The following is a 60,948-nucleotide window of genomic DNA, read 5'->3' on the forward strand; positions in this document are numbered from 1 at the left end:
TGTCTTTTTTGTCCTTTGTTGGTTTAAAGTCTGTTTGGTCAGAAACTAGGATTGTAACCCCTGCTTTTTTCTGCTTTCCATTTCCTTTGTAAATTCTCCTCCATCTCTTAATTTTGAGCCTGTGTGTGTCTTTGCATGTGAGATGTCTCTTGAGTTCAGCACACCAATGGGTCTTGTCTTTTATCCTGCTTGCCATTCTGTGTCTTTTAATTGGGGCATTTAGCCCATTTACATTTAAGGTTAATATTGTTATGTGTGAATTTGGTCCTGTCATCATCATGCTGGCTAGTTAATTTTGCAGACTTGTTAACATAGTTGTTTCATAGTGTCGTTGGTCTGTGTATTTTGGGGTATTTTTATAGTGGCTGGTAATGGTTTTTCCAAGTTGGTGCTGAGAGGTCTGCTGCTAGCCTGCTTGGGTTCCCCTTGTAGGTTCCTGATCTCTCTCTCTGGCTGCCTTTAAGATTTTTTTCTTTTATGTTCATCTTGGTGAATCTGATGACTGTGTGCCTTGGGGATGGTTGTCTTGTATGGTATCTCACAGGGGTTCTCTATTTTTCTTAAATTTGTATGTCCACCTCTGTGGTGAGATTGGGGAAATTTTTGTGAACTATATCCTCACTCTGTTTTCCAAGTTGTTTATTCTCTCTCCTTTTCTCTCAGGAATGCCAATGAGTCATATATTTGGCCCCTTCACAATCCCACTTTTTTTGGAGGTTTTATTCATTTTTTTAAATAAAAAAAAAAACTTTTGTCAACTGAATTGATTCGAAAAACTAGTCTTCCAACTCTGATATTCTTTCCTCACCTTGGTCAATTCTGCTGTTAATGATTCTAACTGTATTCGTCATTCTTGAAGTGAATTCTTCAGTTCCATAAGTTCAATTTTGTTCTGCCTTAAAATGGTTATTTCATCTTTCAGTTCCTAAAATGAATCATTATAGTGGATTCCTTGGGTTGGGTTTCAACTTTCTGCTGGATCTCAATGACCTTTCTTGCCATGCAGATTCTGAATTCTATGTCTGTCATTTCAGTCATTTCAATCTGGTTTAAAACCATTGCTGGGGACTAGTTGGTTAATTTGGAGGTAAAGGGTCACTTTGGCTTTTGGAATTACCAGAGATTTTGCATTGATTCTTTCTCATGTGTGAGGGCTAGTGTTTCTTTACCTGTGATGGGAGTTGAGTATAGTCAGTTGGCTTCATTTGTGCTTGCTTTCAGAGGACCAATGCTCTGTGCAGGATTTTTGTGGCTGGGTTTTTACTTTAGGTTTCACAGATGCTGTATACTGGCAAAATATTTTTAGTGTTATAATTTGGGCTGAAATCCAGTAGTGGTGCTTAAGAGTAGTAGCCAGCAGATAGGCTGTTAGCCCTCTGCTCTTTCATATTTTGACACATTCACAGTAGTGCTCTGCAGTAGAGGGGAGAGAGATGACCACTCCCCCTCAACTAGGTTCACTCCTGGAGTTTGGGGTAGCTGTCACCAATCACTAGCTCTGTACCTGCCTTTCCTTTGTTAGGTGTTCTGGACTGCAGGACTCCCTCAGGCATGGGGCCACAGCTGGCAGTCAGGCCATACCCCTCCCTAACTGGCCCTGTGGAGGGAGGCACACTTGCTCCCCCACCAGCCTGAGAACCTGGGCGTCTCACCCCTTTCATTGTTCTGAGAGTTTCCCCTTGCTTGGGAGCTGCACAAATCAGTAAGTCCCACCTAGCTAGGAATAGCAGGGGTGAATGAAGTCACCTGGTCCATTATCCAGACATATCCTGGGGGAACACAGAGCTGTGCCCCCATAGAGTTCAGGCAGAGGTGTGGCCACTGTGTGGAAGCCCCAGCCAGGAAGTGTTGCAAGTCTAGGAGCAGCGGTTGGGTGGAGTAATCTGGCCCACCATCCAGGTGCTTCCTGGGAGAACACGTAGCTGCACTGCCCACAGAGTTTAGGCAGAGGCAGGTCTTCTCTGCTGGAAGCCCCAGCCAGCATGTTACACTTGCTTAGGAGCAGCAGGGGTGGGTAGAGTAACCTGATCTGCTGTTTGGGTGCTTCCTGGAGAAAAGCAGGAACTGTGTCTCCTGCCAGAGTTCAGGCAGGTGTGGGACCACTGTGATGGAAGCTGACACTGAACCTTATCTGGTGAGGGGGAGTGGAGCAATCTGACTACTCTCTGGCATCATGACTGTGGCCTTTATTGGGGCTATGGCAGCTTGCACCAGGCTGCTCCAGCACCCAAGCCCTGTGGGTGTCCCTGTGGACTTTAGTGTTGCTTCTGCAGAAACTCTAGATGGCTCTCAGTATCAGTCTAGAGGCCCTGTGGGAGTCATGGGTGTTCTTCCATTCCTAGGATTGCATAAGTCCCTGTGGGTAGTGTGGATCCCCTGGGGATTCTCACCCCTTCCCCTTACTGGGGAGCTTCTCTTGCCTCCAGGCCAGTCCCAGGTGACTGGCTGCTCAGCTTTGCTCGTCTGTGTTTTCTATGACCTCTCACTCCCTTGATGGATCCCCATGTGGTTTCTTTAGTTCATTTTTTTTTACTTTCTATCTGTCTTCTATTTCCTATACTTTCCTTCATTTCCAGTGTATTTTCCTTTATTTGATTGAGCATAGTTAGTTATTACAGCTGCTTTAAAGTGCTTGTCTAGAGCCAAGTGCAGTGGCTCATGCCTATAATCCTAGCACTTTGGGAGGCCAAGGTGGGCAGATCACTTGAGGCTAGGAGTTCAAAGTCAGCCTGGCCAACATGGTAAAACCCTGTCTCTACTAAAAATACAAAAAATTAGCCAGCTGTGGTGGTGGGTGCCTGTAGTCCCAACTACTCAGGAGGCTGAGGCAGGAGAATGGTGTGAACCTGGGAGGCGGAGGTTTCAGTGAGCTGAGATCGCGTCACTGCACTCCATCCTGGGTGACAGAGCGAGATTCTGTCTCAAAAAAAAAAAAAAAAAATTAGCTGTGTGTGATGGCGTGCACCTGTAATCCCAGCTACTTAGGAGGCTGAGGCACTAGAATCACTTGAACTCAGGAGGCGGAGGTTGCAGTGAGCCAAGATTGCACCACTGCACTCTGGCCTGAGTGACAAAGCAAAACTCTGTCTCAAAAATAAAGTGCTTCTCTAGTAATCTCAACACCAGATCATCTTAGAGTTTGCATCTGTTGATTGTCTTTTTCGTTTAAAGTGAATTTCTATGCTTTCTATAAGTAGAATAATTTTAGACAACCTGGGATATTATTATTATTGTATTGCGTAGTCTGAGATTAGCTATAGTTTTCTGATGAACATTGATTTTTTTTAGATGGCAGTTAATATGCTTAAATTCAAAGTGTAAGTTCTCTCTTACCTCATGTGATTAACAGGTCATCGCTCAGATCAATTCACATTACTTTGAATCTATCCTATGAGTACATGTTCTAGGGGTCAGCCTGAAGTTCATACACAATATTGGAGAATCTTTTTCTCCTTTCAGAATTCTCCCCCACTCTTCAGAAACTGTTCATATTTGGCCAGGCTACTTCCCCTGATTCTTCCATACAGAAAGACAGCAGGATTTCTTATCAGAGTTTTAGGCGTTCTTACACTGCCACAGTTGTCTATGACTGTGATTTCTAATGGGTCAAAGCTGAAAAAATGAAGAACTCATTTTGGTCACTTGGTCCAAGTTTAGACTTTCCTTTAAAATATATCTGTCTTTGTTTAGGCTCCAGAGCCTTCAGGAAGTTATGTTTTGGTTTGGTTTGATTTTTGCATTGGTTTGTTTGTGGTGGGTGAGGTGGGTGTTGTATTTTGTCCATTTTATACAGCTGTTATCTGCAGGAGTCATTTTTAAGTGCCTTTTCCTGCATTTAGGAAGCAGAACCTCCTTGTTAAAAAATAATGTATGCATTTAAAGTTTTATCACATAAATTTAAATATATAGTATTTTCATTTAATTTAGTTTTAAATAGTTTCTAATATGTATTCTAATTTCTTCTTCAACTCATAAGTTTGGGGACATTATATTATTTGTACAAATTATTAGATACTGGATTTTGTAGTTATCTTTTGGTTTCTAAGTCAATTGCACTTTACTCATAGAACATACTTTGTATAACATCAAATCTTTGAAATGTGTTTACTTGCTTTATGACACAGCATATGGTTAATAGTTGTGAATAAATTTTTTATAGTTTTAAAAAAAGGTTTCTTCTACAATCATTGGTAAGTGCTCTGAATGTATCAATTAAGTCAGGCTTACTAAACATGTTATTCAAGTCTTCTAATATGATTGTGAATTTGTCTAGCTCCCTGTAGTTCAGTCAGTTTTTGCTGTGTATATGTGCTTGGGGTTATGTTATTAAGTGCATATGAATTTAGAATTCTTATTTATTTCTGGCAAATTGAACTATTTATTATAAAGAGGTATATCACGTACTCTGACTACTTGGTTCAACATTATTGTGGCTATACCAGATTTATTTTTGTTAACATGTAAATGGTATTATATTTTTCTATTCTTATTACTTTTAATTTTCCTCTGTTCTTAGGTTTCAGATATGTTTTCTATAAATAGTATATAGTTGAGTTTTTGCTTTTTATCATTAATACTCAAATCTGGTAAGTTTTTAACCATTTACAACCAATACAATGAAAGATCTATTTGAGGTTAAATCTCTTGTTTTGCTATGTGCTATTTGTCCTACTTATGTTTCTTTTTCTTTACTTTTAGCCTTCTTTTATCATTCCATTTTCCCTCTATTGGCTTAGAAGTTATCTACTTTTATTTTTTGTTGTTTTTTATTGGGGAAATTTTTTAAATTAGCAAACTTTATTTTTAGAGCAGTTTTAAATTTATAGAAAAATTGGGCAGAAAGAACAGTTTCCATATATCTCCTTACCCTTCCCTCATCTCCCACCGCGAATTTCTCCTATTATTAACATTTTGCATTAGTGTGACACACCTGTTACAAATTGGTGAGCCAGTATTTGATATATTATTATTAACTAAAGACCATAGTTTACATTAGGGTTCTTTCTTTGTGTCGTACATTCTATGGGCTTGGACACATATATATGATCTACTGTAACATGGATCTACTGTGACAGGCTTATACAGAATGTGGTCACTGTTCTAATAATCCTCATGATATTTTATAATGGTTCCCATAGAGCCTGTAACATATGTCCTTGAGGTATCAAAGTACAAATTATTTGCACCAGCTCAATATACGGATTTCTGTATTTTGAATCTCTACATATTTTAGCCTAACAAAATATGGTAATTCCAAGTAAACCAAAATTGCAAGTGGAAAAAATTGTTTTTCATTCTCCCTAGGTGCAGGAAATGATGAAAAACAGAGACAAAATGTGAAATCTACAAAGAACGAGCCTCTCTTCAGTATTGTTTACAATCATATGTCAATACTATGTTCTGTTTTCCATCTGAAAACAAATGGTTTTGAATAGACATTGGTGGTGACTCTACCTGAATGTGTTTTTAATTTTTAAGTAAAAAATCTATAGGATATCTATGTAAACTTTACATAACAATTACAGATATCTCTGGATAATCATACAAAAATATACACATTATACATATGCATTCAATGATATTTCAATACTCATTCCCCTAAATCCCTGAATAATAAGTTCACAAATCACAACTAGCAATTTATATGTACTTCTTATAAAGCATACAAATCTGTCTCCAAGCTATTTACAAAATGTGTAATCAGAAAATGTGTGAAAAAGAATTTATGACAGCATTTTTTCTCTTAATGAAAGATTATTGTTGTAATATCTCTTTTTAATTTTTACTGTTTCTTCTTTAACCTTGTTTGTTATATTCTGCCATTAGTGGATGTGATTCTAATTTTTTCCCATGGATAGCTCACTTCTGATTTTTAATCTACAGCAAAACTCAAACATGTTATACTACTCCATACACACCTGTGGGTGAGGCAGAACATCACCTTCTCATTACCATTTCCCCTAAAGAGTATCTGCATTATGTGGAATGTATAACCAGTTCAACTGGTATTTTAATGCAAAAACCCTTAACTTGGTCTCTCTGGTATGAGTGTGTCTGCCTAAAGATTATAACTAAGATGATCATCTGATACTACTTTTGTGATATGAACCTTCCATTTAATTTCTATTTGAACATTACAGGAGACTTGATTTTTTATATTGTTTAGTTGGTGAATTGGTATGGTTATATGATTGAATTACGACAAATTAAGCTTCTGTTTGAACTATCACACACAAACTCTACTTTTTTATATCTTTCATTTCTTAAAATTACATAAAAATCACTTTATAATTTCAAAGTTTACTTGTTCTTTTTTTTTCAGTTGTCCACAAAATGTATGTATGTTCAAACTCAATAAATTGTTCTTATTCAAACAGATAAGGAGCTCTGTTGACTGTGGGCTGGCAAAACTAGGTGAAAGCTGATAAATTTGCAGTAAACCTGTGGGAAAAGTTTGAGTTACACACTAAGGTCATACCAATTAGTTGGGTGAATAAAATAATCCAAAGATAAATGGACCAATAATATTTTAGTGATTAAAAACTCAAATGTTATCAACAACAAATGAAATTAATGATTAAATTTAGTTCACTAGTTTTCAATCCTAAGACCAGACAGTTTTGCTATGTTTCTTAAAGCAGAACATTTAGGACCCAACCACACCAGCCACTTCAGCCTTTCTTGTTGGCTTTCTGGGATGCCTTTCACAACTGTCATTTTTGACCTTTCAGAATGAGGCAATGGAACAGAGGGATGGGCTTGGTATGGTACAGCGAACCTGTCTGAAGATGTTTGTCTAAGAAGAAAAGGGAGAAAATGAAGATCAAGCTTCATATGCAATGACTCAGGCTCTCTACTGAAAGAGCTATCTAATATGGAAGCTCAATCAGCTAAAAGTGTATTCAGCTCTTAGTCCCTAAGTGGAAGGAAGTAGTCCCAGGCCAGGAGTAAACACTAAAGAATCTGGGTGGAACTTACTGTCAAGCAGAAAAAAAAGAGGCATCTCAGAACTGACCCTTTTGGAGTAAAACTGACAGAGGACATGGATGGCTATGTCGAATATAAAAGGAAAATAAATGTTTCAATGTCAGAGTAACTGGAGATCAAAACACATGACCTCCCTTGAAGGAATCCTTTAAAGAAGCTTATGAAAAACAGATTTTTATACAGCTATGAAGTATGAGCGTCTCAAGTGTTGTTAGAGATGTTTATGAAAACACTTAGAATAGTAATGGGCATTGCTAGTCCTGATTATTTTAGTAATATTATTATCAACAGTAGTAATATGGGATTTTACCCGAGCAATTCTGATTACCCTCACTCAAATAATTCCCCAGCTACCCTGATTTCCTCACGGTAAGAGCAAAGCTACTTGAGCAGTTTTCCTTCATCTTTCTCCTCCCTTCCTCCGTTTAAAGAATAAATATGACACCATTAGTCATTTGAAAAATGTAAATCAAAACCACAATGAGAGATCACCTTACACTCACTATAATCAAAAAGACAATAAGTATCAGTGAGGATGTGGGGAAATTAGAACGCTCATATGCTGCTAGTGGAATGTAAAATGGTGCAGCCACTTTGGAAAACAATTTGGCAGTGCTTCAAAAAGTGAAACATTGTGTTATTACATGACAGTAATTCTACACCTAGGTTGATAGGGTTTGGCATGTCCCCAGTCAAATGTCATCTTGAATTGTAGCTCCCATAATCCCAATGTGTTACAGGAGGGACCCAGTGAAAGGTGATTGAATCATGGGGGCAGGATTTTCCCATGCTGTTCTCATGATAGTGAATGAGTTTTCATGAGATTTGATGGTTTTATAAAGAGCAGTTCCCCTGCACATGCTCTCTTGCCTCCCACCATGTAAGACATGCCTTTGCTCCTCCTTCTCCTTCTGCCATGATTGTGAGGCTTTCCCAGCCATGTGGAACTGTGAGTCCATTAAATCTTTTTCTTTATAAATTACCCCATCTCACATATTTCTTCACAGCAGTATGAAAATTGACTAATACATAAGTATATACCCGGGAGAATTGAAAACATATGTCCACAAAAAATCTTGTTCACGAATGCTCATAGCAACATTCATACTAACCAAAAAGATGGAAACAACCCAAATATCCATCAACTGATTAATAGATTTTTTTTTTTTTTTGAGACGGAGTTTCGCTCTGTCGCCCAGGCTGGAGTGCAGTGGCCGGATCTCAGCTCACTGCAAGCTCCGCCTCCCGGGTTCACGCCATTCTCCTGCCTCAGCCTCCCGAGTAGCTGGGACTATATAGTCTATACATACAATGGAATATTATTTAGCCTTAAAAAAAGAAGGAAATCTTGTCAATTGCTACATCATAGATGAACCTGGCGGACATTATGCTAAATGAAATAAACCAGTCACAAAAAGCAAATATTATATGATTCTACTTATATGAGATATCTAAAGTAGTCAAATTTACAGAAACAGAAAGTAGAAAGCTGATTACCAGGGACTAAGAGTAGGGCAAATAGGGAGCAATTTAATGGATTTACTTTCAGTTTTGTAAGATGAAAAAGTTGTGGAGATCTGTTGCACAACAATGTGAATATACTTAACACTACTGAACTGTACACTTTAAAATGGTTATAATGGCAAATTTTACTTTATGTGTTCTTACCACAATCAAAAAAATTTGGTTCAAAATGAAAAAATGTGACGTATCTATACAATGGATTTTTATTCAGCCATAAATGTGGGGAAAAGAAAGAAAGATCAGACTGTTACTGTGTCTATATAGAAAGAAGTAGACATAAGAGACTCCATTTTGTTCTGTATTTGAGATGCTGTTAATCTGTGACCCTACCCCCCACCTTGTCCTTGCAAGAGACATGTGCTGTGGTGACTCAAGGTCTGAGGGATTTGGGGCTGTGCAGGGTGTACTTTGTTAAACAAGTGCCTGAAGGCAGCTTGCTGGTTACAAGTCATCACCATTCTCTTAATCTCAAGTACCCAGGGACACACACACTGCCAACAAGGTTTCTCCCCATGTGATAGTCTGAAATATGGCCTCGTGGGAAGGGAAAGACCTGATCGTCCCCCAGCCTGACACCCGTGAAGGGTCTGTGCTGAGGAGGACTAGCACAAGAGGAAAGAAGGCCTCTTGGCGGTTGTTGGCAGTTGAGATAGAGAAAAGCATCTGTCTCCTGCCCGTCCCTGGGCAATGGAACATCTCGGTATAAAACCCGATTGTATGTTCTGTTTACTGAGAAAGGAGAAAACCGCCTTAGGGCGAAAGGCGGGACTTGCTAGTGCAGTGCTACTCTTTATGCACTAAAAAGATTTATGGAGATGTTTACATATGCATATCAAGGCACAGCACTTTTCCTTAAACTTATTCATGTCACAGAGAACTTTATTCATATGTCTTACTGCTGACTTTCTCCCTATAATGATCCTATTATCCTGCCACTTCCCTTTCTTTAAGATGGTAAAGACAATTATCAATAAATACTAAGAGAACTCAGAGACCGGTGCCGGCGTGGGACCTCTGTATGCTGAGCGCCGGTCCCCTGGGCCCAGTTTTTCTTTCTCTATACTTTGTCTCTGTGTCTCATTTCTTCTCTCAAGTCTCTTGTTCCACCTGACGAGAAACGCCCACAGGTGTGGAGGGGTAGGCCACCCCTTCACATAAAAAGGAATAAGGTACTGATACATAACTATGACTTTTATAAGCCTGGAAAACATTGTGTTAAATAAATGCAGCCAGACATAGAAAACCACTTGATTTCATTTCTATGAAATGTCCAGAATAAGAAAATCCACAGGGACATAAGTAGACAAGTGGTTGTCAGGGATTCCAGTGAGCGGGTAATGGGGAATGACTGCTAATGGGCATGAGGTTTCTTTTGGGGGTGATGAAAATATTCTGGAATTAGGTAGTGGTAATGATTGTGTAACTCTGAATATTCTAAAAACCACTTAAATTGTACACTTCAAAAGGGTTAATTTTATGGTATATGAATTATATATAAACAAAGCTAATTTAAAAAAAAAGAAATGTGGAGGTTAATATTTTTAAGTTCCACCTTATAACAGGGAAGAAGAAGAATAGTTGTGAAACTCAGAAACAACAAAAACAAGAGTATCTTAACCTTCCAGGAGAATTATTCTCCTATTTCCCCTACTCTTTACAAATTCCCTTGTTTTATTCTTTGGTCTTTGGTCTCTTGAATATGATTTCCTCCTAGTATTTCATGACTAGTAACTCATTCTCAGCTCTACTCACCTACTCTTCTCCACCTATCTTCTTTGTTCTTACGTATTTAACCACTTTAATAACTCTATTCAAACTCACCTATTCTTGTGAATAAGTTATGAGTACGTAAGTGTAATTATGTCTGTTAGTGTTTTCTGCTCACATGTGCCTAGATATATGTGTGTGTATAAGGATGTGGACAAGCGCCTATGTGCCTATGCTTCAATCTTCATGTCAATTTTTTGGTTGGAAACATTGTAAGGATAAAACTCAGAAAACTCTGTGTTTTTATTTGTGAGGATAAAACTCAGAAAACACTGGGTTTTTATAAGGGGCAAACAATATGTTAATATTGCCAGTGTGCTAGTACCTTAGAGGCTCAGGCTATTTTCTTTTTATACTGTTGGCAGAATTTGTAACACTCTAATACCAGATGGAGAGTAGTACTGTGGCCTATTATTATGAACACCTATGGGATTCCAATAGGCAGAATAAATTGTTTGCCTAATTCAGTATTTTAATTTTTTTAAGAAAAAAGTCCTCCTCAAACTCCACTAAAATTTCAGTAAAGACTTACAAAAGGAAGTACATTCACTGTAATACTCAAGAAAGAGACCAGAGATTTTTATGATTTCTGATAACAGAAAGCAGATGGGATAGCAGTGACAGATAAACTAGAGCACAAGCCACTGCTCAGAACTCACAGGGGTAACTAAGTGGAGGCAGAGCCTCAGAGGACTCCAAACTCAGTAGTGACGGATACAGAGAAGTAGGCTATGAGTATCTAAAGGACTGTTCTTTTCCAATGACCTTTACACTGTTTTAGTCACCTTCTACCAGAGCCACAGTTGGTCATCACCAAAACTGTTCCACTTATGAAATCACTCATCTAGACAGGCTATAATTCCAGAAATTGCACTGAACCTGGTGAATTTTATAGGGAAAAAAAATGTGTCAAATTTTTATAATAAGAAAAAAGTGGAGCTAATTGTCCAACCACACTTTGGTCAAATTGTGGCACATCCATGCAAATTAATTCTATCCATACAATAAATGCTTCTGTAATTGTTGCTTAATTATTTGGATGAATACAAGTTGATCTACTCCATATCATATAACAATATAACTCTACATACATAACAACATATTTACACATGTACACACAAAAAGCTTCAAAATGGGGAAAGAGACAAAATGAAAGGAATAAAAGAATAGAAAAAAATATAAAAATATGAAATCTTGAGTTGGGATGCTTTTTCTAAACATAATACCAAAGGCAGAAATCACTAAGAAAAATAATTACGTAAGTGACATGAAAAACAAACAAGAAACTATGAAGAAGGGGCTTCAAGATGGCTCGCTAGGTACATCTGGTACTCACCTCTTCCACAAAAAAAGAACCAAAACAGTGAGTGGAGAATCACACTTTTTGAAAATTGTCTAAGACAGTGGTCCCCAACCTTTTTGGCACCTGGGAAATGGTGCTATGGTTTTGCTGTGCCCCAACCTAAATCTCTTCTTGAATTGTAGTTTCCCATAATCCCTATGTGTCATGGGAGGAGCCCAGTGGGAGGTAACTGAATTATGGGGGGGGTGGTTACCCCCATGGTGTTCTTGTGAGTTCTCACAAGATCTGATGGTTTTGTAAGGGGCTTTTCCCCCTTTTCCTCAGCATTTCTCCTTCCTGCCACCCTGTGAAGAAAGTGCCTTTCTTCCTTTTTGCCTTCTGCCATGATTGTAAGTTTCCTGAGCCTTCTAAGCCATGCAGAACTGTGAGTCAATTAAACCTCTTCTCTATAGATTACCCAGTCTTGGGTATTTCTTCATAGCACAATGAGAATGAACTAATACAACCGGTTTCATGGAAGACAATTTTCCATGGACTGGAGGAGGGAGATGGTTTCTAACTGAAACTGTTCTACCTCAGACAATCAGGCATTAGTTAGACTCTCATAAGGAGCATGCAATCTAGATCTTTCGCATGCACAGTTCACAGTAGGTGTCGTGCTGCTATGAGAATCTAATGCCACCACTGATCTGACAGGAGTCACAGCTCAGTCAGTAATCCTTACTCACTGCTGCTCATCTCCTGCTGTGTGGCCCAGTCGCTAACAGGCCACATACCGGTACCAGTCTGCTGCCTGGGGGTTAGGGAGCCCTGGTCTAAGAGAGAACACTGGAATCCAACAGAGAAGTGATAGGAAGCAACAAAGGAGAGGGAAGTGAGGCAGCCTGCTCTGCCAAGATCAGCTGGGAACCTGGAAAGGCTCCTCAATGTGGGGAATGGGTAACTGTGAGATCCCCAGTGGTCCACATTTCCACTGTAGACTCCTTCTATTCTAGCCATGGGAGAACCTTTTGACCATCACAGGCCCTGAAACCAACATAGAGAACTGCCTGGAGACCACACATTGCTCCAGAGAAGGAGTTCATGCTGAACTCCACAAACCTCCACATTCTATGAAGCTACAGATGGTGCCATTTTGAGAACCCAGCCTGCCTCCAACTAGACTACCCTGCTCTGGAGCTCAACAGGCCATGCTATCTCCATATCCCTGGATCCCCAACTGAGATTCCCCAACTGTAGCAGATGCCACCAGGGCAGAGGCAGTAGCCATCAGCAGTGATCCCAACCTCCAACAGAGGAGCAACTGTGCACTTTCATGCATCCCAAGCACAAACTCCACTACCTGCAGCTGCTGCTACCACAAGCTACTGCCGCTGGGGCTGAAACATGACAGAAGCATGTGCCCCTCCAGCTGCCTGCCTATGGCTGCTCCCACTGAAAGCAATCATACCCTCCCCAGTAGAAAGGCAGTAGCACAATTGCTGCTGCCTCCACTTGAGCATTCCAGTGGCAGCCTGGTTATCACTCCAACCAGAGCTACTACCAACAAGCCTAAGGACATATCCAATTAGCCTGGCTCTACCTTTCAACCCCCAGTATCCAATCATGCCATCTAGGGCCTGGGGATCAACCAGAACAGTTTAACACCTTTGGCACCTGAGCACTCCTCCCAGGAACCTGAGGCCAGAACCACCCAGCCTGCTGCTACCACCACAGTTAACACACACCTTCATGCACCACCTACAGGCCTATGGATGGGCCCACCCAACCCGGTGCAATAACCACCAACACCAACACAGACCACTTGGGACTCAGAGGATTGTCCCATCACTGTTACTGCCATCACCATGCCACACCCACTTCCCAGGGATCAGAGAATCTGCCCACCTGCTCTGCCCATTTCTGCCATTCCTAAAGCTGTCTGGAAACCCAAAAATCAGCCTGCCTGGACCTGCTAACACCAGTGCCAGTGTATGCTGCTCTGAGGCTCCAAAACAGGCATGCTTCACTTACTGCTGCCACCACTGGGGCCCAAAGACTGGCACACCTGATGTACTAGTCCTCAAACAAATCATACAGAAGCTATACTACTGCACACAACCGGAACCAAAGCCAATACCATAAATCCATCTTCAGGAATAAGTCCTCTCCTATGAAAGCAAATTTTGAAAATTGAAAGAAGTGATATTACATCCAATGCACAGATATCAAGGTAATGATATAAGATGAAAGTAAGGAAATATAACAACTACAAAGGTACATAATAATTCTCTAACAACAAATTTAAATCAAAAAGAAATTTATAAAATCCCAAAATTATTCAAAATATTGATACTAAAGAAGCTCAGTGAGATACAATAAAATACTGAAAAATAATGCAAATAAATCAGAAAGACAATTCAGGATATTAATGAGAAATACATTTAAGAGTATCATTAAAAGAACCAAATAGAAATTCTGGAAGTGAAGAATTTCTTTAATGAAATACAAAATGCATTAAAAAGTTTCAACGATACACTGGATCAAGGAGAAGAAAAAAATCTCAGAATTTGAAGAAAGGTCTTTTGTGATGACTCAGTAGACAAAAATAAAGAAACCAGAATAAAAAGTAATGAGCAAAGCCCATGTGACACATGGGAGAACATAAATTGACAAAATGTAGTAGTTTTGGGCATTTTGGAAGGTAAAGAGAAAACTAAAGGGTTAAAAGCCAATTTAACAAAATAATAGATAAATATTTTCCAAGTCTAGTAGGAGATTTAGACATCCAGATACAGGAAACCCAGAGATTCATTGTATTGAATGGACACAATTCAATAAGGTCTGTTCCATAGGACATAATAGTCAAACTGTCAAGTCAAATACACAGACAGCATTCTAAAAACAGCAAGAGAAAAGGTGTCTAGTCACTTACAAAGGAATCCCCATCACACTAACGGTGGATTTCTCAGCAGAAACCCTGTGCATGCTAGGAGAGAATATGGATGATATATATTCATGGTGCTGAAAGACAAAAAAAAAACTGCCAGCCAAGGATACTACACCTAGCAAAGTTCTCCTTCATCAGTGACAGAGAAATAGTCTTTCCCAGACAAAGAAAACCTGAGAGTATTCATCACCACTAGACTGGCACTGTAAGAAATGCTTAAGGGAGTCCTACACCTGGAAGTGAAAGGACAATATCTACCATCATGCCATCATGAAAACAAAGGAAAATATAAAACCCACAGAGAGAGCAAACACATAAACATGAAAAAGACTCAATGATATCACTACAGAAAAACCACCAAATCACAATAATAAACAATGAGAAAAAAGAATATGCAGAACAACCAGAAACCAATTAATAAAATGACAGAAATAAGCCTTCACATATCAATAATAAGCTTGAATATAAATGGATTAAACTTTCCACCTAAAAGATACAGATTGGCTAAATGAAAAAGCATGGCTCAATTATATGCTGCCTACAAGAAACTCATCTCACCTATGAAGACCCATACAGACTGAAGTAAAGGAATGGAAAAAGATACCCCATACAAATAAGAACAAAAAATGAGCAGGAGTAGCTAAACTTACATCAGATGAACCAGACTTTAAGTCAAAAACAGTAAAAAGGATAAAGATAGTCATTACATAATGACAACAGGATCAACTCAGTAAGAGGATATAACAATTCTAACTCTATATGCACTCAACAGCAGAGCACTCAGATATATACAGTAAATATTATTAGATCAAAGGGAGAGACAGACTTCAATACAATAATATTTGGAGACTTCATCACTCTACTCTCAACATGAGACAGATCATCTACACAGAAAATGAACAAATGTCAAAACCTTGCTAATGTCAAAACATTGTTGAAGGCTGGGCATGGTGGCTCATGCGTATAATCCCAGCACTTTGGGAGGCCATGGCAGGTGGATCACCGGAGGCCAGGAGTTTGAGACCATCCTGGGCAACATGGCAAAACTCCATCTCTATAAAAAATACAAAAATTAGCCAAGTATGGTGGTGCATACCTGTAATCCCAGGAGGCTGAGGCATGAGAATCACTTGAACTCAAGAGGCGGAGGTTGCAGTGAGCTGAAATCACGCCACTGCACTCCAGCCTGTGTGACAGAGCAAGACTCTCTTGGTGGGAGTGTAAACTACTACAACCACTAAGGAAAACAGTATGGAGATATCTAAAAAAAAAAAAAAAAAAAAAAAAAAAAAAAAACAAAAAAAAAAAAACTAAACTAAAAATAGAACTACCACATTGATTTGGTTTGGAAGTTTGTCCCTCCCTAAATCTCAAGCTGAAATGTAATCCCTAATGTTGGAGGTGGGGCCTGGCGGGAACTCTTTGGGTCATGAGGGAGGATCCCTCATGAATGGCTTTGTGCCCTCCTCATGGTAATAAATGAGTTCACACTCTGAATTAACATGAGATCTGGTTGTTTAAAAAAATGTGGCACTTCCCAACTCTCTCTTCCTGCCGTTCTTACCTTTTGACACTGCATACTCTCTTCCACCATGATTGTAAGCTTCCTGAGCCACTCTCCAGAAGCAGATGCTGGAGCCATGTTTGTACAGCCTGCAGAACTGTGAGTCAATTAAATCTTTTTTCTTTATAAATTACCCAGCCTCCAATAAATATTTCTTTATGGCAATGTAAAAACAGACATACTATCCAGCAATCCCACTACGGGGTATTTATCCAAAAGGAAAGATGTCAGTATATCAAAGGGGTACCTGCACGTGCATGTTTATTGCAGCAATGTTCACAAAACCAAAGATATGAAATCAACCTCCATGTCCATCAACAAGATAAGTGGATAGAGAAAATGTGGTACCTATACACAATGGAATACTTTCAGCCATAAAAAAGAATGAAAAATCATGTCATTTGCAGCAACATGGATGGTACTAGAGGAAATTAGGTTAAGTGAAGTAAATCAAGCACAGAAAGATGAATAGCACATGTTCTCATTCATATGTGGAAGCTAAAAAGGTCAATATCATGGAGTACAATAATAGATGCCAGAGGTTGAGAAGGGCATGCAGGTGGGAGGAGGGGATGAAGAGAGATCAGTTAATGGATACAACCATACAGTTAGATAAAAGGTATAAGTTCTAATGTTCAACAACAGAGTAGGTTTGATTATCTCAATTCCAGGACTTGACTCTTGGGCATTTCTGTACTTTCCCTGGGCCAGAGGGAGTCTACTGCCCTAAAGGGTGAGTCCCAAGCCAGGCATCATTCATGACACACTGACTTAAGAGACCCTAGGGCTTAAGGGAATACCAGCAGTAGTCTGGCAGTACTCTTTGTGGCCTGGGGAGGCAGTGACAATGGGGCGAGTCTCCTCTGCCTTTGGAAAGGGGAGGGAGGAGTGGGAAGGACTTTCTTGTGGTTTGAGGGCCAGCTCAGCTGCAGTACAATAGAACACCAGACAGACTTCTAAGATTTTTGACTGTAGTCCCTGAGTCCTGGACAGCACTTACACACCCACCCAGAGCCTGGGGGACCTCATTGCCCTGAAGGGAAGGACACAGGCCTGGCTGGCTTTGCCACCTGCTGACTGCAGAGGCCCAGGGGCTTGAGCAAACATAGGCAGTACCAAGGGAATGGTTATAGTAGGCCTTGGGTGAGAACCAGTGCAGTACCGGCTTTAGGTCTGATCCAGTACAGTCATAGTAGTGGTAGCCACAGGGCTGCTTATGTCATGCACCCCAGCTTTAGGTGGCTCAGAACAGAGGGAGAGACTCTGTGTGTATGGTAGAAAGTAAGGTAAGAGAACAGGAGCTTCTGCCTGATAATCCAGAGAATTCTCCTGGATCTGGTCCAAGACCAACCAACAAGGTGGTACCTCTACAAGTCTACAAAAACTACAGGCTTGGGATGTCCCCTAAAGTAGATACAACTTAGATAAAAACTCCAGAGTCATTTAAATATCTGGAAAGCCTTCCCAAGAAGGATGGCTGCAAATAAACTCAGACAGTGAAGACTACAATAAATACCTAACTCTTTAATGCCCAGACACCAAAAAACATCTACGAACATCAACACCATTCAGGAAAACATGACCTCACCAAATGAACTAAGGACCAATCCTGGAGAAACAGAGACATGTGAGCTTTCAGAGATTTCAAAATAGCTGTGTTGAGGAAACTCAAAGAAATTTAAGGTAACACAGAGAAGGAATTCAGAATTCTATCAGATAAATTTGACAAAGAGAATGAAATAATTTAAAAGGACCAACCAGGAATTCTGGAGCTGAAAAATGCAATTGGCACACTGAAGAATGCATCAGAGACCTTTAATAGCAGACTGGATCAAACAGAAGAAAGAATTACTGAGCTTGAAGACATGTTATTTGAAAATACAGTCAAAGGGACAAAAAAGAGTAAATAATATTGAAGCACACCTACAGCATCTAGAAAATTGCTTCAAAAGGGCAAATCTAAGATTTATTGGCCTTAAAGAGGAAGTAGAGAAAGAGATAGGGGTAGAAAGTTTATTCAAAGGGATAGCAACAGAGAATTTTCCAAACCTAGAGAAAGATATCAATATCCAAGTACACGAAGATTATAGAATAACAAACAGATTTAACCCAAAGAAGACTACCTGAGACATTTAATAATCAAACTCCCAAAGGTCAAGGATAAAGAAAGAATCCTACAAGCAACAAGAGAAAAGAAACAAATAACATACAATGGAGCTCCAATAAGTCTGGCAGCAGACTTTTCAGTGGAAACCTTATAGGCCAGTGGAGAGTGGCATGATATATTTAAAGTGCTTCAGTATAAAAACTTTTACCCTAGAATAGTATATCCAGCAAAAATATCCTTCCAACATGAAGGAGAAATAAATACTTTCTTAGATAAACAAAAGCTAAGGTATTTAATCAATGCCAGGCCTGTCCTACAAGAAATGTTAAAGGGAGTAAAAATCAGAAAAGGGAGTTAAAAATCAGAAAGAAAAGGATGTTAATCAGTGATAAGTAATCACCATAAGGTACAAAACTCACTGGGATATTAAGCACACAGAAAAACTCAGAATATTATAACGCTGTAACTGTGGTGTGTAAACTACTCTTATCCTAAGTAGAAAGAATAAACAATGAACCAATCAAAAATAATAACTACAGCAACCTTTAAGTTATAACTAGAAACAAAAAAAAAGTTAAAAAGTTGGGGGATGAAGTTAAGGCATAGAGTTTTTATTAGTTTTATTTTGCTTGTTTGTTTTTCATGCAAATAGTGTTGTTATCAGGTGAAAATAATGAGTTATAAGACAGTATTTTTAAGCTTCATGTAACCTCAAACCAAAAAAATACAATGGACACAAAAAAAATAAAAAGCAAGAAACTAAATCATATCACCAGAGAAAATTACCTTCACCAGAGAAAGATAGGAAGGAAATAAAGAAGGAAGAGAAGACCAGAAAACATAACAAAATGGCAGCAGTAAGTCCTTACTTATCAATAATAACATTGAATGTAAATGGACTAAACTCTCTAATCAAGAGACATGGACAGGCTGAACAGATGAAAAAACAAGACCCATTGATCTTTTGTTTACCAGAAACACATGTCTATAAAAGACATGTCTATGAAAGACAAATATAGACTGAAAATAAGGAGATGGAAAAAGATATTCCATGGCAATGGAAACCAAAAAAGAGCAAGAGTCACTAAATTATATCAAACAAAATAGATTTCAAGACAAAACTATAAGAAGAGAAAAAATAAGGCCACTATATAATAATAAAGGAGTCAATTCAGCAAGAAGATATAACAATTTTAAATATATGCCCCCGAACACAGGAGCACCTAGATATATGAAGGAAATATTCTTGGTAAAGAGAGAGAGAGGTCCCAATACAATAATAGCTGGAGACTTTAGCACCTCACTTTCAGCATTAGACAGATCTTCCAGACAGAAAATCAACAAAGAAACATTGGACTTAATCTGCACTATAGACCAAATGGATCTAACAGATGTTTATAGAACATTTCATTCAATGGCTGTAGAACATTTCATTCAATGGCTACAGAAAAAGAAATTCTTTTTCTCAGCACATGGATCATTCTAAAGGATAGACCATATGTTAGGTCACAAAACAAGTCTTAAAATGTTCAAAAAACTTGAAATAATATCAAGCATCTTCTCTGACCACAATGGAATAAAGTTAGAAATTAACAATAGAGGAATTTTGGAAACTATACAAATACATGGAAATTAAACAATATGCTCCTGTATGACCAGTAGGTCAATGAAGAAATTAAGAAGTAAATTGAAAAATATCTTGAAACAAATGATAATGGAAACACAAGATACCAAAACCTATAGGATATAGCAAAAGCAGTACACCTTTAAGTACCTACGTCGAAAAAGAAGAACAACTTCAAATGAACAATCTAACAGTTCATCTTAAAGAACTAGAAAAGCAAGAGCAAACCAAACTCAAAATTAGTAGAGGAAATAATAAAGTGCAGAAATAAGTGAAATTGAAATGAAAAAACAAAATACAAAAGATTAATGAAATGAAAGTTGGTCTTCTGAAATGTTAAACAAAATTGACAATCCTTTACCCAGGCTAACCAAAAAAAGAGAGAATGCACTAATAAATAAAATCAGAAATGAAAAAGAAGACATTACAACTGATACTTGAGAAATTCAAAGGATCATTATCAGCTACAATGAGCAACTATTTGCCAATAAATTAGAAAATCTAGAAGAAATGGACAAAGTACTAGATACATACAACCTACCAAATTGAACTGGGAAGAAATCCAAAACCTGAACAGACCAGTAACAAGTAATGAGATAGAAGCCATAATAAAAAGTCTCCCACTAAAGAAAAGCCTGGAACCTGATGGCTTCACTGCTGAATTCTACCAAACATTTAAAGAAGAATTAATACCAATTCTACTCAAACTATTCCATAAAACAGATGAGAAAGGAATACTTCCAAATCCATTCTATGAGGCCAATATAACCCTGATACCAAAAGCAAATGAACAAACATCAAAAAAAGAAAAAGCTACAGGCCAATATCCTTGATGAATATTGATGCAAAAACCCTCAACAAGATACTAGCAAATCAATTTCAGTAGTACTATTAGAAAGATCATTCATCACAACCAAGTGGGATTTATCCCTGGGATGCCAGGATGGCTCAATGTATGCAAATCAATTAATGTGATACATCATATCAACAGAATAAAGGATTAAAACCATATGATCATTTCAATTGATACCTAAAAAAGCATTTGATAAAATTCAACATCCCTTCACGATAAAAAATCCACAAAAACAAACTGGGAATAGAAGAAACATACCTCAATGTAATAAAAACCATATATGGCAGACCCGCAGCTAGTATACTGAATGGAGAAAAACTGAAAGCCTGTCCTCTAAGATCTGGAACATGACAAGGATGCCCATTGTCACCACTGTTATTCAACATAGTACTGGAAGTCCGAGCTAGAGCAATTAGACAAGAGAAAGATATAAAGGGCATCCAAACTGGAAAGGAAGAAGTCAAATCATCCTTATTTGGAGATGGTATCATATTTGGAAAAACCTAAAGACTCCACAGAAAAACTATTAAAATGGATAAATTTAGTGAAGTTGCAGGATATAAAATTAACATACAAAAATCAGTAGCATTTCTATATGCCAACAGTGAACAACGTGAAAAACAAATTAAAAAGTAATCTAATTTACAATAGCCACAACTAAAATTAAATACCAAGGAATTAACCAAAAACGTAAAATATCTATATAATGAAAATTATAAAACAAGGCTGAAAGAAATTGAAAATGACACCAATAAATGGAAAAGCATTTCATGTTCATGGATTATAAGATCAATATTGTTAAAAATGTTCACACTACCCAAAGCAATCTACAGATACAATGCAATTTCTATCAAAATACTAATGACGTTCTTCACAGAAATAGAAAAACAATCCTAAAATTTATATGGAATCACAAAAGACCCTAAATAGCCAAAGCCATCCTAAGCAAAAAGAACAAAACTGAAGGAATCACTTTACCTGACTTCAAACTATACTACAGAGCTATAGTGACCACAACACCATGGTACTGACATGAAAACAGACACATAGACCAATGGAACAGAATAGAGAACCCAGAAACAAATCTACACACCTACAGTGAACTCATTTTTGACAAAGGTGTCAAGAATATACACTGTGGAAAAAAGAGTCTCTTCAATAAATGGTGCTGGGAAAACTAGATATCCATATAGAGAAGAATGAAACTAGACCCCTATCTATCACCACATGCAGAAAATAAAATCAAAATGGACCAAAACTTAAACTAAGACCTCAAACTATGAAACTACTATAAGAAAATCTTGGGGAATATCTCCAGGATATTGGTCTGGGCAAAGATTTCTTGAGCAATACCCCACAAGCACAGACAACCAAAGCAAACATGGACAGTGGGATCAAGTTAAAAAGCTTCTGCCCAGCAAAGGATACAATCAACAAAGTAACAAGACAACCTACAGAATGAAACAAAAATATTTGCAAAGTACCCATCTGACAAGGGATTAATAACCAGAATATATAAGGAGCTCAAACAACTCTACAGGAAAAAGTCTAACAATCTGATCATGAAATGGGCAAAAGATTTGAATAGACATTTCTCAAAAGAAGACATACAAATGCCAAACAGGTATATGAAAAGGTGATCAACATCATTGATCATCAGAGAAATGTAAATCAAAACTACAAAGAGATATCATTTCACCCCAGTTAAAATGTCTTATATCCAAAAGAGAGTCAATAACAAATGTTGGCAAGGATGTAAAGAGAACCCTTGTAGACTATTGGTGGGAATGTAAATTAGTACAACCACTGTGGAGAACAGTTTGATGATTCCTCAGAAAATGAAATATTGAACTACCATATGACCCAGCAACCCACTGCTGGGCATATATTTAAAAGAAAGGAAATCAGTATATCAAAGAGATATCTGCACTGTTATGTTTGTCGAAGCACTGTTTATAAAAGCTAAGATTTGGAAATAACTTAAGTGTCTATCGACAGATGAATGGATAAAGAATAGGTGGGTTGGGCACAGTGACTCATGCCTGTTATTCCAGCACTTTGGGAGGCCGAGGTGGGTGGATCACCTGAGGTCAGGTGTTGGAGACCAGCCTGGCCAACATGGTGAAACCCCATCTCTACCAGAAATACAAAAATTAGCTGGGTGTGGTGGTGCACACCTGTAATCCCAGCTACATGGGAGGTTCTTAATCCAATCTATCATTAAAAAGTCAGGAAACAACAGGTGCTGGAGAGGATATGGAGAAATACGATCACTTTTACACTGTTGGTGGGACTGTAAACTAGTTCAACCATTGTGGAGGACAGTGTGGCAATTCATCAGGGATCTAGAACTAGAAATACCATTTGACCCAGCAATCCCATCACTGGGTATATACCCAAAGGATTATAAGTCATGCTACTATAAAGACACATGCACACATATGTTTATTGTGGCACTATTCACAATAGCAAAGACTTGGAACCAATCCAAATGTCCATCAATGATAGACTGGATTAAGAAAACGTGGCACATATACACCATGGAATACTATGCAGCCATAAAAAGGATGAATTCATGTCCTTTGTAGGGACATGGATGAAGCTGGAAACCATCATTATCAGCAAACTATTGCAAGGACAGGAAACCAAACACCACATGTTCTCACTCATAGGTGGGAATTGAACAATGAGAACACCTGGACACAGAACGGGGAACATCACACACTGGGGCCTATTGTGGGGTGGCGGGGACAGGGGAGGGATAGCATTAGGAGAAATACCTAATGTAAATGATGAGTTAGTAAGTGCAGCACACCAACATGGCACATGTATACTTACGTAAAAAACCTGCACGTTGTACACATGTACCCTAGAACTTAAAGTATAATAAAAAAGAAAAGAAAAGGAAGTGTCCACCAAATTTGGCCAAGTAGAGGTTGTTCATAACTTGATAAGCAGTTTCAATGGATTGGTGAGAATGGAGGCAAGATTGAATTTGATTGAAGTTTAGAGGGTCCAATAGGTAAAAACAAACCAGTTGCTTAGGAAAGTGTAATTCTTCCTGACACTGAGACCAAAAATGTTTTCCCTTGGGACCTCTTATGCCCAGAATGTAAGGTTGTACACAACATCTTCAACAACATCTCTACAATAAACACAATGTTTTATAGAGTAGCCCGTTAATATTGGACGTCAGAGATATCATAGAGGGCTTTCTTCATTGGGCGAAAATGTGAGCTAAATGATTATTTTATTGGTATATAGCTATTACATATAATAATTCCATATAATTACCATATATGCCTATTGAAATGAACTAAAAGGATCTAGTTCAATGCAAGAGTCTGTTAATATTGGGATAGCTCTTTCCCGGAAAAGGCCTAGACATACTTTAAGAAGTTATCTTGTAGTGGCCATAACCTAAACATATGAACTAAGTTAAGTATTTATCATCTCTAGGAGCTGAAGGAAATATGGGAGTGTCAATTATAGTTGAGTGAAAAAAATAGCTGTGTAAGAGAGAAGACACATTAAAGGTCAAAACCCTAAATATATACACATTTCGGGAAAATTGTCAAGGAAACCACACCAGAAATTTGTCAAGACCAACTGGAGAAAAGGCCCTAAAGAATTGCACGGACCAGGACACTTCAGGTACATAGTTTGCTGGTTTGATTCAGCTGTTTTCAATATAGAAGCTGAGACATGATCAGTAACCTGCTTTCCTCCACAGGGAGCCTGAGTGCTCAGGCAGACTTACTCTCCAGCCAATGAGAAGCAGAAGATGGCTTCTTACATATCCCAGGAACAATATTCTACTCTCTATTAACCTCATTGAGCAGTTAATAGACAAAAAATCATATTTGTGATTTTAAATTTTAATACCATTTTAAAAGTTACACAGATCATGTAACTGCATTCTAACAGTAAGAGTGCAGACTGTAAGGACAGGTGGATTGCAGTCCTCACCTTTAAATGGCTCTATGACAGTGGGCAGTTAGCATCCTTAGCTTTCAGTTCTCTGATCTGTGAAATCGGAGGATAATAGTATATACCTTAAAGGGATATTGTGAAGAGTAAATCTGGCAGTACCTGGGACTATTACTGTATGTTAAAAATATTCTAGACAACATCATGTTTTAATAAGTATTTTTCCTGAAATTGGTAACTAGAGAAAGCAAAAGGCATTAAATAACCTACTTTCTAAACTTCCAGTAGGGAGGCGACCTCTTTCTCACCCAGTTTGCACTACAACTCCCTCCCTCGCCATAGGAAAGTCAATTTGAAGTGAGGGGTCTGTTAGGGAACGCAGAGAAGACAAACATTCCAGTGGTTCCTTGCCCCAAAGATGACAGAGGAAAGCCTTATGAGGATTGAAAAGTTTGAGTGTGTATATAGGACCAATTCTTTTAGTCCAGTTAAATATCACGAGTCACCAGGCCTGCTAACTTGCCTTGGAACTACCACAGAGAAGGAAAAACTTCAGAGGGTGATGGTGCAGTGGTATGGCCTGACAGACAGGGGCTAAGAATACCACCTTTCCTTCTAGGTTCCTAAGATGTGCAGAAGGTAGAACCCAGCCACTTGAGAGCTGGGGTCCTGGAGGGTAGGTGAGATTGAAGGACAAAGACTGACTGCAAACCAATGAAAGAGGCAGAGCACCCTCTGGGGCTTAGGGGAACTGGTGGGGTTCAGTAGGCCTCTCCTCGGTCAGCCCTATGCACTGGCCCCTGTCTACACTGCTGCTGCTGGTGGTGAACTAGACAGTGGGGATGACCCACAGAAAGGGATACAGTCTCTCTCTGGCCACTCACACAGGACATCATTTCCCTCTCAAATGAATATATACAGGGAATTGGGGGGTTAATAAAGACCTCACCTTCTCCCCAAAACTACCAGAGTCTCTAGATTGAATTGTGGAGATAGGAGGAAAATATCTAAGTGTTTCTAACAGAACTGAGATATTAGTAATGGGAATTCACTGATGAGCTTGGAATGAGGTTAAGATGTGGTTAAGGGAGCCACTTAGCCAGAGAGAAAGAGGGATTAGCAGAAGAGAGTTAGAAATCAATTAACTGGAAAAATAAGCCTGTCATACATTACGGATTTGACATTCCTCATCTATTCAGTTGCAGTTATTATCTGAAAACTCATCTTCCTTTTCCTAGCTAGTCTCTTGTCTCTTGTTATTGGGTTTGTGGTCACATTATCTATTTTGAAGATTTTCAAATCTTTTTGTTTTCTCCCCATATAATCATGGTAATGGAATATAAAATGCCTAAGACATGAATAGAAATTCATATGTCCTTGTTTGCTTCCTTGCTACTTTATCACAAATCTTTCCAGGACAGCACACATTTTTAATAACTTATATGTTCTTATAATTATAATATAGATCCTTTGTAAACATACGAACTGCAAAAATAGAAGACTGTAAAAGTCACCCATATTTTACCATCCAGATACACTCTGGTTAATGTTTGCTGTATATTACTCCTAACTTTTTAAGTCATAGGTAAACTTTCTTAAAAATTAAAATGTGTCAGATCACACAAACTATTTTGTAAACCGCTTTTTCATTTTCAGCCTCTAGAAGAGTGCCTGGCACATCCTAAGTTTTCAATAAATATTTTTTAAGTAAATAACTGAACTTATTTCCATGACATTAAATGTTTATCTGTGGTGTCATTTTTAACCATTGCACAGAATTCCATTGTGTGAAATATGATAATTTATCTAATCAGGCCCTGAAGAGCGGCAGAGGAATAAGGCATTGTGATGGACACAGAGGTGCTCCATGCAGTCCCCCTTCAAGGGGGAGCTTGCCCTGCTGCTGGGAGTACTTGCAACCTCCAGCCTCCAGTTATCAGCCCCTTTCAGGACTTGCCTCAGCTACAGAAAGCTGCCTTCCCAGGGCAACCCACATTGAAGGGCAGATGATAGAGGAGCCCAGTGGCAGAGCTATATTGACAGGCCATCTTCCTCCAGAGTTTCCCAAGGGGGACTCCTTCAGACTGTCCCACCTATATTGCAGCTCAACTTCTTTCTCTGCCCAATCCTGTTTCTTCCCTGACCCTGCCATGGGTGTTAATCTCAGGACACTCCCTAATAAATATATTGAACACTAAATTTTGTCTCAAGTCTGCTCCTGAACAATCTAACCTGAGATAGAGATGATGCTGACCCTTGAGGAACTCCCAAGTCTATTGATTAAAGCACTCAGTAGATTCCAACATTACTGCTGTTACCAACTCCTAACTCAGGTTAAACAAGCTATGGTGCATGTATACTACGATAGGTTATGCAGCCATTAAAATAATGCTCTGGGTGCCATGTATAACACATGATGGCTCCAGAAGTCAGGGAAGAAGGAAAAAAGAAAGGAAGGGAAGAGAAGGGAAAGGAAAGGGAGGAAAGAAGAGGGGAGGGAAGAATTGGACATCAGATAATCACTTGAGCCCTCTCTCTTTGCCTGAATTTTTCGCAATCTGTTTCTTTCCACATCTCTTGCTCCTTATTGGTCTTTGGGCTACCTACAGTATGAGCATTACTTGGGCAATGACTGTCTCCATGAATTTGGCATATGCAAGGGTTATAGAAACTAAAACTGGACATGGCCCTGCACAGGTAAGCACATATCAGTATCTCTGTCAGCGATCAGGACTAACAAGCCTTCAACGCACAAAAGCAGGAGTAAGGATCAAATTACACTAATAGAATCAAATCAAAATAAAAGCCCTGAGTTTGTATTCCAGTAAAGTCCAGACCTAGGAGGGATCCAGGAAAGCAATGAGTGTGGCTGTCAAGGTGCTTCCATCTGTCAGAGTCACACATTCCAAAGCAGCAGAAATCTACTGACAGCCTCCGGTTACTCCCCTGTCTCAGCGAGGCAGGGCAGGCAGCGGCAAGCTCAGCCCATGTGAGGTGCCTCTTGCCAATCACAGACCACCCTTCCCTGGTCCTGGAGGTTCAAAGAATTGCAGGAGGGTAGAAAAGCACCTGGGGCTGGTGCAGACTGCGGAGCGGTCCGCACCCTGTGTGCAGAAAGAGTCGCCGCTGTGAGTAGACTGCTTTCCCTCTACGGGGAATCCTCCGGGCTCAAGGGTTGAGTTGCTCTCCTGGGAGGGAAGCTAGTGGTCTGGGAGCGAAAGGGGAAGAAGTTAGATTCCTGATTCATAAAGTCTGTCATTTTTTTCCTTGTAATTTAGGGTATTGTGACTGTCCTGTTCTCTTTTACTTTGAACCGTTCAAATTGCTTTCTTAAAACCTTTGATATAAGTCTTGTTCTCATTAAAGTTCTGGAGATATTACGCAGCCATCCTGCTTTTAACCTGAAATACCCCCAAAGAAAGAACAAGAAAATCCAAGCACCTGAGAAACCCTGTATCTCCTGATTAAATCGCACATAGACAGACACCTTTGTAAGACCCCCAATTTCCTCGTGGAGTCAGAAAAGCAGTAGAAAGTTTAACGAAATAGCTTGTGTCATTTCTTAATAATCTGTTCAGGCTAGCAGAGAGAAAGTTTCTTGGTCTTCTTGTCAGAAATCATTTGGTCCTGCCAACTTGTAATGAAATGTGTGAGGCAATTTAATCCCAGTTATTCTCTGCAAACACTTCTGCTTATTGAATGTGTCAGTTGAAGGAAGTCAACAAAGTAGCTTTATCTATGCAATGTTATTTTTACATAATTTGTTTTTACTCCTTACCAATTCTTTGTTCCACAAGGATCTGCAGGACATAAAGATATTTTTTGATCTAATGACATTTTCATACAAAATACAAATTTAAGTTTCAAATAATGCTAGTATTATTTTATGTTTGCATTTGTTTATATACCTAAAACTCCACTTCTAACCAGTTTTAAAGATTTTTAAACCATTTAAGAATTTGTAGCCAGTTGCAGTGGCACATGCCTCCAGTTCCAGCTATTCGGGAAGCTGAGGCCATGGGATGAGGAGTTTTAGTCCAGGCTGGGCAACATAGTGAGATCCTGTCTCTAAAAAAATAGAAATAAATTTTTAAAGAAGTTTTGTCAACTTGATTGTCTTCTTTTAATGAAAGACAATGTTTCTTGACTATTTCTTGCCTGAGTTGCTAAGCACAACAGGAAATGACTTGCTAGGTTTTATAGATATATATATACTTTGAGTATAAATAAAATTTAGGTTACATAGTTTTCAGACCCTGTGAAGAAGTGGATTTTCTTTTTATTTACCTTCTCGGTGAGGAGAAAAATTTCTTACTTTGCCTTCGCTCCAACAGATTGTTTTGCTTTCTGCTATAAAATAGTCTTTAAAATCAACTCACCTATTTTTTTTTTTTTAACTGCTGGGAAGAATCATAGACTTTTACATTCAAAGGGGACCTTAGACATCATTTAATCAAGGAGAAAAAAAAGAAACTCAGAACTGCTTTTTTTTTTTTTTTTTTTTTTTTTTTTAGATGGTGTCACTCTGACTCCCAGGCTGGAGAGCAGTGGTGCAATCTCAGCTCACTACAAGCTCTGCCTCACGGGTTCACACCATTCTCCTGCCTCAGCCTCCAGAGTAGCTGGGACTACAGGTGTCTGCCACCACGCCCGGCTAATTTTTTGCATTTTTTAGTAGAGACAGGGTTTCACCGTGTTAGCCAGGATGGTCTGGATCTCCTGACCTCGTGATCCGTCCGTCTCGGCCTCCCAAAGTGCTGGGATTACAGGCGTGAGCCACAGCGCCCGGCCAAAACTCAGAACTTCTTTTTGACTTCTCCTGCTTACATTCTTAACCAGAGTAAACACCAATCAGCCTTTAAATATGCTCTGGAATTTGGGCCTGATAGCCATGCAGGCTGCCCACAAACTTGTTGGGCCAGCATTTGCCAACTGGGACAGAGACCACATTGGTGAGGGGGCACCGTCATCACACACCGCCCTCCCCGCCTCATCCCCCCGCCCCAAGGATTCTCCACGGTACTCCTTTCCTGGAGCTGGGCATCCCTCTGGCAATGCCCACATCTGAGGCCTTCATGCAGCTGAGTGCTCCTGAGCCATTGCTTACAGCTAGTCCCTGATTTCCAATGGATGGATGACTCCCATCATACTGGGAGCACCATTCGGAATCAAGAGCAGTGCTGTCCAGTAAAACTTTCTGTGATGAGGGAAATGTTCTAGGCAATAGACACTAACCACATGTATCTAGGGAGTGCTTGAGATGTGGTTGGAGCAACTGAGGAACTGGTTTTTACTTTTATTTGAATTCATTTGACTTTAAATAACCGCACACAACTACTAACTACTATATTAGTGAACACAGGTTTTGAGCTTTAAAGCAAGAAAAACTTGTGGGCACTGTGAGCCATGGGTGACGGCCCTGGGAGAAAGCTCCTCTTTTTGTTATTTCCAGGGACTTATCCTACCTTAAGTTGAAGCAGACCAGCAATTGCTGTGACTTACAGTCTCCACACCCATCTTTACTCTGAGCCACGCAAGTGTCTGTTCTTGTCCTGAGTTTCAGGGTCAGGGCTAAGGCAATAGCATATTGTGTTTCTTCGTTTCTTCCTCTCCTATTTTTCCTTTTCTTTTTTTCTCCTTTGTTAATTCAAATTTCTCTAGCATGAACGAGAGTTTGAGGTGTGGTTTGTGTGTTCTCTGGTGCAACAAACTTGGGTGAGGAAAAGAGGTAATGAACTTGAAAAATGATCTCATGCTTACTGGGTGAGTCACACTTCTTTTTCTTCTGCTTTGCAAATTGGTTTGTTTAGTGAGCAATTGTTTTTAGACCTTTTCAATGTGTCTGGAAACATCAACACTATGGATATGATTAATTTTTATAAGAAAACAAACTGAATGAAAGCACAAGAAAGAAAAAACAGGAAATATAATTCTAGCTTTTAAAAACTCTGCACTCTTTAAAGCAAAGGAACTCCCAGGGTGTTGAGCAATTTGAGTAAATCATCGTCGTACCAGGCCACAGGGCAGTTTTCCCACAGGGCGGGGTGCATAGGGGCTATTCCTTTACATGGAAAATATTTCTAGGTGAGTTGCGTACTTTCAGTCTGGGGCGTTCCATCTCTAACGTGGGCAGTTGCTGCTCTGCCCTCTGCCTTCCACCACTTTCCACTTGTTAAATTTATCTCATCCCATTGGTTTCCTTCCCACCCCTGCCAGATAAGTAATCCAATATATGTGAGGGAGGCATTGTTTTAGAATAATGTGGGGATGGTTCAGAAGACCACATATTTAAAACAGCTTCTACAAACTGTGGGCTAAAAAAAGAAGGCAGGAAGGAGGACACATCATATCATTAGAAGTCAGTCTAGCCACAGAGACAGACCCAAACCCCCAAATCATAAGTTACGAGGTTTGTCTTTTTAGGCTCTACCCTGTCCTTGGGTGTCTTTCCTTCTCATGGTGTCTTCCCTCACCCTTTGAAAATTAAATAAGAGAAGGGAGCTGAAAAATGAGGCATTGATATGGATGGCTCATGAAACTCAACACGCCTCTTTTATATGAGCTTGTATTTTAATCAGGAACGAAGGAGTAAGTCTCAAGTTGTGGCATTCAGAAGTTAGGGTAAATGGTGAGGAAGCCTTTGAATGAAGGAAGGGGATAGAAGGCTTTCTCCCTGCCAGCTTTGTTTATGTGGCTCCCTTTCTGGCTTACCTTGTAGTGAGTCTCATGGGTAGGCTCACGGGTGGGAGGCCAAGAGTTTCTCTTAATTTAAAGAGACAAAAAAGGGAAATGGACCTCCCTACCTTAAAAAGAATAATGATTAGTGACAAACCCAATAGAAGGCTGGGTTAAGAGTTATGAAACCTGGACTTGAATCTTAACTCTTTTAATAACACGGCATGATCGTGAACAAGTCGCTTCCTCTCTGTGAGCCTTAAATTCCTCACCTGTACAAAGCCTCCAAGTTTGCAGCCGGAACTGATGTATCATGCTATGAACAGGCACCTGGCCAATAACTCTCCTAGGATAAATGACACTTTAATTTCTCTCAAATTACATATCTTCTAAGACAAACAAAAACTTCCAAAAGTGTAGTCATTGACTCCTAAGTGTGACACCCATCAATTAATTTAAAAGTTTTTAATTTTGCTTTTTAATGCAATTCTTTGTCAAATTCATTTTTTGACAGCAATCCATTTTTTGTGGGTTCAGAATATCTTATTAAACAAACTTGGGTGAAGAAAAGATGTAACAACATACCAGACTATATTGCTGTGACAGAGGCTAGTATGGAAGAAAAGCCATAAACACATATCCACAATGGTTTGAGCTTCCTTGGAGAGCTAGTTGTTAAAGGCAGAGAGAGGGATATAGGGAAGGAAGGATAATTCTGGGAAGTTGAGGAGATAAGAGGTTTTTCAGTTGGGCTTCGGAAGATGGTAAAGAGTTCGATAAGCAGAAATGGGAGAAGGGATTCCAAAGACAGGGACAGCCTAAGCATAGCATGGTGGCATGACCAGGACATCAAGGGGGTTGGGCAGTGAAAAATGTCAGGCAGGCCATTTGGAACCTGGACGAGTACTGCCTTGAATACAGGCTGAGGAGTTTGTACTTTATCTCTTAGGTGGTCCAACCCCTCTTCCACTGGCTGAATGGAGAATAAAATAGTTGACTCTGGCCAAATACTATAGACTGGTCTTTCACAATGGAACAGGAGCAAATCTGGATTCAAAGAAACTGGTCAGCAACAGAGAGTGGGTGGACAAGTGATGCACCTGGCAATAGGAAGTAAGAAGGAGCTGGTGCTGGGCTCGTGAGTGTAGAGGGAATGACCTAGGGCTCTCCTTTAAATTTAGGCTACAGGGAACCTTTGAAGGGTTTTAAGCAGCGGGGGAGATATAAATTCAGAGCTGTGTTTTAGGACAATGGATCTCAAGATTGGCTAACTGGCTGGCACTTGGAAGCCATGTTTATCTTCGTGGAATACCAGAACCTTTTGGTCTACTAAATTTAAAATAAGTAAGTAGATCATTTTGGCCTAAATTCATACCAAAAACTAGATTGTAGCATAGACAGGTGGTAGTAGCATCCACAATTTAAGAAAAATGTATAAGAGGAAAATGTTTAAAATGACAAATTTTGGTAGTAATTCTTTGTCAAATTAGGAAATGACTAGAATCATTCAATATTGGCATCAAAACATGTTGTCCCAGTAAATGGAACATCTGTGCTTTGGAGGATCATTTGAGAACCTCTGCTTGAGAAAGTTCACCATGGAAGCTCTGTATGGAATGGAAACAGAAAATGTTTAATTCATCTGATCCAGAAGTTAGGGGCTGGCAGTGGGAATTGGTAAAATGGTATCAGGAGACTTCAGAAAATGATCATATGTGCTTCTATCAAAAATATACATCAATCCCAACTGGGATGGTGTGTTACTCAGGGTTCTTACAGAGATAGAACCAAAAGGAGATACATAAAGAGAGAGGCAACGTATGGTGGCTCACACCTATAATCCCCACACTTTGGAAGGCAGTTCCACACTCTGAGGACAGGGCCCGGGCAACATGGTGAAACCCCTTCTCTACAAAAAATTTAAAAATTAGCCAGACATTGTGCATGCACCTGTGGTCCGAGCTACTTGAGAGGCTAAAGCCGGAGGATCACTTGAGCCTAGGAAGTCAAGGCTGCAGTGAGATATGATTGTGCCCCTGCACTCCTGGGTGACACACCAAGACCCTGTTGAGAAGTTGAGAGAGAGACAGAGAGAGAATGAGAGAGAGAGATTAATTCTAAGGAATTAACCTATGTGATGTGATTGTGGGGGCTGATAAGTCCAAAATCTATACAGCAGGTGGGCAACCTGAAAATTTGGGGAAGAGTTGATGTTGAGGTCTTTTTTTTTTTGTGACAGAGTCTCGCTCTGTCGCCCAGGCTGGTGTGCAGTGGTGCAATCTCAGCTCACTGCAAACTCCGCCTTCCAGGTTCACCCCATTCTCCTGCCTCAACCTCCCAAGTACCTGGGACTACAGGCACCTGCCAGCACGGTTGGCTAATTTTTTGTATTTTTAGTAGAGTCGGGGTTTCACCGTGTTAGCCAGGATGGTCTGGATCTCCCGACCTCATGATCCACCCACGTTGGCCTCCCAAAGTGCTGGGATTACAGGCGTGAGCCACCACGCCCAGCATTTTATTATTATTTTTTTTTATTTTATTTATTTATTTTTTTTGAGATGGAGTTTTGCTCTTGTTGCCCAGGCTGGAGTGCAATGGCGCAATCTTGGTTCACTGCAACCTCTGCCTCCCCTGTTCAAGTGATTCTCCTGCCTCAGCCTCCTGAGTAGCTGGGATTACAGGCATGCGCCACCACGCCCAGCTAATTTTGTATTTTTAGTAGAGATGGGGTTTCTCCGTGTTGGTCAGGCTAGTTTCAAACTGCCAACCTCAGGTGATCTGCCTGCCTCAGCCTCCCAAGGTGCTAGGATTACAGGCGTGAGCCACCATGCCTGGCCTGATGTTGCAGTCTTAAAGCTAAAATCTGCATACTGAAAACCTAGACAGAGTTTCTGTGTTACAGTCCTCTTAGGGCAGAAATGCTGCTTATTCAGGAAACATCAGTTTTTGCTCTTAAGGTTTTCAGCTGATTGGAGGAGGCCAGCCACGTTATGGAAGGTAATCTGCTTTACTCAAAGTCTACTGATTTAAATGTCATTCATATCTAAAAAATATCTTCACAGCAATATCTAGACTGATATCTAACCAAACAACTGAACACCGTATCCCAGCCAAGTTGATACACAAAATTAACCAGCACAAGGTGTTCATTACAATACTTCTTTATCACGCAAGCAGAGACAAAACTCAAGAAGTTATTAACAAAGGCAAAAGTACTACCAGGACCTAGAGAACACCACAGTTTATATTCTGTGTGTAGAGAAGTCACCATTTGTCCTTCCCTTTTGTTCTTCCTCTGTGCCTATCCTCTCTGGAAAGCTCAACAAATTCTTAATGTCTTTTTTTTTGTTGTTTTAAGATCCATTAGTGTGGAACTGCGTCAAAGCTTTTCTTTTTTAACCTAAAAAAAAGTGCATTACTCTACCCCTTTGCACAGGCATTTATTAGTCTTCAAAGAACCCTAAACATCAGCCAGGTCTCATCTTTTCCTTTTGTAGAAATTATGTCACCTTTCCTCTAAGCGTGCCAGGAAAGCAGCTCTTCCTAAAGATCCATCCAGCTAACGTACTATAAAAATAAACTCACTTTTCTCCGTTTTCCAGGACTTTTCTAGACGTCTTCCATTGAATGGGGGGCAGGGGGAGTCTTTGACACCGACTTTGTAAGGTCAGCTTACACGTTGTGACCAGAGTTTTTCAACTTCACTCTTGAGTGTCCTCTTACTTCTTGGGTAACTGCTTTCTGAGCTCAGTAATTTGCCTATTTCTTTCTTTTCCTTCAGTTCTAGAATAGCAGTTTTCAATTGCCCTGGGGCTAGCTATGTGTTTAGGAGGTTTAAAGCTGGTGAGAAGATGCTCTGTGAGCCCAGGATTCCTACTCTTGTTTCAGCCAGAGAAGTATCATTCTGATCTAGTTTCATATATTAGAGTTCCCTATTGAAATCATATTTCCCTATTTCCTTTGAAAATGTTTCTCTGTATCAAAAAGATAATAATAATAAATCACTGGTTTTAGGTACCTTCACCAACCACTGGGCTATTAGCGCTAGTCTGTCTCCTTTATAAGACAAAAATAAGCAAAATGAGTATTGGGTAACTAATATTGTATTAAAACTTAACACATATTCTCATTTAATTTTCGTAGTAACCCTTGAGGTTAAGTATTACCATACTCATTTGAAGATAAAGCTCGAGAGACTAAGTAATTTCTTGGGGCCACAAAACTAGTAAGTGGTAGAGCTAAGATTCAAACCTAGGTCTATCCAAAGCCCACATTCATTTCACTTCACCATATTCTCTAACTTGCTCTTCAACAAAGCTCTAGGCAAATTATTAATCTGCACACTCATTTATTCAAATAAACATTTATTTATTTACTTTATCCTTTTATTTAGCAAAATAATTGAGTGTACCTACTATATGTCAGGTACTATGCCACTTTGGACCTAGAAAGACAAATAAAACAGGGTCCCAAATGCCTCCTCCTACTTTGGAGACTCTTGCAATAAAGTGAAGGATGCCCTCCACAGGTTGGCAATGGGAGGAAAGAATGCAAAAGGGCAGCAGAGCAGAATCCTCTCTGAGTAATGTCTGTGACAGGGAGAAAGTGGTCCCAGGACAAGGACAACCTCAGGGGCCATCTCTGTATCACCTCGCAGTCTGGGGCAGAGGCCTCAGAGCTGGCCAAAGCCAGAGGGATGAGGCCCAATGGCGAGTGTTAACTGTTCAGGAATGCTAATGGCATGCAAGGCGGGCCCCTCCCATGTGGATGTGCAGCTTGGTACCTAACTCTGGCCTCACCCCAAGCACAACTAGGAAGTGTTTTTCCTTTTCTCTCATGAATTCATCTATGAAAATAATAAGAAGTACAAATGGGTATCTTTGTGTAAGGCCTCCCAATCCCTCAAGCAGAGCAGCCCCTGTGCAGTGAACAGAGAGAAGGTGGAAGGAAGGCTGCTTCTCCTCAATCTAAGAGCCCTTGGCTTGCGACCAGTCACTGTTAAAACCTCCCTTTTATCCCCCTGGGGATCACTGATGCAGAAAACAAAATCATAACCCAATACCCTGCCCTTCCTAAATATCCTCTGATTATAATTAATAGTTTCTTATGTGTGTAAACAATCTTAGTGCTTACCTATTACTTTTGTATCTTTTATCTCATTTAGTGATCACAGCAACCCCATCTAACAAGTTGTAGTCTACTAATTTTATAAATCAGGAATTAGACACAAAGGAAAATAATTGTCCAACTTTACACAGTAATGATAATGACAACACAAAGCTGGGACTTGAACTCTAGCATTCTGATGCCAAGTCCAGTGTGGTCACCATTATACTGCAGACATTAGACTATGCTGTGAGCCACTGGAAGCCTACACTTGGCTCCCTCTTGACATCCGTGGCCATTTGGGGGATGCACCAAATGTTTTAGGTCCTCTAGACACCAACCTAGTCTAAAATACAAGTGGCCAAGTAGAAGCTATGAAATGCTAACCTTTCTAACCTTTCATTGACTTGCACATTGCACCTTTTACTTCTAAGAATTCTGGTCTTGGGGGTAGGTGAATGAGCTGTAGATTTTTGATACATCTAGACAGGTTTTCTGGAAAAACATATGGGTGGAGCACCGAGTTTGGGGGAAGTATGCAAATATGAGCATCCTACCAAGGGGTTAAAGAGACAAGAAGCTGGAGATGTGAGTGAAGAAAGGCCTAGTGTTTCTGACCTTTGCAAAGGTAGAGTCTCCTGAGCAGGGAAATGTATCTGCTCTCTCCGCTCCAGGTGTTTCTATTTCCACTGAAAGCATTTGCTATGTAGCAGGACTTGATAAACTGTAGAGTGTTTAGCAAATGATCTGGGGCCAGGCAGACCTGTGTTTCAGTCTCATTCAGTCTCAGGTTCTGCACTTTTTAGCAATGTGGCCTTGGGCAAATTAATCTCTCCAAGCTTCCTTTTTTTTTTTTTTTTTTTGTTTTGTGGAGATGGAGTTTTGCTCTATTGCCCAGTGCAGTGGCCCAATCACGGCTCACCACAATCTCTACCTCCTGGGTTCAAGTGATTCTCCTGCCTCAGCCTCCTGAGTAGCTGGGATTACAGGCATCTGCCACCATGCCCGGCTGATTTTTGTATTTTTAGTAGAGACAGGGTTTTGCCATGTTGGCCAGGCTGGTCTCAAACTCCTGACCTCAGGTGATCTCCCCACTTCAGCCTCCCAAAATGCTGGGATTACAGGCGTGAACCACCATGCCCCGCCCCTTTTCTTTATACAAACAACGACAAGACAACAGATTCTCCCCCTAGATCCTTCGGAAGAAACACAGCCCTGATTTTAGCCTGGTAAGATTCATTTTAGACCTCTGCCCTCCAGAATTGTAAGATACACTTCTGTTGTTTTAAGCCACGAAGTTCATGGTAATTTGTTTTGGCAGCAATAGGAAATGCAGACCTGAAACACCCATCTCTCAGGTCTGTTGAGAAGATGAATATCAAATGCCTAACATAGTGCCGAGAGCATTGTAAGTACCCAATAAATGGCAGTTTTCATCACTATTTCCTTATCTTGGAAGATAAGAGTAGCTAAATTACCATGTGCCATTAATACCAAAGGTCTAAGGGAGAAGAAGAGAACGCATAGTGAAAAGGAGAACATTTTAGTGGCCAGCAAATTCAGAATATCTTGCCCACCGATATATCCCCACCTTCCAAAACCCAGCCCACAGCTGGGCTGCCTCCCTGGCATTTTCTGTCATGTCCTTGCCTAGGTTTCTTCAATTTATGCTTTTCTTTTTGGTCAGAGCAAGTTTCTACCTGTCTTCCTTCTTTTCTCCCACTTTTATCTGCATTTTCCACCCTAATTCTCACTCCTGCAGTTCTCCCACAGAATATTCATTTGCTCTTTCCCCTTTGTAAGGACTAAACTCTGTGTGGCAGAGTCATCTCTGGAAAAGTCTGTAAGTCACGGGGCATAATTGAGTCACCCAGGCCACCTCCCTTGATCAGGGCCCCTGCAGTTCCTTTCTGGACCAGTAAAGCCCCTCAGTAGTGCCTATCTAACTCTGTCCTTCTCCACAGCCTTCCTTGTCTCCTTGATGTGCACGGTCATTTTTGCTTTGAACCCATGCTGTAATCACACTTTTAAACTCCTTGAGGTCAGGCACAGTGGCTCATGCCTGTAATCCCAGCACTTTAGGAGGCCAAGGCAGGAAGATCACAAGGTCAGGAGCTCGAGACCAGCCTGACCAATATGGTGAAACCCCATCTCTACTAAAAATAAAAAAAAAAAAAAAAAAAAAAAAAGCCGGATGTGGTGGTGGGCGCCTGTAGTCCCAGCTACTAGGGAGGCTGAGGCAGGAGAACAGCTTGAACCTGAGAGGTGGAGGTTGCAGTGAGCCAAGATCACGCCACTGCATTCCACCCTGGGTTACAGAGTGAGACTCCGTCTCAAAAAATAAAAATAAACTAGTTAAAAGAAGAAATTGTCTTCTTTCACATGGTGCATAATCAGCACAAGTTGATATCGGTGCTGAATTTGGCCTCTATTGATTTCTGCCCTTTCCTCTCTATGTTTCTGTTATCTGAACTCCTACCTTTCACAGTCTATTTACTGTTGTCTCTAGTTTAGATACTAACCCAACTGGTCAGGAATAATGTCTGTACATACCAGTAATGAACTTTACAATGTGACTCAACCAGCTACATGAGTAAGTCTCCCCCTTGGGGGAGTTTGTGCAGTCTAACACGCAACAATAACTGGCAAGAATGAATGAAATTTCTAAGCAGAAAGAAACGAATGGCATTTCTAAGCAGAAACTACACAGAGACCCAATGGCCCAGATTCTTCCATGTCTCCAGCAAACATGAATTGAGTACCCACTGTGTGCCAAATTCTGAGCCAAAAATGCTCATAAATTTTAACTCAAATTGTCACAGCTACCCAGGAAACAGATAAAGGAAAATATTTACAGATGTCTAAACTTACTTGAAAGGTTGTTAATACTTACAGTGTAACAACGAGGTTAAAATTAGCAAGGCTTGAGACAAATAGAGGGTTTGCCTCCCACTGCTACCCTACGAAACTAGGACTTTGGCCAAATTGACTGGTTTGCTATCTTGTGGGCACCTTGCTCTTCTGTCTCTACTCCCTAACTTTCCCTTTCTCTTTACCTGGAATGTCACCCACCCCCACCTCACTCCCACACATATCCACCTCCACTCTATGTATCAAACCATACACATCCTGCAAGACTTACGTCTTCCCGCCTCAGGACTCCCACAATATTTAGTCTCACTACTGTGGTATAATTATGTGGGAATGCATCTTAGTTTCCCTACTAACACAAAAAATCCTAGAATACAATAATCTCCCTTACATATCTTTGTATGCCTCAAAATGCATATTGAACCATTTAATACATTTTTTATTTACAGCAGAAATGCATGAATTGATGAATTAAATGTTGACAGCTGTAGATCGCTTTTCTCAAGGTGCTTCAAGTGCAGAAGCCCAAGTGATTGACCCACACGCTTACCTTTGTGCTCCTTCCAGAAAACCCTCAGGGAGGTGAAAGACCCATGTTCAGCTGTGTATGGCACCAAAGTCTATAAATAGTTTCTGGGAGTCATTGTGGGCTGTGGTGAAGCGCGTTGACTCTAGAGTATCTGGAGTCCACACACACCAAGGTCTCTAGCCTAGCTCTGCCACTTACTGGTTGTGTGACCCCAGGGAACTTAATTGACCAATTTAAGCTTTAGTTTCCTCATCTGCAAAATGGAGCCTCCTCACCTTTCTTCTTTTTCTACCTAATTGAGTTATGAGAATTAGATGCGTGCATGCAAAGCACCTGGTAGAGTGGCACACACCTGGTACAAGGAAGTAAATGCTAGTCCCCGTTTTTCACTTCCCCTCAGGGCACTTTTCTATTTGCCAACTATTTCTTTGAAGATAATAAAATATTCAGAAAATGATAGTTTTTAAAAGCAACCTACAGTCCACATGGGAACCAACCACTAACTCTGGCCATGAGTTTACCCTTTGGGTTTCCACTTGTCATGGCCAAGGGCAGTGAGGGCTATGCCAGTGACCCTCAGTGTGCTTTGGCCCTGCCCAATCACCACCTCAGGTCCACCCCTTGTGCTTTCCACCTTGCGGGGGCTCAGTCCACCACTCAGAAGGATGCATTCTGCACACTCCTTGCCTGAAAGAACTCCTGAAAGGCACTGACCATAGCACTGGAAGGCTATATTCTTTTCCTTCTCTATAAAAGTTATGTGATTACTAAGCTCAATAATCAAATGTCCTTCATTGCTAAAGGATTATATGGCTTTGGTTTGGTTCATTTGGGAACAAGGAGGCAATACGCAATGGCATGGATTACTCATGTTACAGAAACTGTAGCAGTTATTTGGTAATGCTTTCAACTGTGCCTTCAGCTTGTGGGAAATCCTGAAGATGGCCAAAGACGACTCCACTGTTCGTTGCTTCCAGGGCCTGCTGATTTTTGGAAATGTGATTATTGGTGTAAGTAATGCTTATTTCTCAGGAAATTCTGCTCTTCCTGTAATCATAACTCTAGATTAATCAAAAGTAAGAGTTTAAAGGAAAATAATGCTGTAATTACTGGCTTCCTATATTTTTGCTTCATTTTAAGAAATATGTTAGTAAATATGCTAGCTAGAATTTAACCATATGTCAAAAGATCATGGTTGAAAAAATAGATATTTCCCTCCCAACTTGAAAATATAAGTATCTAAAAGGAGTCATGTCAACCACAGTCAGTGTCTAAACACTCTGACTACAAACACACTTCAGTGTTTCTTTTCTCTGTCACCTTGGTTTGATTTCCATGGGACTCTGCTGTTAAGGTTTTTTGGGACAGATGTTTGCATCTTCTTGTTCTTATACAGAGGCTAGTACCAGGGTGTAAGAATAATACAGAGGCCACACTGTGTGGGTCTGATGGCATAGAAGAACATTTGTTTTGGAGTCCAGAGCTCTTGGCCCAGCTCTCCCCGACTCCCCATATGACTCTGGCCATCACCTTTCAAGGCTGAGATTCCTCATGTATAAAATGTGGGTGTTGGCAAAGATAAGCAGCAAGGTTCCTCCCAGCTGTCATTGATAAAGATGACCAGGACCAGCTCAAATATTACAACCCAAAAGTGTGGGTCATGACATGGGGGCAGGGGGAGATCATTCTCATACCAGAAGGCATTGTTTGAGTGATTCATGCCCCACGGACATTGTGGATGGTCTAAAATTGTGTGGGTCTGTTTCTAAATAGACAGAATAACATGTGAAGGGATGTATGCAACCAGTTAGTAGGATGGAAGTAGTTGTTTGATTTTGTGGCAATGGGGAGTTTAGATTAGTTGCATAAAGTCTGTGCAGGAAAGGGAGCCAGTCTCCTACCTTCCCCGCCCTCCACCCCCTTTCCCAAAGCTGCACTCCTGATGGAGCCTACCCTTCATTTGCCCCCAGTGTTGCGGCATTGCCCTGACCGCGGAGTGCATCTTCTTTGTATCTGACCAACACAGCCTCTACCCACTGCTTGAAGCCACTGACAATGATGACATCTATGGGGCTGCCTGGATCGGCATATTTGTGGGCATCTGCCTCTTCTGCCTGTCCGTTCTTGGCATCGTAGGCATCATGAAGTCCAGCAGGAAAATTCTTCTGGCGGTAAGACCTCAAATTTCTCTGGAGTTGTCTCCCTGAGCCAATTTCAATGGATTCTTTCTTCTTTACTGAGCAATGCTTTGGCTTTCGGTGGGGGAGCAGCAAGTACCAGATGAGGGGTGAGGAGAGAAACACTTTCCCTGCAGTGAAATTGTCCACATGGAGGCAAAGATGCCCTCCACTATTGCAAGTCCAGAAGACTCCAGTACAGAGAAGCCAAAGAGGAGACACCTGGGGTGGCCTGATGAGTATTTTCCATATTGTGCTTCTACAGCTGGTGTCTGCATACACCCAGGTACAACTAGGAGCTATACAGGCCAAAGGAGAGACACAGTGAGAATTCATTCGTTAGATTTTTTCTCTTGGCAATAAGTTGTTCAAAACATTTTGATATTAATTAGGCATTAATATATTGGGATATAAAATACAAAATATGCATACATTTTTAAAAGAAAGTATAAGTTTTCAAAGATTTTTGAGCTCAAGGTTGATGATTCTGTATCATAGCCTATAGTCCCCACATTATCATCCAATCTGCTTTTCAGGGACCCCAGAAAACCTTGATAAGCATCACTGTAGAGTTAGCCTTCAGCTCATACCTGCCTGTGGGGGCTTTACCTCTGTGCATCAAGGAGAGGCTTCTGCCCCAAACCATAGACAGCAAGACCATGCCCTGCCTTTGCAGATGAAAGCAAATTTGCAGGCAGCAGAGCTGAGAAACCTCAGTGTTAGGCCTGGACCCCTACTCTCTGCCCCAATACTTAGGGCAGCAGTTTCACACTATGATGGAACATGCCTCCAATGCCCCACCCCTGAAATAAACCTTTTATTCAAATGCTGGAGGACCTCAGTTCCCCCTTTATAGACTCAGTCCAGCAACGTAAGGTGCTTCTTAGTTCACTCTTTCTTTGAACTAACCATTGTCCTGGTTCCAGCAGAATACAGAACATTTACATTCTCTGGTTCCTTAGTGTGGGTAAGTTCCAGGGCAAAAGTACCCACTTTTGGTGGGTAGGGAAAGGAATACAGGAAAAAGGCAGAGGAGACACAGGTGTTCCTAAAGACAAATTCGCTTGCATCCCAGCCTCACTTTGGGCCATCCATGTGCGTGCCTGACAGCCAGGAGAAGTGAGCTGGGGAGGCAAAGGGGCTAAAGGAGGAAACACCTCACTGTGTGCCTCCTTTCTGGAGTGTCTTTATGAGCATACAGCAAAGCTCTTGGCAAGGAGCAAGGCAGCAGCTAATACAGGAAAAAAATGTTCTGGGGCCTCTCAAGGTGTTCCTGCTGTTGACTGCAGCCAGAGCTTTATTCTGGGCTGGGCAGTGAGGGCAGCAGAGGGCCCTACTCGGAGAGCCTCCCATACCCAAAGAGGACAGTTTTCCCTGCCTGCCCTGCTGACACTGACCACAGTGCCCCTTCTCCCAAGAGTGTGTGCAAGCCTGAGGAAGGCAAAAACGGAACTCTTGCAAACAGTCCCCATCCCAGATTCAGAGGTCATTTGCTGTTCAGATATTTTCCAGCCAGAAATTTTCCAGTACTGTCATGTGGCGGCATCACGTGCACATGCACCCATGTGCCCACACACCCATGTGCCCAGGCCCACGCACACACAACACCACTACCACACACAGCAAGTGCCACTTCACTCACCTGAGCCAATGTACTTTGAGTGCAGGTGCATGTGAAAGAACACCCGGCAAATCGCTGTGCACTTGGAGGCTGCGTCTCCTCTGATGAGACTGGATGCTTGTTAGGAAGGACCCTAGATGTTCAACATGATCCAGTTCATCTTTTTCTGAACTCTGTGATTCTAAATTCTCAGCAAATTGTAAAGAAAATTTCTCCAAAATTCCAAAATTAAAGTGGATTTATGAGGCCCTATATTGTATGTGATACACTAAGACTCTCTTGGCAGGCACTGAGCATGCACATGCATGTAAATGCACACACACACACACTAGTTCATTCTCTTGTACTTGTTTTTCCCAGTTAAAATAGAAACTCAGAGAACTGGACTGAGGAAGCTCTGTATTCAATGGCTATTTGTTCTCTGGAGAAAGGGAGAGAATTGAGCTGATCAGCACCAAGCCCCAATCCAAGCCACTGATCAATGAGGGTTTGTTGAATAACTACATGAATGATTACATGATTATACGATGAATTTGCTGAAAAATCATAATTATTCGGGCAAATCGCTCCTTGACAGGTACATGTAATTATTTTATCTCATTTGTTTCCCTTCCAGTATTTCATTCTGATGTTTATAGTATATGCCTTTGAAGTGGCATCTTGTATCACAGCAGCAACACAACGAGACTTTGTGAGTACAACCTCAAAAAGCAAAATGATAATATGAATTCTCATTATATAACAACCAACATGTATTAACCCCTTACTGTGTGCCCAGGCAATCCAATATGCATGGTAATAATACATATATCACTTCACTTAATCCTTATAAATCTATGAAATAGGCATTATCACTCTCGTCATCTTAGAAAAGAAAAAAATGAGACAGAAAGGTAAAGTGACTTGTCTAAAGCGACATAGTTGGCAACTGAAAGAGCAAGAATTCTGAACTCAAACAGCCTGACTCCCAGGGCCCAAGTTTGTAATCCCCTGTGGGTTTCACCATTCTGCCATGGCCATGGGCCTTCCAGTGGGAGGATCTCTATTCTACCTCAGCTAAGACTTGCTCTCGATTCTATGTATTTCTTTCTCTCACATTCTCTGTTGCCCTAGCCTAAGGCACCCTACAATATGTGTTCCCCTGGCCTCATAGTGATTTCTTTTAACACGGGAGTCTCTTCTCTGCATGGCAACTTATGCCAACCTCAGCCAGCTGTACTTGGTGTCTCTGAGTACAGTTTTGCTCCAGGAGAGAATGCTCAGTGTCCCCAGGAACTGACAGAGAAAAATATTTTCCTCTCCTTGAAAATTAGTGTGCGGAGGCCGGGCGCGGTGGCTCAAGCCTGTAATCCCAGCACTTTGGGAGGCCGAGACGGGCGGATCACGAGGTCAGGAGATCGAGACCATCCTGGCTAGCATGGTGAAACCCCGTCTCTACTAAAAAATACAAAAAACTAGCCGGGCGAGGTGGCAGGCGCCTGTAGTCCCAGCTACTCGGGAGGCTGAGGCAGGAGAATGGCGTAAACCCAGGAGGCGGAGCTTGCAGTGAGCTAAGGTCCAGCCACTGCACTCCAGCCTGGGCGACAGAGCGAGACTCTGTCTCAAAAAAAAAAAAAAAAAAGAAAGAAAATTAGTGTGCTAACTCTCCCTCTTGTGTTGCCTCTTCTTACTATAGTTCACACCCAACCTCTTCCTGAAGCAGATGCTAGAGAGGTACCAAAACAACAGCCCTCCAAACAATGATGACCAGTGGAAAAACAATGGAGTCACCAAAACCTGGGACAGGCTCATGCTCCAGGTAAGACCTGGGGTCTTGGGGAGATGCCATTTTTATTTACTGGTGGGAGTGGGTGTTGTACACACGACTCAGTGGGACGCTATCTTTTATTCCAAGCCACGATGATTAGCTTACATTCGTTGGAATGATTTTGTCAAGAAATTTAGATTAATCATATACTCTCCCTCTTAGAACTCAGGTATCATTTACATTAAAAGAAAAATATTTTCTCTGCCCCACAGTGAACTTGAGTGATAATTACTGCCTGTTTCGCCTTTTTGGCACTTTTTCACAACCGCTGTGAGCTAGTCTTCTTCCCAAGGATCAGGCACTATGTCTTGATTTGATCACCCAATTTTCTCCAACTGGCAATCATAGTTTATGTCCATGTTTATCTCCAATGCCATCAAAAGTCCAAGTCTTCCAGAATACCCATCATCACCCCCACATTGCCCTCTGTACACAAATTGTTATCCTCTACATAACTACTAATCTGACCCAGCTTCCTCACTGGCCCCTGCTCCTACTCCACACCCCATCACCAATTTTTTACAGTCTGTCATCAGCAAACTCCCTTATAGCCATCACTCCTTCTATGAACTCTTTAGTATCTTTTTCTTGCTTCATTGGAAATTTGGCTATCTCCTGGGAGTACTGCCTGCCCTTCATTTTCCTCCCATATCCATGTACCATAGGACCTGGAAATTGGCTAGGTTCCTTCTTGCTCCCCTTGGCTGCCATACTATTTGCTTCCTCGATCTACATCACCCCTTATCCCTCCTTGTCATTACTTACTAGCCTCCTTACCCCTAGTTGTTCCCCTGCCTTCATTAGGGATTTCAATATCTCACTCACTGTCTACCTCTTCAGTCATACTCCTGACATCCCACCTAGAAACTTCAGCAGCCAGGTGGATGACTCCACAACATCTGGTCTCACAATTCCTTGTCCTACCCCATTTCAAAGATTTTGTCTTCCACCCTACCTCCACCCTCTTCCATGACCATAGCCAGCATGCCATCACCAATAACTGTGCCACTAAGAACATTCTACTCTCTGACCACTAATTTCTATTATTTATTTCATTTATTCTAATATCTCAATTCTAATAATTTTACCCCATTAGGACCTCCAATTAATTGACCACTTTTTAACTTTCTATCACCCCTTTCATGTTTTCTCTTTGCTCTTTGCCAAACCCATATTCAAGTCCAGCCCCATAGCCATTCCTTCCCTACCCTTCTCTGTTGGTCACTCTTTCCTAACCAAGCCCACTGAGTAGAATACAGCTTTTTGCTCACTCTTCATTTATACTCTAAGAGCTAAACATTGCTGAGAAAAGTCACACAACTGTGATCATTTCGATTTAAACTTGTGACCACAGAGCTCAAGTGGGCAGATAATATTTCCTAGTATATTTTCCCAGAAAATTCACTTGTCACTATTTCACATGTTCTTCCTTCATGCCTGCCACATCACTCCTCACCCTCCGTCTCAGCTGATGACCTGACCTCATATGTTTTTAAGAATATAGAAGCAATTGGACAAGAACCAGCTCATCTTTCTACCATCAAATCTACATTGATCTACACCTGTGCATTTTGCCCTCTCTCTTGTTATGACACATGGGCTGTCCTTTGTCCAGCTCTTTTGCTTCTGTTCTGCATTCCATCTCCTTTGCCCCGACAGTCTTCCCTGCTCTCATCTGCCTCATCAGTTTCTCCCTTTCATCAGCCTACATGGACATCTTAAATTGTCCATCTTATAAAAAGACTCCCTTGTCCAACATTCACCCACTCTTCTGTTCTACTACTCTTTTGTTTTATTCCACAGCAAATCTCAGAAGAGACGCCTACACTTGCGGTCCCCATTTTCATCCCCCTCATCTGCTTTCATCCAACTACAATTGGCCTCTGGCCCCACCACTCAACAAAAACAACCCTGGTCATCATTAACAATTACCTCCATCCTGCCAAATCCAATGGCCAAGTTTCTGTCCTCATCTTCTTTGACATCTTATCAGCATTTGTCTCACTGGCTACTCCCGCTTAGTCTCCTCTGCTGGGCTGTCACTCTTTACCGAAATCTGAAGCTTGGAGCACTGCAGAGCTCAATTCTGGATGCTTAACTCTTCTCTGTCTCCACTTAAATCCTAGTTTGAAATAAGCCTGGCTTAGACTTAGCCATTTTTTCCCAGAATGCAGAGTAATTATTTTTCTTAGTTAGATATTTCCCATAATATAGTGACAAAATTGTACATCCTTTAAAGATGGTTGATTTATCATCAAGCTAACTTGAATATATTCATTCTAAAAGTTCCAAGATACCCATAGTTTTAACTTCCTCCCTTTTGAAGGATTTTAGCAGAATTGATAATGAAGAAGGAAAGCTATATGAATTGTGTTTTGTCCTGTATTCTCAATTCTATCCAGAGTGTAAGGGATGTATTAATTGATCTCCCTTCCCTATGTGGAGACAGCTGTGTGTCACCAGGTTATTTTTTTCACTTTATTTTCTCCCATTATAAAAATAATACCTAATTACTCTAAAAAAAATGTTTAAATGCACAGAAAAGCAAAACAAGAACAATTACTCATAACTTCATCACTAAAATTTTTAATTTTACAATTCTCAATTTGCTCACACATCAGAATAATTATTCCTCTCTCACATTGTTATATCAAGATATTAGTACAGTATCAATCATAATTAACATTTATTAAGAGTTTACCATAAGCCAGGCACTGTATTGAGCACATTAAGTAAATTAACTCATTTAATCCTTAAAAAAACTCTATGAGATAGGTACTATATTCCAATTTTACAGTTAAGGAAACTGAGGCTTAGAGAGTGTAAGTAACATGTCAATGGCTACAGGGCTCACTAATGACTAGTAAAGTAATAAGTGTAAACATTATTTTACAAACTGTAAACTGTAAGTTGTAAGTTATCAATACCTTCAGCGGTCATTTGGGGACTTCTTAGTAAATGTAAGATATGGTACACTTTCCGTATCTTCTTTCTCTATAAAATTTCAGTTGCTACATTAATGGCTCTAGTAGGGACCACGAAAGAGAATTTTGTATCTCTCATCTGCTGACAGGACAACTGCTGTGGCGTAAATGGTCCATCAGACTGGCAAAAATACACGTCTGCCTTCCGGACTGAGAATAACGATGCTGACTATCCCTGGCCTCGTCAGTGCTGTGTTATGAACAATCTTAAAGAACCTCTCAACCCGGATGCTTGTAAACTAGGCGTGCCTGGTTTTTATCACAATCAGGTGAGTCCTCTCTCCTCCCAAGACTTGCCAGGAGGTTCTGCTGCTCTTTATGAGGAAAATATTGGTCAACTGTAGGAAACAGTCTTTCAGTAAGGAATTCTACATTCTTTTCCCTAAACCTCATGTTAACTATTTCCTTCTCTGTTAATAAACTGCAAATGCTAAACTAAGACTGATGGGGCAAATTTACATTCTAATAAAAGTAACAAAACATAGAATTGCAATAGCGGAATCCAACTTCGTTTAAATAAAGACAATTTGTACAATGTATAGAATTGGTATTTCAAGAAATATTTACATTAAACAAAGTTTTCCTCTAGTTTTGCAAAATGTAAATTGGAAGGGATGATGTGCAAAAAGAATGTTTTGCCAATTCCAAAGCAATGACTATTGCTGAGGATAAATGTAGTAATTACACATCCACATTCCTTATTCAATGGTAAAGTAGTACGGTCTTAATAAACATTAGGTTGGTGATTTGGATGGAAGGTAGTTTAAATACAGATAGTTTTTGAAAAAGTTTCCAGGCTGATGAGGATAATGTGATTACAATCATGAAAACAAACATTTATTGAATACTTACTAAATGCCAAACACTGTTTCAAGTGCCACGCATATACTATCTCCTTTAATGCTCAATAGTAGGTGCCAGTAGGATCCCTGCTTTACAGATGAAGAACTTAGATATAGAGATGCTAATAAATACCTTGCCAAGGCCACACAACTAGTAAATGTCCATCTTTTCAAAAAACCCTCTGGCTTTTGAAACACGAGTTTTCTGGCTTCAAGCACAGACTCTAAGCCAATGAAGACTTGCTAATATTCCCCAAAAGTCCTGGTGAGAATCCCCATATACTTGTAGTCAGCATCTGCTGACACTGTACACTGAAACGCTGTGCTCTGCTCAGGAAAGCTTTCTTTAAGGAAAGCTAGTTGTGTACCAGCTCATTAAATAATTGAGAAATGTCAGGCTCTTTTGTTTGGGAGTAGAACAAAGTGCACTTTCAGATTGAGGGACCTGGCACTGTTGACCACCACATACCTGGCAGGGTGACTGGACTGGAACTGGATGCATTATCCCAGAAAAGGGCATGGGAGTGATCTAGATTATTTTGCAGCAGTGTCCAAAGCAACCCTCATTGAGCTTTACTGCAACACTGTCTGGCACTGTTTTAATCAATTATATTCAGATTGTTATTAAAAATTAAATTCGCTGCTTATAATCATGCTGTGCAATATAATTATTCTCAGGACTATAAAAGGCTTTTGATATTTCAACATTGGAACTGGCTTATGCAAGTTGGATTGTAATTGTGTACACTTGATTGATTGTAATTGTGTACAAACTGTATTACCTCTTTGAAAGGGAAGAAAATAAGACATTTGTCTTCAGATAACCAGTTTATTTCATAGTTACACATTTTTTTCCTAGCACATATAATATTGTAGTTATGAGGACAAACCTGAAGCAACTTACTTTTCTCAAGTTTAGATACATGAGAAATTGAGGAAAAGATACAATGAACTCTTTTCCTCTATCTTGGGACCTCCACACCCATTTTGACAATGCTTCTAACACGTTCCCTTGCAGTTCCCTGGCCTCATCTGTTCTAACAACTCCACCTCCACTGCCTACCAACTACACATTCATCATCACTCAGCCCTACTCCTCCACCAAATTCCTGAATTCTGAAATTCCTCTTTTTGTTCCTGACATCCTGTGCTCCCTGTTTCTCAACCTCACTCATTCTGCTCCTTTGACATCATCTCTTATCTATTAATCCTTTCTGATACTCCTTAGCCAGCCTCCCAGATTCCCACACACCACCATTCTCCCTAGCCCATAGGTCTTGCTAAGTCCCCTCTTGCCGTCCTTTCCCACCAAGCAAAAGGTGCCACCCCAAGACCTGGTATACTTTATTTCTATTATTGCATTCACTACCTGGAACTATATTTGTTCCCAAGTCTATTTTTTCTGAGTCTCCTTGAGGACTATGTATTTTTCGATTCTACAGATTTGATATTTTTAGTACTTAGCATAATGCCTGGCACAAGGCAAGCACCGATGTTTGATAGATGGGTGAATAAAGAAGTGAAGAGTGAATGGTTTTCCTTTTCTTTTCTTTTCTTTTTTTTTTTTTTTTTTCTGAAATGGAGTCTGTCTCGCTCTGTCGCCAGGCTGAAGTGCAGTGGCATGACCTTGGCTCACTGCAACTTCCACCTCCCAGGTTCAAGCGATTCTCCTGCCGCAGCCTCCCAAGTAGCTGGGACTACAGGTGCACACAACCACACCCAGCTAATTTTTGTATTTTTAGTAGAGATAGGGTTTCACGTGGGCCAGGATGGTCTCGATCTCTTGACCTTGTGATCCGCCCACCTCAGCCTCCCAAAGTGCTGGGATTAAAGGCATGAGCCACCATGCCTGGCCTGGTATTTGTTTTGTTTTGTTTTGTTTGAGAGACAGGGTCTCACTCTGTCACCCAAGCTGAAGTGCCATGCCGCAATCACAGCTTATTGCAACCTGGAACTCCTGGGCACGAGTGATCCTCCCTTCCGCCTCAGCCTCCCAACTAACTGGGACTCCAGGCATGTACCACCGGACCTGGCTAATTTTATTTTTTGTAGAGATGAGGTCTCACTGTGTTGCCCATGCTTCACTTTTTCACATCCACATTGTAGGTTTTCAGGATCTACAATGCACAAATGTGCTGCTACAGCTGTGAAGACTAATGAAATTAGGGAAGTCACTATAAGCTTGGTAATAGTAGAAATTAACTAGAATTTCACACAGCATGTCAGATGCAAATATATATATTCTATGTTATGGTTTATGTGACTCAGAAATGCTATATGCAAATTGTCATCACTATACCTCAAAAATGTTATGATGAAATGAAGGAAAATCAAGTGAAGAACCACTAAATTGACTAGAATCATGAAAAGGCACTAAATGAGAAGAGGTAAAAAAAAAATGGGGCTTCTGTCTGTGAGCTTCATGAAGGCAAGGCCTACTTCTGTTTGCCACAGCTAAATGCCCAGCCAGTACTTGGTACCTGGCATAAGTGGGCTCTTATATATATATATATATATAATTAAATGAATGCCCACCTCCTGGGATTGTTGGGAGGACTCAGGAGTAGCAGATATGGGAGTGTTCTGTGAACCATCAAGTGTGTTGCAAGTTATACTGTTGTAAACATTACTTAATGTTCCATTCATTCTATAAATGTTTATTAGGTGTCTACTATGTGCCAGGCACTTATTCTAGGTTCTAGAAATTTAACAATGAACAACATAAAATCTCTGCCCTCATGGAGCTTGCATTCTAGCATGGGAGACAGAAAATAAACATGTTACCAAACAAATACATGACAAAATTCCAGGCCCAAAAAGGCCATGAGCAGAAATAAAGCAGGGTGAGTATACAGACTAGGATGGAGAAAGGGTCTTTTTCTCTGCCACCGTCAGGAAAGGCTTTGTTGAGATGATATTTGCAGAGGTCTGAATTAAGTGAGAAAATGAGACACTGGAAGACTGGGGAGGAAAGTTCTACATGAATGGAGCTGTGAGTGCAAAGGCCCTTAAGTGGGAGCAGGCCCAGCTTTTTGAAGGAGCACAAAGGAGATCAGTATGACAAGGCCAGAATGAGTGAAGGATGAGTAGAAGACAAGGATGGAGGTAGATTTTTTGTGGCTGGAACCCCCACTCCCACCCTCACACACAAATTATAGGGAAGGATCCTTCTTAGGAAAAACAATAAAAATATGCATACAAAATTAGGCACAGGGCCTTGAAAGGGTTTTTCAAGTAAGGGGCCCTGAAGCTTAAGCTCATTCGCTTTATAGAGAAACCTCCTCTAGTAGTAGGAGATGGGGTGAGAGGCGGGGCCGCATGGTCCATGGAACCAGCCCTGGTTATAGAATTTCCTAGGCATTCCCTTTGGTTCCCAGAGCTTTAGTAGAGGCTGCTCAGATGGCAGCTCTAGCCTTACACGTGTGTATCACTCCAGAACTTAGCACAGTGAGTAGGATAGAGTGTGCCACGTATACGTACTTACTGGATTGTGGCATGCATGAATGAATGATTTAGTGAATAAAAAAATTATTCTTTTGCATGCTCACTGTGACCCTTCAAGGTCTCATCAGAATCCAGTAATGTTGAAATATAACATCAAATGAGAATTCAGGGAGCATAATGCAGGGGTTCCTTTAATGATTATTAAAAATGGCAACAGGGGATCTCTGGTTTTCATGGACAGAAGCATTTTTATTTAAAAACAAACAAATCAAAAAGTAACTGCCTCCAAATAAATCACCAATAAAACCTTTGGGGAGGGAAAAATTGAATTAAGATTTTTGAATTTATTGTCCATGTATTCAGTATAGAAAGAGTGTTATGCTAAAATAGCAGTACTTTGTAGTGAGATTAAGTGATAAAGACACAAATAAATGTGATGTAGAATCATTGTTCAACAGTATTGTTTGTGTTCCCTCAGTAAAGCACTGGCTGTCCCCAGAGATGTGGAAATAGCCTGGGTATATGAAATCAGACTCTTGGGCAGTATTGATTCCAAGAGGAACCTGCTTTCCCATCAACCCCTTCTTTGCTTTCTGGTTCTTCTCACACTAATGCGGAATTGCCCACTCCTTCAGGGCTGCTATGAACTGATCTCTGGACCAATGAACCGACATGCCTGGGGGGTTGCCTGGTTTGGATTTGCCATTCTCTGCTGGACTGTGAGTATTTCCCAGCACATATTTTATCTCTGAGAAGATGATAATAGGGAGAGACCTTGAGAGTGCCACTGGTTACCTCAACCACACTAGAAAGTCTAGGAACAAAACCTCAGGCCTGAAGGCTAGTCAGGAAACTTCTGGCACTGGAGGAAGGACAGTGGGTTCCCTTGAGAGGCAAGGAGTTAACTTCCCCTACCAGGGAAAGGCTGCGCCCTGCCGACCAGCTCTTTCTTCCGGCTGACTGATGCGCAGGCGCCTTTAGAAGGCTGGAGAGCCTCTTTCCCTTGCCAGAGTTCTTAGTGAACTGCTCCTGCCGGTCTCCAGATCTTATGAATTCATTTCATCCACATATCAAAGACTGTCACCTATCTAGATGGCCCCTGCCTGACACTAATAAGCCCAGATCCTTCCAAAGAGCTGCCTCTGGCAGATTCATCCTTTCCTACTGCCCACTTTATCTGACGCGTATGCAGCAAGAGGTTGGAGCAGTGGTTCTCAGCCCCGGCTACACATTAAAACCCTGTGGGGAAACATTTTTTAAAAATTGTTTGGACCCCAACCTCTGAGACTTTGATTTAGTTGACCTGGGAGTTGAGCCAAGGCATTTTTTATTTCCCTCAGATGATCTGCTGTCAGGATTGAGAACCATTGCCTCAGAGAAGCAGTCACAAACTTTTGATTTCAGAACCCCCTTACACTCTCAAAAATTATTAAGGACTCCAAAAGGCTTTTCTCTATGTGGCCTATATCTATTGGCACTTACCCCTTTGGAAATTAACATAGAAAAATTTTAAATGTTTATTTATTTTAAAATAATAAGCCCATTAAAAATTATCACAACATATTTTTGTGGAAAATAACTATTTTTTTTGTTTTTCCACATTTCATTATGAAAATGTTCAAACATACATAAACCTTAGAAGGAAAATAACTATTTTATAATAGTGACTTTTTTGTAAATCTCTTCAATGACTAGCTAAATAGAAGACAGCTAGATTCTCATATTTGCGCCTTTATTCAATCTGTTGTAATATGTTGCCTCGGTTGAATGAGTTGAAGAAAATACATTCTTGAATTGAAAAAAATAGTGTTTTAATAATATTCACAATTATCTGAACTTGTGAAGTGCAATCTGAAGATAATTGTGAATGTGAAGAAAATCGTGAATATTCTTCAATACTACACAAAACTCCACAAGTAGTAGTTTCATTTCATTTCTTTTCTTTTTTGGAGTCAGAGTCTCACTCTGTCACCCATGATGGAGTTCAGTGGCACAATCATAGCTCACTGTAGCCTCCAACTCCTGGACTCAAGTAATCGTCCTGCCTTGGCCTCCCCAGTAACTGGGACTACAGGTGCACACCATTGTGCCTAGGGCTTGCTTTGTTGCCTAGGTTGGTCTTGAACTCCTGGCCTCAATCCTCCCACCCTGGCCTCCCAAAGCACTGGGATTATGGCCATGAGCACTGCACCCAGCCCACAAGTAGTAGCTTCTTAAAGATCAGTTGCAATTTGGAATCTGAAATTCTGTTAATGAGCTTTTCATACTCTGTTATGTTAAAAATACCAATTACGTTGGTTTGTCTTGCACTTTGCATATATCTTTCAGTCATTTATAACTCTATAACATCATAGATTGCTTATCTGGAAAAAATATTAGTTCATTGTGTTATGTAGATCTTCCAAATGTTAACTGATTTACTTATGCAATATCCAAAAAATCACATATGGCATTGATATTGCCACATCAGAAAATACCTTAAGCAATGGGATGCTATCAAGTTCATGGTGACAGCTACAAGTTTTTCAAGGTTCTGATTTTTGCTTGAAAGCTCAAATTTATCATTAGCAATGAATATTGTCAGTTGTTTTCCTTGAAGTGACAGACTCACTTTGTAAATTTTCAAGAAAATATCTGCCACTTGTCCAAGTCTGAACAACCATAGCTTGCCTGTTCGTCATTTTTTCAAGTAAAAGTGGTGTTTCCTTTAAAAAAAAAAAAATTCAGTACACAACACAATCATGCAAGTGCTTTTAAGACAACCATATTACCCTATGCAACAGACTCCTTTATCAATGAATACTTCCTTTATTGTCATGCAGAATATTTAAAAAGATGTGTACTCAAAGACCAAAATGTAATAAAATTAGTAGTTCTTACTGCTTCATTGAGGACAATCTCAAGTGAAACTGGCTTTTTAAATGTTTTTATTTTTTGGCTGGGCGCAGTGGCTCACGCCTGTAATCCCAGCACTTTGGGAGGCCGAGGCGGGCGGATCACGAGGTCAGGAGATCGAGACCATCCTGGCTAACATGGTGAAACCCCATTTCTACTAAAAATACAAAAAACTTAGCCGGTGATGGTGGCAGGCACCTGTAGTCCCAGCTACTTGGGAGGCTGAGGCTGGAGAATGTCGTGAACCTGGGAGGTGGAGCTTGCAGTGAACCGAGATCGAGCCACTGTACTCCAGCCTGGGTGACAGAGCAAGACTCCATATCAAAAAAAAAAAAAAAAAAGGTTTATTTTTTTTACTGCAAATGCATAGCAGTGAAGACACAATGACCACTAACACAGTTTAGTGACTCTGCCTTGATTCTTGCTGTTACTCCAGCAGTTTTACTTTCTACTGCTTTTACACCGTCAGTGCAAATAGGAAAACAGTGAAAAGGCAATAAGTTCTCATTATTATTCAGATAGTCTTACATAATGGGCTCCTGAACCATCCTTCAGGTGTTTACTATGTGTATTTGTCCATTTTCATAGTCCTATGAAGAAATACCCAAAACCATGTACTTTATAAAGAAAAAGAAGTTTAACGGACTCACAGTTCCACATGGCTGGGGAGGCCTCACAATCATGGCAGAAGGCAAAGGAGGAGCAAAGGCATGTCTTACATGACAGCAGGCAACAGAGCGTGTGCAGGGGAACTGCCCTTTATAAAACCATCAGATCTCACGACACTTATTCACTGTCAGGATAACAGCATGGAAAAAACCCACTCCCATGATTCAATTATCTCCCATCAGGTCCCTCCCATGGCACATGGGGATTATGGGAGCTACAATTCAAGATGAGATTTGATTGGGGACATAGCTGAACCATAACACTTGCTTTAAGAAATGTTGGCCTTTGGGAGGCCGAGGCGGGTGGATCACGAGGTCAAGAGATCAAGACCATCCTGGCCAACATGGTGAAACCCATCTTTACTCAAAATACAAAAGTTAGCTGGGTGTGGTGGCACGCACCTGTAATCCCAGCTACTCGGGAGGCCGAGGCAGGAGAATCACTTGAACCCAGGACACGGAGGTTGCAGTGAGCTGAGATCATGCCACTGCACTCCGGCCTAGTGACAGAGCAAGACTCTATCTCAAAAAAAAAAAAAAAAAAGAGAAAGAGAGAGAGAGATATGCTGGCTTAGGGGGTGATAAACTGAGTGAGGCAGGAAGGAGAGGGAAATCAACTCCTTCAAGGGGTCTTTCATGATCCCTGAACCCAACCTGTTAGGAGCTCTCACAAGATGCTGTGCACACCTCTATGATGGAACGTGTCTATGATGACGTATTTGACTGCAAAAAGCTGAGAACCAGCTGTTCTTTGTAACCCCAGTGCCAAGCACAGCATGTAATAAGAGCTCAATCATTTGTTGAATGAATGAAAGGTAACAGTGAAGTTTCTATTTGTGCCATATTAGCAGGAACTGTGGGATAATGTTTAAAGGCTTTGAGTATCTCAGAACTCCAAACCACTTGTAACCCTTGATTTTCCACAAGTATCAAATAAACTCTGTATCTAGTTAATTCCCTCTTGAAATTCAAAAGAGGGAAGGGAAGGGAATTAAATGATTAAATGTATTGAGAGCTGCTATAAACAAGGCGCCATGTCAAATATTTTTAATATTAAATCCCCACAACAGTAGCTAAGCAGGTAGCCAGTCTCCCGTCTTACAAGGAACAGAGAAATTCAGTGGGGCTCTCAAGAATTGTGCTTAATGAGAGCTTTTAAGCATGCATGTTTCACTGTTGCTTGCAAGGGGCTTTTTCTTAGTGATTAACTAGATAAACTCTGAAGCTGACTGCCTGGATTTGAATCCCAGCTCCATCACCTACTAGTTCTATGACCTTGGATAAGTTACTTCTCTGTGCCTCCATTTCTCCATAGGGTTTTGGAAGCATTAACTTCAGTTACATGGGTAACACTTAGAACAGTGCTTGATGCATAATAAGGTATTCTAATACACATTAGATCCTGTTATTTTTTCATTATCTCATTCACTGCTCTAGCTCTGGGGTAGGTAGAGATGTTACATTTATTTTATAAATGTAGAAACTGGAGCTCAGGAAATTTAAATGACTTGGCTAAATTTACCGAGGAGTAAGTGCCAGATCTAAAACAGAGCCCAAATATACTAAAATAAAACTCAGCCCTTGCCTAAGTCAGGTATCTTCAGTTCTGTGGCATTCTTCAGAGGCAGCCATTCCAGGTCACAAGCATTTTAGGAAAAAAGAGAAGTTCCCTGGGAGAAGTTTAATACTAGAAGCAAGGAATGCTTACCCCAAAATGGTGCATACGAGAAACAGGAAAGCATTGGAGGATAAGTGGCCTTGATGGCAAAAAAAAGTTTAGCACAGACGAAAAGGGCAACCCCAGAAGAGAAGGAGTCTAGGATGAGAACTGGGATCAGAATGTGGGGAACAGAGAAGCTGCCTCTGAGTGGCAGGTAATAAGTGATGCTTTGGAGCAGGATGGATTTGGTGTCACATCTGGCCCAGTGATGTTGCTTATAACGAGATTACTTTTAAAAATCTGTTGTCTAACAAAGACATGGAACCAACCCAAATGCCCATCAGCAATAGACTGGATAAAGAAAATGTGGTCCACACACACTAGAATACTATGCAGCCATAAAATGGAATGAGATCACGTCCTTTGCAGGGACATGGATGAAGCTGGAAGTCACCATCCTCAGCAAACTAACACAGGAACAGAAAACCAAACACCGCATGTTCTCACTCATAAGTGGGAGGTGAACAATGAGAACATATGGGCACAGGGAGGGGAACAACACACACCAGGGCCTGTTGAGGGGTGATGGGTGAGGAGAAGGGACCTTAGAGGATGGGTCAATAAGTGCAGCAAACCACCATGGCACACATATACCTGTGTAACAAACCTGTACGTTCTGCACATGTATCCCATTTTGGTTTTTTTTTAAAGAATAAAGAAAAACAAACAAAAATATCTGTTGTCACCTAAGCCTGAATGAACCTAACAACATTTTTTTCCAAGAATGAGGTGTTTGTAAAACAATCCCTTATTTATTTTTCCTTGTTTTTCTCTATTCCAGTTTTGGGTTCTCCTGGGTACCATGTTCTACTGGAGCAGAATTGAATATTAAGCATAAAGGATTGCCACCATACCTCCTTCCCCAAGTGACTCTGGATTTGGTGCTGGAACCAGCTCTCTCCTAATATTCCCAGTTTGTGCCCCACACTAACATGTGTGTCTTACATTGCCCAGTCAGATGGTACGGACTTCCTTTAGGATCTCAGGCTCCTGCAGTTCCCATGACTCCTACTTTTCATCCTAGTCTAGGATTCTGCAACATTTATATAGACTGTTGAAAAGAGAATTTGAAAAATGCATAATAACTACTTCCATCCCTGCTTATTTTTAATCTGGGAAAATAAATGCATTCGAAGGAACCTGTGTTACCACACTAACCCAGAGCTGTATTTGGCTAGCAATCTGCCCGTATCTCTTACCGTTATCTAAAAGAAGCTTCCAAGGCTTCTATTCATCTCAGTATTGTCAGGGGAACAGAGAAGCCAGGAAAACATTACTGAAATATACCTTTTGCATTTCTTTCTAGAGTAGCTCCCATGTATGGAGATAGGTGATTCTCTTCATGCCACCTTCAGATCCTTTTATTCTCCAGAATAATTCTTAACAGTGGTTCAAATTTTCTTTCATACCTTGCAGAGTGGTATGTGTTTAGTAGCCTCAATTCTCCGTTAATTAAAAGTGTGGGCTGGGCATTGTGGCTCTTGCCTGTAATCCTAGCACTTTGGGAGGCCGAGGCGGGCAGATCACCTCAGGTCAGGAGTTCAACACCAGCCTGGCCAACGTGGTGAAACTCCATCTCCACAAAAATACAAAAATTAGCCAGGCATGATGGCAGATGCCTGTAATTCTAGCTACTTGGGAGGCTGATGCAGGAGAATCACTCGAACCCGGGAGAGAGAGGTTGCAGTGAGCCGAGATCACACCACTGCACTCCAGCCTGGATGAAAGAGCCAGACTCTGTCTCCAAACAAACAAAAGAAAGTGTGGGGACTTCTGTGGACAGACAAGGCGCCTGTTATATATTTACTCAGTCTTTGCCCTGAATGGTCTCAGCTTGAGACCATTTCAAACTGGAGAGAAGCAAGCCAGCCAATAGAATGGGATGATTTACAGGGATTTCTGTTTACTGTCAAAATATTTCTCATCTGAACTGTTTCCATTTGTGGTCCTGAAGGAAATTCTTATAACTCAACATTTGTCTAGTCTTATAAATAAAGAGAGCTTTAAAATCTGTTCACTTTCATTTTTACCAATGTCGTATATGAGTCTAACAAAATAGTTTTCCAACAGAAAAGCCTAAAGCCTGGGAATTAAAGTGGAGGAGGTAGAAACTGCAGACACAGGGTGTGGCTTCCTGCTGGATGCTGGCAAACCCCGCCATACAGTTGAAGGGTGGGAACTTCTACGCTCACTTTTACTTTTTGCTCCTGCTACACTTACCCCAGAAGCAGTGATGAAACTAAGGCTCTTCAAATCCTTTTCCTCTTGCAATTGGAAGCAGTGGAAACCTCGCCAATGCTAACTGCAGAACTGTGTGTCCTTCATGAAGAAAACATACCTGTCACTTTGGCGTCCTGCTCCCAGCTGACTCAGACGCAGGCAGCACCCCCATCCCATGTCCCCACCAGGTACCTGTGAGTGAGGCTGAGCGGTGGGGCAGCAGAGGGACAAGGATTGGAGGGGACTTGCCTTGGTTGTAAAGCAGGTGCAGGAGCCCAATCCCTGATTCCCAGGAGAGGGAGCCAAAGGTCCATGTCCTGACAGCACAGCCAGCTCTCCTCTCCTTGACCCCCTTGTCTCTCCTGAATGAAGATCATGGGATATCGAGATAAATGACACCTGTGCTTGGCTGAAAAGGTTCTCTCTGTGGTCCTTGAGAAGATGGAAGGAGAGGGAAGGAACTTCCTCTGGGCAAAGCTTTGAAACAGCCGTGCTCTCATCTCCCTCCCCACACTCTCCCCTGTGTATTCTGGTGCCTTTTGCTCCACCACTCACTGGGCTTCCCAGTGCCCTCATCTCCCCACTGCCTAAGCAATTCCTGCCCCAAACCCACTCCCACCTTCCCTTGCAGGGCTTCATGCTCCAAGATTCTCTCTACATGCAAAATTCCCGTCTTATGATTGGATCTCGGCTAGGTCAGGGGAAGGCCTTTTTGGAAACCAATTCATACTAAGGAGTGGGTGACAACTCATCTCCACTCTCTCAATCTCTATGACATGTTCTTGATAACTGAGGTTGATC

The 60,948-nt window shown here is 40.7% G+C and overlaps 1 protein-coding gene across 2 annotated transcripts; it reads left to right on the forward strand.

The window, feature by feature from the left end:
- The first annotated feature begins 27,600 nt into the window (after positions 1–27,600).
- Positions 27,601–59,938, forward strand: UPK1B (uroplakin 1B). 2 transcript variants are annotated; one of them, XM_023211005.1, is made up of 7 exons: positions 27,601–27,716; positions 41,740–41,940; positions 44,184–44,258; positions 45,243–45,365; positions 48,448–48,627; positions 53,280–53,363; positions 58,709–58,904. In XM_023211005.1, the coding sequence occupies exons 2-7, from the start codon at positions 41,911–41,913 to the stop codon at positions 58,757–58,759; spliced, it is 543 nt and encodes a 180-aa protein (XP_023066773.1). In that variant the 5' UTR covers positions 27,601–27,716; positions 41,740–41,910; the 3' UTR covers positions 58,760–58,904. The 2 variants fall into 2 exon arrangements, with proteins under 2 accessions (XP_023066773.1, XP_023066755.1); XM_023210987.2 differs by lacking the exon at positions 27,601–27,716 and adding an exon at positions 40,689–40,779 and having other exon boundaries at positions 58,709–59,938.
- Positions 59,939–60,948: the final 1,010 nt, after the last annotated feature.

The sequence above is a fragment of the Piliocolobus tephrosceles genome, chromosome 2 (genome assembly GCF_002776525.5).
Source record: "Piliocolobus tephrosceles isolate RC106 chromosome 2, ASM277652v3, whole genome shotgun sequence".
Classification (NCBI taxonomy): domain Eukaryota; kingdom Metazoa; phylum Chordata; class Mammalia; order Primates; family Cercopithecidae; genus Piliocolobus; species Piliocolobus tephrosceles.

Coding starts and splice junctions, on each gene's coding strand:
- UPK1B (XM_023210987.2), top strand. CDS start 40,711: ATGGCCAAAGACGACTCCACTGTTCGTTGCTTCCAGGGCCTGCTGATT. Junction 40,780..41,739: donor TTGGAAATGTGATTATTGGT/GTAAGTAATGCT, acceptor ATTTGCCCCCAG/TGTTGCGGCATTGCCCTGAC. Junction 41,941..44,183: donor GCAGGAAAATTCTTCTGGCG/GTAAGACCTCAA, acceptor TTTCCCTTCCAG/TATTTCATTCTGATGTTTAT.